This window comes from Pungitius pungitius, chromosome 3 (genome assembly GCF_949316345.1).
Source record: "Pungitius pungitius chromosome 3, fPunPun2.1, whole genome shotgun sequence".
Taxonomy (NCBI): domain Eukaryota; kingdom Metazoa; phylum Chordata; class Actinopteri; order Perciformes; family Gasterosteidae; genus Pungitius; species Pungitius pungitius.
The window spans coordinates 17,507,771-17,575,313 of NC_084902.1; the positions used below are offsets into that span (position 1 = coordinate 17,507,771).

Sequence of the window (67,543 nt, forward strand, 5' to 3'; positions counted from 1 at the left end):
TTGATTATGAAATGAACAATGTAATTTCAATATTTACTGTATTATTAGGTTACAGTAATGGTGTTATAACCATAATATAAAGAATCTCCAAGGCGTTCAAAATGTAAAATAAAACACAGTATAAAAGTAGGTTTTTGGAGGTAATACGATTTTTGCTGTATATGAAATTCAATTTTAGTATCTTTGTGGCAAGCTGAAAATTAAAATATTACCAATATTCTGCTGTTGAAATGAAATTACACATTTTTAAGCTTCAACAATAATAGACAGCGAACTACACATTTGAACATTTTATTCATAATTGTGGCACAGTAGCATGGATAACATATTTTCACATATATGTATTTACAAACATAATGCACTAGGAATTTTGTCTTTTGATAATAACTATTATCTGCTAAAATGGTCGTGACTGAGGCAAAGGTAATCAAAATGTATATTCCAAAAGTATATAATTAACTTGCTCTGGTCAGATCTCTCCGAGCTATCTATTAATAACGCCCTATAGAGGCATTGCTGTTTCGCATCAAACACAACTCTTTTTTGTGTATGTTTTTCAAGGCTGCACTGACAGGTGTTGGCAGGTTGGGTCAGTCCATCTTGGTATGGGGGATAATAAAAGCCTACCAAATTGCATGCCAAAGTGGTTTCTGGGTTCTAAAATATATAGCAAATGAAAAAAGAGTGAAAACACGTTTGGTTTTAGAATTACACACCATTTCCCTACTGTTATTGTTAGGCCTTATATTTTTTTACATGAAGCTAAAATAACTGTAAAAATCCAGATTCCAACACATAAGCATGTGATGCATGTAGATTTGAGGCATGCAAAATTAGAAAAATCAAGATCAAAGCCAGAAGTAAAAAATTACACATATGTGTAGAGCAGTGATGAACAGTCAGTTAATTTCTTGCAGCTTCATGCCAGCTGATGCTTTGGCCCTTTTACGGTCCTCTCTCCATGTGAAGAACCCCACTATGAGCACCATGACCGGCAGAGCCACACAGAGTATGATGCGGCTAATGGGGAGCTGAACTGGATTCTCTGCGGTTGGAGTAGTTTGGAACAAGAAAGCAGAAGTGAAGTCCAGAAATGCCGCTGTGCTGTTCTTTTGGTCGCTCACCTGACACCTAAACTTCCTGTTGTGGTCTTCCCTCCTGAGCTTTGTGACCAGAGTGAGGCTGCAGCTGGTGCTGAAGATCAGCTCTTGCCTGTGCAAAGGGGGACATTTTTCTTTTAAAACAAGCGAATGAGCCACAGTGTTCTCCTGGGAGACATGTTTCTTTAGTGAACTCAAGCACAGTTTATTTGGACTCAATCCCACAAACACCATCCTGCTGCCAAAACTAGTCAGTACAGCGCAGAATACGGATTAATCCACCTCTGAAAACATTTCCAAACCAATGCAAAAAATGTCTCTTGCCAGTTTACTAAAGACTAGATTAGTAGCTGTTTTAGGAAATTCATGAAACATAAATGTAAGTGCCTTGCACTCTAGACAGCATACTCCAAAGGCTGCATCCTTTAGAGGCTGAACCCGCCAGAGGCTGCATTCTACAGAGGCTGCCTCCTACAGAGGCTTCCGATCATTCGTCGACCGATTACGTCACTTTGGCTGCAACTTGGCTCTCCCAAATCCTCCAAATGCGGTTGACAAATGCAGCCCTTCAGTTGCCGATTTGGAGGACGCATCTGATGTATTCTTTGCGGCCCAGCATATCCCATTATGCATTGCGGGCCGATACTGTTGCGTTGCTGGCCGATACATCTGCCCGTATCCCGCAGTGAAAAGGTACTTTAATGTCTTAACTTTCAAACTTAGTTTGACTAATATCTTACTGTGGTTGTGCCGATTGTATATAGTTTAGACTTCATATTATGAACAGAAATGTATGGTTAAAGTTATATTAGCTTGCGTATGCAAAAAAAAGCCAAAGGTCTGTACAAGTGAAAAAAAATGTTGTGGTATTATTGAGTTAATTGATTTATGTTCTCTGGCTTAAGTTTGCTATTTAATTTTAAATTAAACGTACATGGCTTAACCGATTTCAAATCTTGCTAAATTAAATGAAATGAGAAGAATCCCATCTCAATCCACGTTTTTTGAGATATTGGGCTTTCACTCTCAAGCGCAGTAGGTTAATATGCAACGGAAGTGGCAGAGGAAAAGGTGATGACGCAAACAGGAAGTGCCCCCGTTGGCCACAGCGTCCCAGTTAAGAAGCTGTAGCTGTGTCTCAGTTGCTAGGCTGCATCCTTGTAGCCTCCAGCCTTCAGCAGCCTTCGCGGTAGACCTGGGCTGATCCTCCAACCAACGCATAGGCTGAAACGAGCGGTCTCTGAAATGAAACGGTTTGGCCTTTGACTTTCTGCTTGCTCATCAGCATTACTTCGGCTACTCCCGTTGCCCAGCAACTTGCTGAACTTATCAATAAAAGCGTTATTTATAGTATTCCAACAATATTTGACAGTATATATAATACATTAGTATTAAGTAGTAGTATTATTAAGTACGACTGTTGTCTGCAGGTTGAGTTGCTGCGTCGAGTCATGGCAGCTGCCAAGACTTCACGACAGCTGCGTCGACCTTGCTGTAATGGTGACTGTTCCCGTTTTCTTTCATATTTTGACAATGCTATACGGTCCTTGAGAGTATTAGTATTGTTAGTTGTAATTGGTTTTGTCATAAACGGGAAGTTGTATCACTTATCGGTGTTTCAAGTCCAGCTATGATAATATGGGTTAAGACCAGTTTGCACTTATTGCCTTGGTAACAATAAACATCTTCATGTTCCCCGAATGAATGCAAATGGTAAATATTGATAAGATGCATTGTAACGTTTAAAATATCATAAGATCAAGATCCCATAAAGCCTAATGGATTTAAATTAATAATATACTGTAATGTGTGTGTGTAAAATACATAATGTGTTACACGTTATGTAATTTTGTTACATTATGTAATGTAACGTTATTTGGCCACAAGAGGGAGTACACCTTTAGTTCGTTGTTGTTGTTTACTGTGTTTTTGAGCACTTTTTAATATCACCCCAGGTCTACTTTTGAAAACAGTATTTTTCCTTAACTTTATAAATGTATTGTGAAATGTAATTTGTTTGCGAAGCAGTCTGCTGGTGTAGTTGCTTTTTTGACACATATAGCACTGGCTGCTTATGTTGCCTAAATGCTGTGAATATAACCCTTATGTCATCATGTGAATTCATACAGGATTTTTTTATATAGCTTGAAGAAATGTATGTTATTTTTTAGTCATCAAATTAAATGTGTAGAATTGTACACTCACCTAAAGGATTATTAGGAACACCATACTAATATGAGTGTTTGACCCCCTTTCGCCTTCAGAACTGCCTTAATTCTACGTGGCATTGATTCAACAAGGTGCTGTTGGCCCATATTGATAGGATAGCATCTTGCAGTTGATGTAGATTTGTCGGATGCACATCCAGGGCACGAAGCTCCCGCTCCACCACATCCCAAAGATGCTCTATTGGATTGAGATCTGGTGACTGTGGGGGCCATTTTAGTCCAGTGAACTCATTGTCATGTTCAAGAAACGATTGAAATGATTCGAGCTTTGTGACATGATGCATTGTCCTGCTGGAAGTAGCCATCAGAGGATGGGTACATAGTGGCCATAAAAATGCTTTGCTGCATACCTCGGCTGTAACGAGTGGTTATTTCAGTCAAAGTTGCTCTTCTATCAGATTGAATCAGTCGGCCCATTCTCCTCTGACCTCTAGCATCAACAAGGCATTTTCGACCACAGGACTGCCGCATACTGGATGTTTTTCCCTTTTCACACCATTCTTTGTAAACCCTAGAAATGGTTGTGCGTGAAAATACCAGTAACTGAGCAGATTGTGAAATACTCAGACCGGCCCGTCTGGCACCAACAACCATGCCACGCTCAAAATTGCTTAAATCACCTTTCTTTCCCATTCTGACATTCAGTTTGGAGATTGTCTTGACCAGAACCACACCCCTAAATGCATTGAAGCAACTGCCTGTTGCCTGATTGGTTGATTATAGATAATTGCATTAATGAGAAATTGAACAGGTGTTCCTAATAATTCTTTAGGTTAGTGTATATCATTGTCTAATTTGACTTGTTTTTTTAAACCTCCAACTAAATCCAATAGTGTGTTTGACTAGTTGTTCATTGTTCAATTGTTAAGTATTTGATATGATTTATGTGTTCTAGCCTGCACAATTGATTTATTTTGTAAAATTACTTATTATTATTATACTTTTTATAATTATACCGTACTATGAGTACTATTTCCAAATTGTGAAGGGTTGATCAAAGTTTGTCACACACAAAAACTGATACTGATACTCTATGCATTTGTATTCATCGCCACAGATATTTGCAAAATAACAAGACACGCAGTAATGCTGCCTCTTTATTACGACTGCTAGAATACAACACAAATTCCTTATCTGCACGCGTAATACACCATCATTTGTCTAAGCTGATAAAATGAATATGAGTTGTTGCGGTTAATTATTTATTTCATTCATTCTAAATGTAGTGTAATATGATTCATTTTGGGATTATTGCAATGATATTACTTACATTATTATCACACTTACATTTTTTGTGAGCATTGATAACAGACAAACAAACTTTTAACTACCTCTCAACACATCTGAGGCTGATGGGTAATATCATTTGTTTTTGAAGGGTAGCTGGTCATAATTTGAAATGTTGACACAATGGCACTGAATGAAAAGTCAGGAAAATTTGAACCAAAAAACACGAGTGGGAGATGGTGGGGGAAGGGAAAGGGTTAATCTTGCAACATCTAACTTTACTAGAATTTGTGCGCTTCTCTAAATGCAGGTGTATGTCTATTTTCCCATGTCAGTAACCTTTTGGTTCAGCCTATGCGGTACGTGAAGGACCCAGACCGCGAAGGCCGGATCCTCGCGACGATGCAGCCGACGAAATGAGACGAAGTATTGGTTTTGTGTTTTTTCTCGGTAACCATGGACAATCAAGAAACGCATAATTAAATTCGAGGTTCTTATAACGTGTATAAGAAAGCGGATTTCTGCCACCACAATAAATCGTTCTCACATTTTTAAAGTCAAAATTGTTTTTATTCGTGTCATTTGTAACATTTCTGCAACTTTTGTATTATTATCTATTGTTTCGATTTTTATTTGATTATTCTTTTTATTGTGTATTGTATTTTGTATTATTTCTTTCACTACTGTTGTTTCATAATTGGTTCCATCCATCCATCCATCAATAATGTTTATTATTTAAAAACTACCAATAACGTTGGTCGATAAAAGCTCGTTTCGCAGCACACAGTTGAAGAGCGGCTGTGAGTAATGGAAACAAAACAACAAAATGAGCACCTGGTGTCGTTGCGCAGCGTAACGCCGTCCTCGGCCGCCCAGGTGATGTTGAACGCTTCGGACCGTCCCGCGCACAGGCCGGTGTCGTAGTAGGTAAATACGGTGCAGCTGAGGGCGAGGCGTCCGCCGGGCTGCAGCTCGGTCACGGTGGACGACGAGGTAATGGCGAGGAGAGACAAGTAAACGGCAGTGATGGATTGCTGGTGCTCCATGCAGTGGTAGGAGCCGGCGTCGTCGACGACGAGGTCGCGCACGGCGAGGGAGCAGTTCGACGCGAGGGTCAAGCGGATGGACTTGTCGGAGTCCGCCCTCACGCCCCCCTCCCTGACCAGCACTGCAAACTCCACGCGGCCGCCTTGGTAGAAGGTCCAGCTGATCGAGGAGCAGTTTAGGGGGACAGGGCTGAAACACGGCAGGAGGACGTCGCCTCCAAGTTTGCTGTACAACAACGTGCCGCCCATGCCTGAAACAAACGAGTTACATTACATTACATGTCATTAAGCTGACGCTTTTATCCAAAGCGACGTACAATAAGTGCATTTCCCCATAGAGATACAAACTCAGAAGAACAAGTAACAAGAAAGTACATTTTTCATCAAATAAGCAGTTTCAAAACATGTTATAGAAAAGTGCCATTATAAGTAAAATTTAAGTGCCACCATTTGTTAGTCCTACGGTTTGCTAGTGTTTTAGTCAAGGTAGAGTCTAAAAAGGTGTTTCTTGAGTTTTTCTTGAGTTCACATTATCTACAGTTCTCAAAACTGTAGACATGGACTTGTGAGAAGATAAAAATCGGTGCTCCCCCCTCGTACTGGTTGCAAAGATTTTCGTTTGCCACCCTTGATGTAACGACTTTGAGACTTTGGCCACATGGTGCATGTCTAGAACTTATAAGCAGTACTTCAAAAGAGCAATTTCTCTTCTTCAATAGTTTCATTTAAGTACTGTTCAGAGACTCGAACAGGTAACACCATCCAGTATCAAACTCGTTTCATGCTTCTCTGTACTTTTATTTTAACTGAAATTATCGACTAAACATTCATTTGACAGCTATAGATGTACTTTTCAGATGAAGACAGCAAGTACAACTATGGAATACAATGCACTGTTAAAGACAAAAAGAGTGTTTTCCCTCACAAAAAAATAACAGATTTAAACTTTGTTTTTGTGTTCTTCTATTCTCAGATATATCGTCTGGTACTTTTGAAGGTTCAGAATTATGACTCACTTTGTGCATTAATCAAATCAAAATTCTGGATATCTAAACATAATAGATTATATTTATATTGTTTTCTTGGTACTTTTTTAATAGTAAAGTACTTCCACCCACTGAACAAATCAAAGCATGAATGAAAGCGTACCTGTCGGAAGAAGACTCACTAGCAGAAATCTCATCAGGCTGGACATCATGTTCGTCTTTGGCTCTACACCAACTGTGCTTGTCTCTGCCGCTGTTCCTCCACCTCTACATCAGGTATTTACATTTCCTGTGTCACAGAACGGAGGCGACACACATCCGCCTTAATCTTTACTGTTGTACATTTTATACAATTTAAGAAATGAATAAAAATAACTATTAAATTCTTTAGCTTAATATTAATTAACAGTTGATTTTCAAAATGCTTTGTACACACAAAATATGTATGGCCTTTTGGCAAAAATAGCCATGATGGCCACTCTTTTAGTCAACTTAGTCTATTTAAAAAATAAAATCTATAGCCAAACCATGTTCTGGTTTAAATAGTTATTTTAAGTCAAACCCACCTGAATTACAACAATTACCATGAAATAAAGAACTTACATATCAAAGGGAAATTGATTTTCTTTGAACCGAACGTCTGATCTTTTATTCCTCCTGTGATTCTCTGCCACGCGTTGTGTTTTTCCGCTGTGCTGCTGGAACAACTTAGCTGAAGTCAACAACTAAAACTAACGATGGATTTTTACTGCGCTGAAACATTTTTTGTGAGCATTGATAACAGACAAACAAAGTAGTTTAGGTTTCTTAGGCCCGGAATCATTTGACCCACTGGCATCTTATGAATAACTACAACAGTGCTTTTGTCAGGTCACCCCCCAATGCCCAAAGAATGTTTTCCAGCTGCGTCATTATTTGAAGAACAAACACAGACCATCAATGTCAGATTAAATATGTGGAAAATGTGCAATACTCAGGGAAAGTGTACATTTTGAAAACATTTTAAATAATCCAAGGTAAAATGCAATGTGCCACTTCTTATTACTAGAGGGGTCGAGTTGTATTTGAGAGGAAGTGCGAATGCGTGACACTGTGGTTAAAAACTTCTATTGGGAGATTGCTCACTTTTAACTACCTCTCAACACATCTGAGGCTGATGGGTAATATTTGTTTTTGAAGGGTAGCTGGTCATAATTTGAAATGTTGACACAATGGCACTGAATGAAAAGTCAGGAAAATTTGAACCAAAAACACAAGTGGGAGATGGTGGGGGAAGGAAAAGGGTTAATCTTGCAACATCTAACTTTACTAGAATTTGTGCGCTTCTCTAAATGCAGGTGTGGAGACCTCTCGGTCAAAATACAGGAGCGAACACTTGGATACCTGTAATTCAAATATTACAATTAACATAAACATTTTCAGTCAAAGCCTATTAAAAACTAAAACTAAAAAAATCGGCCAACGAGGCACGTGTCCTTCCGGCTGTTCTTCGACTGTTTGGATGACAGCAAGAAGAGCATTGACGGCCCTGGCCTCTGACCTCTCTTCTACGGGATAGTATTTGTGCTTGCTGCTTCTTCACGCTCTGAGCACACAGGAAGTGGGCTGACTTGAAGCCCTTCCAGCAGAGACCTCGCCCCTGCTGCTCTGTGGTTAACCTTGGGGCCTCTGCTTCTCCATCCCGAGCGGTGGCTTGCTCAAATTTCCCCTAATGCAATGTTTTCACACCAAAGTGATTTTCAATTCGCTTATTGAAGAGCCGGCAGTAACTAAAGAAGCTCTAGCTACAATATTGTAGTAAATGTGAGCAAATTAATTATGATTAAAAGGGACAATAGCTGCCCTCTATGAACACAATGCTTTATGCACATTTTATTTCTTATTATTTAAATACTTATTTTCAGTTTGTATTGCACCACATTGTCCTGGTGTTCGTATCAATATGTCCATTCCCTTGCAGCTGGTCGAGGAACGTGACTAAACAAACCATGTGTGAACCTTGGGAGTGAAAAAAAGGTTTGGTCAAATTTTGTAGATAGTGTTTATTTAAATGTAGCAGTATTACACAGATATGGGACGTTATCCATATCTCCAAGCACCACCAACATGTGACATAGCATAAGACAAAGGTCTCTAAATGTAAACAACACAACCTTTGACATACTTTACTGACCTCTAGTGTCTAAAAAGTGTGCCAAATAAAGTCCAGTTTCACTACACAAATGCATCAAAGTGCATCAACTTGTTTTTAAGGAACGACTCAGAGCACATTTCTAAAGGTGGTCTGTTTTTTGTCAGAAACGGTATATTTACCACCAGGTGAACGAGAGTTTGTGGAAGAAGCCGTAGCTCCGGGACAGGAAGCTCTTCTCCACCGCGTGAGGCTGGACGCTCACCCTGTAGCCCTGACTCTCAATGTCCATCTTCACGCAGTCCAGCAGGTCATTGGCGGACAGCGCTGCCTTCCAGGGTCCGAACGTCACCACAGATTCCTTGTCCGCCTCCAGGCTGCTGATTGCGTTGTCATAGAAACCCAGGTCTTCCTCGGTCCGGAGCACACAGATCATGATGGTGGAGTGGCGGGCGGCGATGGCTTCGGCTCTGGCGATGCGAATCAGCACCTGAGAAGAAATGTGAGGGTCCTGGTGCTTATCAAATGCCTCACAGATAAAGAGTTGCATCAACCGACTGGAGTCTGCGGATTTCACACAAACTAAGAAAAGACATCACGGTTTTTTTTTACGACTTTGCGTTTTCTTTTTGTAATTATCCCAGTCACTATATGTTAGTTAAGCGACAATGTACGAGACGCTGTACTTCCAATCCGGGGTGTAGTTAGGCCCGACGTTTTGTTCCTGAAAACCACAGAAACCCATCGGCTGACCTCAATGTTTTCTTTGTAGTGCGGCACTCTGGAGAGGAATTGCTGCCTCCCCACCAGCTCCCCGAACAGCTGCGGAGTTTCCTCTAAGAGTTTGATCAGCGGTTTGATGTTGTAGTACACGGCCTCCCTGTGAACCTGTGCACACACACACACACAATATAATCCTGTTTCATAAGTGAGAGTGTGTTTCAGTGACTCTCCCTTTGACCCCACGGCGCTAATACCTCCTGGATGTTCTCTGTGGGCAGCCGGTCCGACCTCAGGTACTCGAGGACGGCCCCGAAGTGGGCGCCGTCGCGGTCAATGAAGTAGCGGCCTTGCGCGTCGCCTCGGGCTCTTGGCGGTCTGCTGAGCAGCTCAGCCAGCTTGGACTCGGGGTGTTTCCTGAGCGTGCTCACAGAGGTGCTGAACATATGGCCCCCCACGTTCAACTGCACGATGGGAGAGTGCTGAGAGAAAGGAGGAAGAGGGATTGGTTAGTCCATTACAGTGCGGGGGAGCTTGCGCACTGCTGCTCTGGCTCATTTTCAATGAGCTTCTTTAATTTGAATGATGCCGTAGCAAAGCCAAATAGGTAACTAATCAATATTTTCACATATTGATAGATTTGGTAATAATTGTATTCTTTAATCAATGTCAAAGAAAAATACTAAACTTTCTGAAACTAAAAAGGTTTTTGTTTTTAATATGATAGAAAACTTTGAGAACCTTTGAAAATATATGGAGACCAAACCTGAGGTTGTTTTGACACAATGTCTCTCCAAACTTTCCACTATAGTTTTTGCTTTAATTGAGTTTCATATTTAAATAAACTGTAGTAAAGAAATGCCAGATATAAATTGAAGGCTAACTGAGTTTTAACTTGCTTCCATTTCTTTGTTTTTTGTCACTGAAATGAACAGCTTCGGGTTTAACAATGAGGGTGACTAAGTAAGGTGTTTGACATTTGATACTGCAGATTAAATTCCTTGTACACACAAGGACACACACAGGGTGTGACTATAGGAACGCACGCGTAGATACTGTTGTACAAAAAGTGGGGAACCCATAAAGAAAAGACATCAAAGTGTTGCCACTGAAGTTGTAGTATCCAGACAGGACAAAAAAAATAAAAACCAGTCTTATCATGGCCCTTAAAACATATTTGATCAAATTAAATTAAAATAGTTTCCTTTCACTCACAAAATGTTTTATTTAAATTTTTTTTATTTTTTATTTAAGTGTTAAATGTTATTTGAACTCAAAAGCAGCTTAATGTAAACCAAGCTGTATTCTAAAATAAATTGCTTTTACCCAGTACGGTACTTGAGTCAAACTGAGATTTATTGACATTTAGTTATTCATAACTATTCCACTACCGTTCAGAAGATGTTCTGTTTACACCATCGTATCGGTTTAATTTTAATGTCAAATATCTGAAATACAATAACGTTCCTGCGTGGTAACTTAAGTGTTAACTATCCTTCGTTGTGAGAGAATCTTACTACGGTCTCAGGTGAATCGGGAGTTTCCTCTCATTTCCTGTTGAATCCGCCTCACTCCGGTAAACTCATCTTGACACACACGTTTGTGTGAGGCGGATACTTACATATTGCCAAAGAGGAAACAGCCCGGTGGATAATGTGCTCATTGTTTTCTAAACTCGGCGCTTACATTCACCTGTTGACTTTCTAAACAGCCCTTACTGCTCCAACAAATATTAGTCTTGCTTTTCTTACTGGGTCTGCGGGTAAAGACGGCTTCTCCAATGATTTGCAGTCCGGTAGACTCATCTTGACCCGTCCACGAGGTAGCTGGAAGTGGTTTAACTGCTGAACAGGTGGGAGGCAGGGGGCGGGGCCTAACCCGGACCTGATGCTTTAGCGCCGCGAAGATGAGTCACTCCAATAAGAAAGTGACCACTTTAAGGTGTTACTTTATATGGGGACGCAGAAACACACCTGAACTAAATGTTTACTCATTACGTCGTTTTTTTTTACTGCAATATTGATTCATTTTTTTGTATTGAAATGAAAGTTCTCTGCATCTTGATCCAAAGTGTTTATGTAATGCAAGAGCAGGTCTTAAGTACTCTAGCTAGTGGGAGAAAAAAGTGTTGATATCTTAACCCAAAAAGAAATGTTTTGCAGATATATAGCTTGAAGGCTACAGTGTGGGCAAATGTTATTGGCAAATTTAAAACATTTTTGTAGCAAAATCAATCGTGCGGATGCTGTTATTTTGGCTAGGCAAAATCACCTTTTTATTTTAATCCAACACTTCAGTGCGCATACTTTGTAATTCTGTAACAAAGTGACCACAACATGGTGTATTTTCCAGAATTTATTGTTTTGTACACAAAAATCAGAGGGTCTTGCTTCCATCTGGTGGCACACTTTAAAACCTGCAAGACAAAACAAAGTCAGAATTCAAGTGTATTTGATGCTGTCGAACAACATTGACACTTTTAATGCCAATGGTTTAATGCCATTAACCAAATAATGGGTGCATAAAAATGGGAAAAAACACCTTGGTATTGACCAGACAAAATTTACACTGCTTCAACCCTTCTCAGACAAATGCCTCAAGATCTTCAACCAAAAAGGACTCCCTGCTCTGAGTGACTGAAACAGAACCACAGAACGTGAATCTGGACCAGAACCCTCAGAACAAGACTGAGCCCCGTTCCGACTCGTCATCGTATCATCACTGAAGGGACTAAAGTTGCATTGAGCTTTGTTCTGATAGTTATCAGTAATGGAATAAAACTACTCCAGTAAGCTTTTTACCATGAGCTGAGCATGCTGCTTAAAGGACCATCTCCTACCCTCTTAAGCAGTGGGTACAGGTGTTCCTTGGGGCATGGGAGGTGCCTCTGGCTTGGCCCCCTTCTGCTCAGATGTGGGGGTGGTGGGCAGCTGCTCCTCCTTGGGCTCCACAATGCTGACGTGGTCGGGCAGGGGCTTTTTGGGACCAATCTTACCACTGGGGTCCCATGGCAGCATGATTTTAACCTTGATGCCGAGCACACCTGAGTATGGGCACAGAACAACATGTTAGGGCACAAGAAACACAGCTAACATAAGCACAGAACAAACAAAGTTGCATCGTCCACTATAGCTTTTAGTACAGCAGCAATGACTCAACAGGGCAGGTATCTGACATTAGTCTTAGTGTGTCCTGTGGCCCTGGCGAGCACTCACCTTGTCTCAGCAGGACGTGGCGGACGGCTGTGTCAACGTAGTAGTTGACTGGGTCTCCGCTGTGGATCATCAGACCATCCACAAACTTCATGGACTTGGCCCTCTGACCCCTCAGCTTGCCGGACACCACAACCTCGCAGCCCTTGGCGCCGCTCTCCATGATGAACCTCAGAACACCATAGCATGCCCTGAGAAGAGTCGGCAACAGTAAGGTCACTGTACATAGAGGCTTCTTCTTTCAAGCTCATCCTGTAGAAGCAGGTGGTCATTTGAAGTGACAGTTTGGGTACAACTCCGCATCATCAATACTTAATTCCCTTTACTACCATTTGACATTCAGCAGGGGGCGTCCGTTTGTGCTGCTTCAACCCTTCTCAGACAAATGCCTCAATGTCTTCAAACAAAAAGGACTCCCTGCTCTGGGAGACTGGAGCAGAACCACAGAACGTGAATCTGGACCAGAACCCTCAGAACCAGTCTGAGCCCCATTCCGACTCGTCATCGTATCATCACTGAAGGGACTGAGACGCTAAATGGACATCACTCTGACAGCACCCCCACTTAAGTCTTTGAGGAGAAATAAAACCAAGGAACAATCACAGGCCCACACTGCTGCTTTGTTTAAGTAAATGTCTGCTTTCGGTAGAATACATCTTTGGTTTTTTGTTGCTGATAGATTCATTTAACTTTTGACTAAAACATTTAGTCTCCTGCATCCAAATATTACAATCATCCATCGAGTTAAACAAGCTATTTTATTTTAAAAAGTACATATTAGCACAAGCAAAATGTTACATAGTCTGCATCATTGTGCTTTTACTATCAAAAATCATAATCATTAACTTTCTGGAAGAAGCCAACAGATTAGTTACTGATGGACAGGCAATGTAATGTTTGATATGCTGTGAACAAGTCCATGATTAAAGACTGAACCCTGTAGCGAGGAAATTAAAATCTTGCCATGGCAAGAGGCAATATACACACCTCTAACAAACATAAAAATCATCTAGTCTGTCCGCTGGTTTGAGTGCCATGTCTGTGCGTAAACAGACATATTAGAGCACGCGTTTAGGGTTGGGTACCGAGAACCGGTAGCAACATAGCACCGGTTCCTATACGACAGGACCAGTCTGTGCTGACAGACACGTGCACGTACACAGGAGAGCACGCGCTCACCAGCGGACACAGAGCGTGAGTCCGAAACTGCTCCCCCGGATATAATGGTAGGGTAAACACTGGGCAACGTGTTTAATAAGCTCTACAGAAGGCGGTAAATCCTTCCCGATATTGTTCAGCACTTACCTACGCACAGCCAGGCCTCCCAACAGCTTGTAGCGCAGAGACTCTGCCTGAGCAATGGCACATAGCCCACGAGTGGCAACCTTCTCAGCATACAGCTAACAGAGGGGAGGCACAAAGGGTCAAATCGTGAAACATCCTCAAGGCTGAAAATGCAGCATTTTAAGTGAGCTTTAAAAAGCCCATTGGTGAGTACCAGCGTTTTCAACGTAAGACGAACATCCACATCTGCACGTTCAAGACTTAACATGCACATATTACTACAGAGATTTGAGAGAATTGTTTATCTTTTGATTTGCCTCAGTCTTCATGCGAACTGAACTTCCTGATCTGAGAACTGGAGCAGAACGTGGCCCGGAACCAGTAACCCGCAGAACTAGATTCCTGTTTCCCCAGACATCGTATCATCATGGAAGCGGAGGCCATTTAAGATTTATATGCTTAGTACATGCATCACCACATTCTCTAAATAATCTGCACACATCTTAATATTTTACATTACACTTACACCAAAAAAAAGTGCCCAATAGTTAAACTTTAGTCCGATGTGTTAGCTGGCCAGGTTGTAAACCATGAGGAAAACACTTAATACCACTTAAGTGTGTTCTTTACCTCAACGCTGCCCTCGGGGAAGCCAAACCTCTTCTGGACCACAGCGGTCAGCTCTCTGATCCGACGACCCTTTTCACCAAGAACATTCTGGGTCCTTAAAACAGGAAACTGAGGATTAGATTAAATTCCCAGACAAACGTTCACCGAAACAAATATTAAAACCAAAGTAACCATGTTGAGCTTCAGTGTCCATTGTGTGAAAAGGGGCAGCATTAGATGGATTAATATTCAAGGTGTGGCGGTGTATTATTTAGACAATGAAACAATCTAAATTCCTTAAAGGCAAGCAGTCGTACTTTAAAAAGCAGTTAAGTTCTCTTCATTAAGTCCACCACCAATAGGGGACATTGCACTTGTGCTACTTCAACCCTTCTCAGACAAATGCCTCAATGTCTTCAACTAAAAAGGACTCCTTGCTCCGAGGGACTGGAGCAAAAACACAGAACGTGAAACTGGACCAGAACCCTCAGAACAAGACTGAGCCCCCTTCCGACTCGTCATCGTATCATCACTGAAGGGATAGTTGCAAACGCAGATGCAACAGCTGAAAGCTGGTACGGTAAATTATACCAGATACATAATGGCATTAAAAGTTGCAAACTTAACTGTTGATGACACACTTGTTTATTGTATTTAAACGGCTCTCACCTTGTAGCCAGGATGATGATCTCAGTCCTGGTCGGTGTCACACGCACCTCCACACCGGAGTAGCCATCCTCAGCAAGCTCTCGTGTCAGGAACTCGTTCAGCTCGGCCTTAAAGATACCGTCTGCAACGAACTACGGAGAGAGGACAGGGTCAGCTCACCTACTGTCCAACTGAGGGGAAAGATCAGACTTAAGAGAGAATGTTTGTCCCCAGACAAGGAATCAAAGGACATGCAAAAGGGACCCAACCTCAGACATATTTATAGATTATAACACTGAAAGCAGATAACAATGAACTTGATATTTTAATTAGTATACATATCATTGATCACTGATATACTAACAACTGTATTATACATGTATAACGTTACATTAACTATTAGAAAAAGATGCTTAGAGGTGCAACTCAATATGCAATTGTTTCTAGACTTGTATCTTTTAACCCTTCTCAGACAAATGCCTCAGTATCTTCATGAGAAGAGGACTTCCTGATCTGAGGAACTGGAGCCGAACCACAGAACGTGGCCCTGAACCAGTAACCCCCAAAACTGGAGCCATGTTCCGTCTCGTCATCGTATCATCACTGAAGGGAGGGAATCTAAACTAAGGCTTGGGACCGGCGTTGTTGTATTCTCAAAATGATCCGTTTGAGTCTTTATTTGAAAATAGTAAAACTATTAAAACTAAGACAACCGTTCTGTACAGTTTGAGGCTTTGGGGCCATGCGTTTGTGGATGAGTAACCCATTCGATCAATATAATTAGAACAGGGCATTAGTAGGTATCGGCGATAGCATCCCTGTAACTGTAATTAGCAGCTTTCTACATGCATGTTCTATTAAATAAAACCATTTAAATGTTTTAGTGTGTTCAGAGTACCTATTACAATCATGTACAAAACTGCTGTCAGTGGCTAACAGGGATTCAAAGTTCTCATTTTCGATGTCCTCTGCAGCATCGAAACCGTTCGAGTAGTCAAAATGGGTGTATTTCGTATTTTTATCCCAAATGAATACTGCTTAATTTGGAGGAGTTTTAAACGATTTAAACTCAATCCCAGTGCATTTGACTCGGAAACTAACGTTGTCTCACTAGCTAGCCACGCCACATTTTGAAGCCATTCCGCATAAGAGGAGACGTGCAGAGATACTTCATAGGGTTGGAGATCATATAAAAATGTTTTCAACAAAATTCGATTTAGTTTTATCAGAGAATGGGGTTCGACTCGGTGGGTATCTGGTTGAAACTCGCACCCGGCCGAGGCGGTATGGAGCCATGCTAGCACGCCAAATGAGGACGCGGGGCCGGCACAATCTGGATTAATCCTATCTGGACCGGAGGCTCACAAGTTCGACTGACACCGGACTGAACACTAAACGATCATACCCTAGCCAACGTCACCTCATTTATGTAGAAACCGCCTGTCTGTGTGGGTAAAACGGAGATTATTTAGCGCTAACCTTCCTCTTCTTTGAGATTTGCACCGCCATCTTCCGAAAGGCCGTAGACAGGAAAGGACCACCAGAGGATACGGAAATGGCTTTATACTAAAATGACGAATTTCCGGCGACGGGCTCCTCAAGAAGCCGCTGGGATTTGTAGTTCTAAATACAAAGCAAGCAAATTGATTCCATCTTTGATTCCCTCGGAAAATTATACATTTTACAGTGGCAGTATGTCTAAGAAAGATGATCAAATTTTTTGTATTTAATCATGTATAGTGATTTGGTTAGTGTTGCTTTGAGTGCATGGAAAGTGTCTGCTTTCTGACATTTGAAACAGGTGACTTTTGTTCCCTTTAATCTGAAATTTGACCGCAAAGCCCCAGCCTAACAAACACACACACATTTACGAAAATTGTTCTTTTATCAGGGCGGTCTGACATTAAGGGGAACTGGAAAGCAAAAAAGATTTTTAAAATTCCCAAAATATATTTTGGGAAGAAATTCCAGCAGTGAAAACTGAAGGAAGTAGAAACAAATATACCAGATGATAGCTTGAACAGCCTCCATTAATATATCATTTTAAAGTGGGACCCTTTTTTTAATAAGCACAACATCTGAAAGTTACAATCCAAAGGCAATTCATTAAATGATGTATACGTTCAGGTGTTGCCTACCTAAAAATGTCTCCTAAATCTGAACAATAACGGCAACATGTTTTTATTTGAAAGCGCTTCATTCAGACGACATACTTCTGAATCTCCACACCGAATAGGATGATTACATTAGCCATATCACATTCAGAATATTGTTATATTCTGTGTCATGTGTCCCCATTAGTTTAGGAAGCATTGCAGCGAAGAGGCCTTGTTTGTTCATTTTACCACAAGGAGTGCTGTTTTAGGGCAAAACCAATGTTGCACCATTCTAAGTCTATTTAAGGACGGCGATTGGCTAAATTGCATGTCATACATTTTTTAAATTGAATCAGTAATTGGCTAGAGAGTGCTTCTTAGGTTTTGCTGTCAAGCGCAGCAGGTTGCAAGACAACGGGAACAACAACGGATAAGCTGATGACGCAAGCAGAAAGTCCCCATGTAGGCCAGACCGTCCCATTTGAGGGAGGCTTGGTTCAGCCTATATGTTGTTGGAGGACCAAGACCAGCAAAGGCTGGGTCCTTATGAGGATAAAGCTGACGAAATGAGACACAGCTACACACACAGAGAGTGTTAGTCACCAAAGCTTCCACTAGATGGCACCAGGTCTCTACTCTCTTTCTCTAATTCTCAGTAGTGCTGAACAGATGAAGAAGAAGAAGACATTTTTATTGCCAAGTATTATTTTACAAATACAGGAAATTGTTCTCTGCATTTAACCCACACAGTGGGAGCAGTCGGCTGCCGTAAAGGTGCCCGGGGAGCAGTTAGGGGTTAGGTGTCATGCTCAAGGACACTTCGACATGGGACATGGAGCAGGAGGGGTTCGAACTGCCAACCTCTCTACTCCACGCACCACGGTCGCAGAAGAACATACTTTGCAATGACTTATTAGGAACAAAACAGATGTATGGCTAACATTCAAGAGAACATCTTTCATATTAATGAATTATAATGGTCAAATTGGAATGTAAGACTTTGTGTAACATGCTACAGCTGGAATCGTCCAAAGTGCAGAACTTTTTAATGGCATTGTTGAAAAAGGTAGCAGACTAAAATTTTTGGTTTGAATCTACTCTCAGTAAAGTCTGATCGGATCCCAGCAGGTAACAAAGGAGCTTTTCTGACAGCTCATTACCACATGTTAGTAGACTGCTTGCTGAAATGACTTAATTCCCTGCTCCCACTGTCTAGCCTAGCAGTGAGCACTAATGGTATTGGGTCTTGATGTTTTTCTGCTAGGTGAGTTGATAGCATATGACAGTTATAATACAGTGTACATTACAGTTTATGAATTTGCTTCCCATTAGAGTGTGCCCTGTCTTTGTTTTCCGTGTTACAAAGTTGATCTGTAGCTCTCGTGAGGCTTTAGCAGTCTCTATTAGACAAATCAAGCAGGCATTTTCCAAACAATGGCTTTTTAGTGTGAAAGGACTTTATTGACGAATCCTCAATTTGTGCACAGAATGTGTAAGACATGACAACCACTTAAAATAGTGTTAAGAATGAAGAAAAGACCTCTGGATCTTAAAATCACTGACCAACAATGGTAAAATAAACTACAAATATTAGCACAATATCCAAATTTAAATATCTGACACAGTAGGTAGTCTTAAACTTAAACCCCGGCAATGTCTACCGAGTTTAAAGATTTTCACTTGGATAACTAAGCTGTCAAGAAACTTGTTTAAATGATCATGCAGAATCAACATGGCATCTTATGTTAACAGCATCCCCAAAATCGGAACAAAATGTATTTTTTCAAGGTTAGATGGAAAAAGGGAATCAACCTACTAGCTTACCATGAGTGTAGCAAAACGCATCTTATTCTGTATAAGCTACATTGTAGCTATAGTTTTAAAAGTGTCCCAACCCTTTACTTTCCCTCAAGGCTCAAACTCTATGTGTCTCAATGTGTCCTCTGAAGCAATTTTGCCTGCACAGACCCTGAGCATGAGGTCGGTCACACTTTTAATCAAATTTAACATCCACACACCTTTGCTGTTTGATACACACACAGACACACACACACACACACAGACACACACACACACACACACACACACACACACACACACACACACACACACACACACACACACACACACACACACACACACACACACACACACACAGACTTCCTTAAACTTCTCCTAAAACCCATCCGGTCCCTCCTGAGCTACACGTTAATCATTAATTCTTCCCTTTCTCTGGAAGCCCTGACACAAACCCTTTACTGCCGGCAAACTCTTAATAATTTCTATCACACACACACACACACACACACACACACACACACACACACACACACACACACACACACACACACAAACACCCCCCCCCCCCCCACACACACACACAGGGAAACTGCCCCTCACCCTCTCTCCCAGGATGATTCCAGGCCATTCCCATTGAGCTGCATTAGCATACAGATGTTCGACTGAAAAGGGAAAACAGGGAAACACAAAGAGGCCCGCATGACCAGGAGGGGAGGGAGGGGTCGAGGGGCTGCACTGTGATGGCCCTTGGCCTTTTTAAGGTTTTACAGACACACACACACACACACACACACGCACAACTACAGACACACACACCCATATACATACAAACACGGGTATTGAATGGTAAGTAGCCATGGGGGTTGTGGGAGTCTACTCCTGCTTCACTTTACTGTTATTCATTTACTAGAGGGAAATCCTCCTAGCCTGCCCACAGCTGAATACCAACACACACACACACACACACACATGCAGGGCCCCAACTGCCTACTATGCTTCTGCAATAAGGCATGATGCACACACATACATGAATATACACTTTTTTATCGAATCACACTTGGAGTGGAACCAAAACTGTAGAAGTATGAGATGAAAAATAATTATGATAATTAGTATGAACAATACAGTTTGGAGGAAAAGACTTTCCCAACAAAACACGATTTATTCTCACTTTTATGTAAACCACGTATAGTTAGACAGCATCAAAAGTCACTGTGTTGATTCATTTGTCCCATAACTCCCCTAATTATTTCAAACTACGATCCTTTCCTAAACCTGACTAATTACTGTAAGAATCGTTTGCAATGGCTTGGTGATTGCTTGTGTTGCTGGATATTCAAACTTTCTGTAAGATCTCATATGAACCGTTGTATGAGAATACCTTGCAACCGCAGATAAAATTAGCTCCACCTCCAACGGCACCATTAAACTTGCGGTTTATACACACACACAGTAGCACACAGGGGAGGACGTCAACTTCTGCTCCACTTTGTGTGAATAGATGGAAATCAGTCACAAGTATCTCTGTGCCCCATTGTGTGCTGGAAAGTCTTTGTTCGAGCATCTGTTGCCCAAACATTCTCCTCAGTGTCACTCACTCTAAATTGGTCTGTTCAGACGAGTTGCAACAAAACTCACTCCTCCTCCCCCCCCCCCACCAGAAACACATATGCACACACCAAAATACACACACAAACACACACACAGAGGGCAGGGCTGGGTGATTCCCTGAACGCAAGTAAGAAAAATAATTAATCTTTGTCCCTTTTGTGCTTCAATGAGACCCAGATGATCGTAAAAGCCTGAGAAGCAATGGCAGCATTTTAGAGGGATGCTCATGGGAACACAACAAGCCACATTTGTGTAACTCCATCATGTTACTGTAACTGCAAAGATGTCTGGCCGTCGAAAGCAATTACAAGGAATCTGAAACCAGAAATCAGAAAAAGAAAACCAACACTGTTGATTTAGGTCATTTGCTGCAGTCAGGACATATAGACGTCCAAATACAAAAGAAATTCCCATTGAAAATAGGTAATATAGCTGAGAAATATTTAATTCTGAGCAACTCTGATGTTCCTGCATCCCCTCATATCCTGGTTAAACAGAGATATTTTGCCCAAACTATTCACAGAACATCACTTTGTCTGACTGCTTAGCACAGCTCATCATCTTCCTCGAAGTAATGCAACACAATTGTAAGGAAAACTGAATAAAATTGTGAGTTAAAAAATATGTTTTCGTAATGGTGAGAGGTAGCGCAGGGGGAGTAATGTAATGACGATGTGAGGATACGACTAAAGATACTTTAGTGCTGCTAATACTATTAGTGCAGTTAATGTGGATCATAATTTAAGCTTTTCTGACGATCTTTTATATATAATGGTGGATGCCATTTTGCTTAAGTTTCATTAGTTTTTGTCTAATAATTCAACTAAATTACTCAAGTCAAGAATGATCTAAGTTATATAATCTTTAGAGAACTGTCTGAAAACATCCATCATTTAATCAAATAACTCACTCACTTTCTGCACACTATAAAACAAAATGAAGGGTTCAATGAGAAGACAGCCGGGCACTCACTTTTCAAAGACTTTTATTTTAAGATAAAAGGGGACAAATATATTAAGATAAAGAGCTAGGATATCAACATAACTCATGGAATGTAAACAATAAATGCACTATAAATTATTGTTGTAAATTATGTAAAATAAAACAAAAGAAAATAAGATATCAGACACCACAATATAGGTTTCGCTTCGAAAAACAAAAAAATAAATAAGGCTTTAAGTTAACAAAAGTTACAAAAAAACGGCTTGCTGCCGGGTCAAGCTAACAATAAACTACAACAAGAAGCGTCTCCGGACTCCTTGGGGCAGGTTGAGTTGTCGTCTTGACAAAAAACAAGAAATGTCGATATTGCCTGTTTCATTCAAACTTGCTTGACTTCATTCGGAGAGTTAGCTAGCAAAACTAGCTGGCTGGCGTGCAACAGAAGCCAACCAATAAACACATTTTCATCTAGGCAACTCCAAATCACAGAAGTCAACAATAAACAAAGGTTACCTGTCAACAAGAAGTTGGCGCACAGGGATCTCCACACACAACGACCACAGGGTAGTAGTACAGCAGTCCCAATGACAGGAACATGTGCAATGGATAATAGAAATTTTAACATACACATTTCTTTTGATAGCTGCGTAGGTGCGGATTTACGTCAAGGCCATGAATGTGTTTTGAGCCCCTGTATCCCCCGCATTTTGCTTTACATTTAGATAACAGCACTTAACAAAAAGGTAATTACAGTCAGAGATTGGAGGCTTCGTGGAGAGGAGAGTGGACTCGCCGGATGATCACAACGACAGCAGACGGACCTGGTGGGTCTGCAGGGCCCTAATTCGTGGAGCTGCTGTCCGTGTGAGAACTCAGCGAGTCCTGATTTCTGCCAGGCCTGATAGCCAATAAGGCAACATAAGTACATATAGAATGCCAAAAATGTTTCTCTTTCTCCTTTCCCCTCTCCTGTCCGCGAGCCTTCTTAAAGCTTCTAGATAGCCTCAAAAACAAGCAGATAGACATCATGAATGCATAAGTAAAGCATAATGTATCTGATATATAAAACAATGCATAAAAATAACCACAAACTCAACGAATTATACAAAAAAGCAATAAATAAGTCTTCAAAAGTGTGATGGTATAACAGTCATCATAACCCTGTGGTTAAAGACTAGGCTAGGCGTTAACAGTTCTAGAGGGTTAGGGGGAACTCTAACATCAACTTTGGTAACTAGAGAGAGTCAGTGGGCCGCTTAGACATTTTGTTTGCTATAAGGCAGTTCAGCTCAATCCTTGACAGGCAGTAAAAATGGCTGACAAATACAATCACGTGGCTACAACCATTCAACCAATTATAAGAAGCTGGTTTGACACATTTGGAAAGCCTTAATACAACTGAAGAAGTGTTGCTGGCTAGGGTCACTATAAACTGTAAGGAGTAAAAATAAGATCTGTTAAAAAACAACATGGCTATATTAAAAACAAAAGGTGGATAACACACCAGTCATACATAGGGCAAACAGCATTCATCTCATAATGCTTCTCAATTTAGGGCAAAGGAAAATTCTCACATGGAACTGAATAACGTATTGGCGTCATTGCCAAGCTCCCCAATGTACCCTCAAAATATTCTCTAAAATGGGTATACAACAGTATACAGCAGTAACAATGGCAAAAAAAACAATTAAAAAAAGCAACCAAAAAAGAAGTCAGCTAAAACTGGACAAACACTGAGCAGCGCTACAACTGCTTGGATGAGGAATGCAATATGCACAAAGTTAGGTACGTTTACCTGGCTGGATTTAGGAAGGAGCTGAATACCTAATGCTTTGATCCATTGTGACTGGTGTTTCTAGACTGGCCACAAAAGCCGACACCAGTACCTTGTCACATCAACATAATAACTGGACCGCCTACACCCCGGGAAAATCCAGCCCCACAGTAAAACCCTTCCCTACTCGTCTGTAACAGACAGCCGGCTGAATATGGGCAGGCGACGGCCCTCGAAGCTCGGCGAGTCTGTGCCGCTGGAGGAAGAGCTGAGAGAGCAGGAGGAGGTGTAGCCTTCCTCAGAGAGGGAGTCGGCCGAGGAGCAGCGTTGGAGGCCGGCCAGGCCGCTCAGGGACACCGGCAGTTGCTGGGGAAGGTGGTACGCCAGGTTCTGGTTTTTAGAGGGGAAAGCGGAGGAAGAACACCTAGTGCCCACAGATTCCTTAATGGCGTAGAACCGCAGAGCAGAATCGCCGCCGTCGTCGGTCAAGGTGGGGATTCCGGAGAAAGGGTAATGACAATGCTTTAGGGCCCCCGGCTCGGGGAAGAGAGGGGAAAGGAGCTCTGGGCTCCCCGTGGAGGACGGAGCAGGGGAGACGGAAGAGGCCCGGGTGAAGAGGAACGAGGACGGCTGCAACTCCTCAACTGGTTGGAAAGTCTGCATAGAGGAGGAGAACCCTGCAAAGCTGAGGCTGTGGCGCAGCAGAGGAGGCCTCATCTTTTGCGGGGGTGCGCTTGCGTTGTTTCCTAGGACCTCGTCGGCGTTGTGGATGAAGTGGCACCGGGCCCCGTACGGGCAGAAGCCTATGGTGTGGAATGTGCGGCACGGCTCCGTCTTGTACTTTGGGTGCCTGCTGAGGCCTCTCATCTCATCCATGCCGTGGGCGAACTGGCACTTGGCGCCGTACTTGCAGATCCCGCTCTCTTCGAAAGTGCGGCAGAGCTCGGTCTTGTACCGGGTGGAGATGTGAGGCGAGGGGGCAAGAGGCCTGGAGGCCGAGGGGGATGCGAGGGAGGTGAAGGAGGCGTTGCTGAGGGAGAAGCCCGGCGGCGGGAGCAGCACTTTCGGGGACACATTAGCCATCTGGTCGTCTCTGCCTACTGAGCCGCTGACGTTGCCCTCGATCATGCTGACCGATCGGTCAACCCTGAAGGGAATGTGGCTGAGTGTGGAGCGGGGAAGCTGACTTTCTCCGCTCCACCCCTGGCTGGGGGCCACGTTGAGGCCCCAGCCGGCTGCCGCGTCAGTCACCTCAGAGCTGCTGCTGCTGCTGTTGTTGTTGTTAAACTTGGAGTTAGGGAGGGTCACGGGGCACAGAGAATGGCGACGCTGGAAGCCCACGACTCTCTGACTGTGCTGTGTCCGTTGCGGCTGTGAGCCGGTTGACGAGCCATCTGTCGCCTCCAGGCCACGGAAATTCTGTCACACAAAAGGAGAGAGGAGAAGAATAGATGTGAGCTTTCTGCATTCCTGGAGCGCTGGAGCGAGACTGGCGGGGCCAAGATGAGCTGAAAGAAGATTTTAAAGCTCCAACTAAAGCAGATTGCGTTTTATGCAGTACGTTAGGCCTCAAAAAAGGTTTCTTCCCAGTTTCATGTAGTAATAAAATGAAGTTTTGGATTTTGTTCAATCGCATAGAGACAAAACTCCATCGATATCTATGAAGTATAGTGTATGTGTTAGAGTTTCAGCTATTGTGTTTGTTCTTTACAGATTCTAATGAGAAAAACAATTGTTATTTTTTTTACCGATAAAAATATGTTCTATATTCTAAACTCCTAAACTTTTCTGGGAGTCTCAAACTTTGTGTTTAACAAATCCTACTAAAAGAAATCCCTCATACACAACTTTTTTTCTTGTGGTGTAAACAAGAATCAATTTTTACATTATTAATGAGGCCATGGGTTAAATAATAAAACAAGAACACTTAATTAGTTCTTAGGCAATGCAAGAGACATCAGATCTTGCTATTGATGCACAAAATGTTGAAATGGTCTTTGGTTGCACTAACCTTAAAGAATTCCTCATCCAGTTCCAAGAAAGGCGTTAGAAAGTCGGAGGGCATGGTTTACTCCGCCGTCCTAGCCGGGTGAAGGAGCGGATGACTGGTATCCCACAGTGGGGAAAGGCTGGGGAAGACAAAAACTTTCTGGACTTTGGCAAGCACAATTGCCAGAAAAAAAATGGAAAACCGTGAAGATCTAAGTTTGCCTCTCCTACAGTTGAGAAGCTGCTGGTACCAGGTGTTAGAAGTGTTTTTAGTTAAAGGGGATAGAAAATAAGGAGTAGTCAGATCCGTTGAAAAGGAGACCGGAAGCTAGGAGAGAGAGAGCAACGTGACCCCCTCAGAGGAAAATTTCTCTCGGCCATCTGTTGGAATCTGCTTAAATAGTCAGGGAAACCCAACCGTACACACCCACCCCCTGCCCGTGTTGCTCAGGGGGCAGGGCAGGGAGTGTGTGTTAATGTGTGTGTGTGTGTATGTGTTGGGGTGGGGGGGGGACCTGCATTGTAATAGTGTGCTGGGGGGCAGGGTGGACACAGAAAGAAGAGGAGGGAGTTGAATGAAGCCACTTTTCTACCCATTCATTACCAAATCCTTAAAGATGCATTCTTTTTTCTTTGTTTTTTACCCGCCATCCCCGCACACTGTTTAAGATCGATACAGCTAAGGAGATAATGACCTCGATTCCACAAACCAAAACACATTTGTTGTCATTGGTGGAGTTAAAATGAACATCAAATTGGTTTAGTGTATGTGACAACAAAACTCTTCTATACATGTACGTTTATTCCTCCAGATGTTTTCATCTACACTGTACTAAGTGAGTGAAAAACATGCTCAACAGTAGAGGAAATGTGCAACCTTATCAAAACAAAATTACTTTGTCATAAGGATTTGTATCATCACTTTAAGGCAAGACACTACAAGCAAAAAATTGTGTTTTATGCACTGGGGGATTCTGTTCTGTTTGGCGTCCATATCTTGTTTCCTTTCATACTATTGGAAAGAAAACAGCCTAAAAACGTATTACCGTGTTTATGCCTCAACTTTGTCTTCTTGTGTTTATTCTAGATTTCTCATAAATTCACAAAAAGTTAGATAACGCTTCATGTGCTTATTATTTACTAACATCTCAATTTTAAATTTCCGTATCACATACATACACTAAACACTTTTATTCCTATTTATATATGATGACGCTATTTAAATGAGAGGTTTGTTCATACATCATCATAGGCTGTCATTCTACATTCTACTCCTGAAAACATGGTAACAATGTATTTTAAAAGCTATTCCAGATTTATGGAAGGATAAAATTAGATATCTCATAATCTCTCTGGAAAAAGCTTTGACTCCAATGTCAACCAAAGTAAACAAGAAGTCTGAACCTGAGGTTTCATGGTGGTATCTAGTTAAAAGGTTTACCGTAATTAAATCACATTTAAAGAAACAAACTAAAAGTGGTCTAACTGGATGCACCAATGTCTCAAGAGTTACTGCTCTCCAATGTCTCAACTAATCAATTATATATATCTAGATCTAGATTGCAAAACATTTGGTTCAAAGTCAAGTTAAAATCCTTTTTGTGTTGCTCTTTGCTTCAGTATTCCATCAAGTCTCTGCTATAGTTATGTCAATTGGAAACTCCAAAATGCCCAAAGGTGTAAAAGGAGTGGGAATGTGTTAGACTGATGGTCTGTTTCAAGGCGTACCCCTCCCAGCTTTGTGAGGTAAGCTTTAGTTCTTCAACATTTCTCATCTCAGAGATGCCTTCGAGGTACAACACATACAATGACAAAGTGATATGTGTTGTGTATGTAAAATGCATTGTAACAGGGTATAAGTTGTCCACGTAAGCTAGGGGGCGAATCCACAAAGCAAAACATAACCCAAGTCTTTTGTTGCTGCTTACTATCTGTAAACTGCACCATTTACCTTTTTTATACAATCATAACTCTACTTACAGTAGAATGATGTCCATATTTTTGGTCATAATTACAATGTTAATATGTAAGTGGAAAATGAAAAAAATATAGAAAACTATATATAGACTACTATACTACTACTATACTTCTATACTATATATAGAAACTAACAAGGTTACAAAGATGTAAAATATTTAGGATATCTTTTGAAACTCAATTAATTAAAACTAGGGCTGTCAAAAATAGCGCGTTAACGGCGTTAATCAGCTGTTTGTTGTTAATTACGTCAATTTTTTTGACGCATTTCACGCATGCGCAGTGTGACAAATTATTCAGGTCAGTAAAGTGCCTCTTCCTCTAGGGAATGCACTTCATCCTATACAACACATTACTGCCACCTGCAGGCATATGTCAGGACGTCAGGTTCAGCAAGTCGTTTGCGCCAGAGACCCGCACCCCCCCCCCCCCCCCTCCCCGTTCTCGCGCAGCAGAACAGAGAAAAAAAGCTCCGCCCAGCAGAGCTTGGCTAAGAGCAGCGCTGAGGTAGAGGACCATCGGAGAGACCCGTAATACTGTTCTGAAACATGCGGAGGAAGGGAAGCCAATGCGATCTAAATCCTCCCAGGTATGGGAATATTTCACACTGAAATGGGGGTGGTAGCGGATTTCTTTGCAGCGCCAGTCGTTCTAATCGCCGCGCTCGACTTCAAGGTGTAACCTTTATTATTGTTCGGTCTGAAACGGCGCGCCCAGTGACGGGTGGTGCAGCAATATTGTTGTTCGGGTGGAAATCGGGAGAAAGGTCGGTCCGGGAGATTTTCGGGAGGGGCTTTGAAACATCGGGAGGGTTGACATGTCTGGTCATGTCTGGTCATCGCAGCCCTGAACCATCAGGAGCACAAACTCACAGCAGAGTGGGATAAACTGCAGAGGCTCGAGACCCTTCTAGAGCCATGCAGGGAAATCAGTCTGTGACTTATCAAATAACATTGCTTTGATTATTTTCTGAAATGAATTTCTGAAAAATCAAATATCAATAACATGTATTTATGTAAAAAATAATAATGATGATAATAATGATAATTATGTATCTGTGTCCTGTTATTTATCTTTAGTATGCATTTCAGAAAGAAAAAATGGTTAGGATTCAGGTGTGATTAATCATGATTAATCCAGTGAAAATTCTGATTAATTTGATTAAAATTTTTAATCATTTGACAGCCCTAATTAAAACCTCACCTCTTCATCTATAACGATCACGGTCAAGTCCGGACATTTTGGTCAGTGGCATTCCACCCACTCCCTCAGCGGTAACGTTTCATCCTCACGGTTTGCCATTCCAAAGCTGGTTGTTGTGTTCAAACGCAAATCGAGGTCAGTAAGGATGGTTCAAAGCTAGTTGGAGAAAAATCAGCTGTTCCACAACAACTTGTGAGACCGAAATGGTTGGAATGGTGCCAATGTGAGATTTCCAACTCAGCTCCTTGATTGTGCTCCCAGCAACCAAAGTCAGCCACAACAACTCAAAAGGTATCACCTGTTGGAGACTTGTAGGTAAATCGTTAATACAGTTCCACTGTTTTGAATCAAATGAATGCATGAACATAATTGCAGAATGAATCCCGGATGCATGCAAGTAATAGCGAAAAGATGAGATGCTTCAGCCTGGAATTTTTATTTAAACCCCCTCAGTATCTACCCTGTTAAATGTCCACTGTCAAACAAACGCTTAATGGTGTTGAAATGCATAACCATTATTAGGCAATAGCAGTGGAGGTTGGTGGGAAATGTTAGTAGGGCAATCAAATCAATTTCCGACAATAAATGGCAACAAAATCTGTACCCTTCACTTACATCTTGGGGCAAAACCAATGATGACCCAAGCGGAGTCTATTTGATGAAGCTGATTGGCGAAATTGTATGTCACACATTTTTTTAATCAGCAAATGGCTAAAGTGCTTCTTAGACCTGCCTTCTGTGCGCAATATTGAGATTGCCCCTAGTTGGAACACTCAGGACAGGACAGGACGTGCGTATAACAGTCAGGTACGTGCAGGATATGTTGCACAGTTATAATATTTTACAAATATAACACGGTACATTCCATATTTCAAAACACTTAAATAAATAATTATATTTCTTTTTTTTTTCTTTGGGCTCAAGGAGAGGCGCTCCAGCTGGGCGTGTCACCCAATTCGGCGTTGAACGCTTTGCTGCCTTGTTTTCCTTGTTAGCTTTCAGCTTTGACGGATTGTTCAACTTTTACACCGCCGTGTGTACAATATCTGCGGTAGTATTATAACTCTTTTAATTATTGTTTCAATTCTGTTTGGAACTTTTTCAAACTGGTAATTGGTCATTGTAGCCTCTAATGGCGCGTTTTCACCGAGTGGTACGGTACGGGTCGGGTCGGTACGGGTCGGGTCTGTTAACCATGATTTGGTGAGCGTTTCCACCCCCAACAGTACCCTTACTTGATAGGCGTGGTGTATTACAGAAAGTAGTGGTAACATCACTTGATAGGCGCGGTATTGGACGGAAAGTAGATTGACGTCATTCGATCGCGCGAAAAAGAAACGCTAACCGCAAACAACAATGGAGACATACAGCCGATCCTGTTCTTGCGTTTCAATCTGTTGCTGTTAAAGTAATGCTGCGCGGCGACATTGTTGCGACGGTGTTCCTTCGTGTGTTGTCTTTCCCATTACGGCACGCACAAATGACGACACTCTTTCAACCAATCAACGTTCTGCAGTGAGTCTAGCTCCACCCTTTAGTACCAAACAACTGTGCCAGGTACCCCAACGGAAGGGTACCCAAAAAGTGGTACGGTACGGTGCGGACTTTTGGTACTTTTCTCAGTGGAGACACAAATAAAAGGGTACCGACCCGACCCGTACCGTACCGCACCGCTCGGTGGAAACGCGACATAATGTTGCAAACAGTGCACAGAAGCATTATTATATTTGTTTGGGATGAAATACATTACGAATACTACGTTTTTTTCTTAGTTTCAGATAAAAAAACGGTTTGGCTCGGGCCAAAAAGAATACCTTTTTAAGATCGATGAGGCGTCTGTTAATCTTTTAAATTGTAATTTCCTCAAAGATATTAAAGTTATATTAAAGCCAAAGTTCAAATACCGAGATGGGACAATGTAGACATAAAAAATCATGGTGTCTTTCCCTAAACCTGATCAGAGCTGTATAAAAAAACGCCTTCCTTTTTATAATCTAAAGGAATTAAAAGTGATTTTCCAACAAAAAAAGCCTGGCTTGTCATTTCATTGTGTGGAACAATCAAATGTAAAATAATTCCTGTGTGTTTTATAGGTCTGTGTATCAAAATGTAATGTTTAACAACGAACCCAAATTATGACCATATCTGCAACCATTTAAGGCAAAAGTATTTTTTGTTCATATTCTTCAACGTGTTTCCTGATTACTCTGTTTACTGCTGTACTGCCGAGGTGTTAATTAAACACTGTGCAGAGTGGTGTTTTTTTGCACAACTTTGCCTACTACACCATGAATGCAGAGAATGCACGGTTGCATGTAAATTGTGTGAAATTGTGTATTATGGGAAAAACTGTCCTTGGTTTAAGGCATCACACAGATGCTGTTTGTAGACACATGTACCCTGGCACCTACCAACTCACACACACATATACACATGCACACACCCCTCCACACATCGCACAGCTACAGTTATGTTGGTTGTGTAAGAGCAGTTGCTGTGTCACTAGACCTGACCACAACAACAGAAAACGAGAGAGAGAGAGAGAGAGAGGTAACAGATAAATGTGTATGATCGATGAGAAAAAAATACAAGAACATACAGGGAAAAGGGGGGTTGGAGAGAGTGTGAATTGAAATTTGTGTACTTTAATGCTTTTAAAATTACTCAATAAAATAGTGTGGACAGATTTGTTGAGGAAGGCAAACTGTAAAAAAAAAGGGAGAGAGGTGGAAATAAAAAAACAAATAGAAAGACATAACGACAGTCCGTCTGTTACCAAACTGACTGCCCACAGGGAGGAAACCACACGGGATTACAGTTATTTAACCCCAAACGCACACACACACCCACACACACACATATACATATACCGCAGTAACGTATCAGTGAGGCGTTGTGATAAGAAATGTCTGTTGCATGTTTTACAGTTTGTCTCTGCAACCTCTTTGAAAAATGATCCATCAGTCAATCCAAACGCCGCTGTAAACTGTTGATATACTTCTTCATTTGTGGAATTTTTATAAACATTTGATAATTTAATCGCAGCTTATCAACACTTGTTACCAAGGTCAAGGGTGACCTGTGAGACTAGCTGGTTTCAGAATTAAAATAAGAGACAATTTAAAAAAAATGTTAAACCCTTATTTTCTTCTACAAAATAAGCACGAAGTGGAAGGTTTCCACATGTTTTTAAACCCGAAAAACTAATCCCTCTCCCTTTGCCGGTATACGTGTATGCTTTGCTGTGTAAACTGTGCAAATGTTGCAGTGGTTATTTCAGTGTGTTTCATAATTATCAGAGAGGTACATTTTTCTATTTCTGTTTCTGTCACTGAACTCTTGCAGCCTCGAGGAGCGCATATAAACTGTTTCTTGTTACATCTCAGTGTATTCGATTTCTGTTCTCACCAAACCACAGTTGTTGATTATTGGGACAAGTGACAGACTGATTACCTAATTCTATTGGGTTTTTATTGAATTTAAATGAGGGAGGATTTGATGATCAGCGAGATGAAGTGACTTTGTTGTCTGGAGTCTGGTGCTTTGAGGAGAGTACATCACATGCATGTTTTGTAGGTTTATAGATTATAATTATTATCAAAATCCCTGTTGGCCAAGTTTCCCTCACTGCTGGCTGGAGCTTGCATGCATAAATACAAAGTGATTTTTCCAGGTAAATAAATGTTGATTGGAACCTTTCGCAATGAAGACAAAAGCCAAAGGTTAGAGGCCGTTGGGGGAGTTTCTGTCCAGTATGAAACTGGCGTACATATTATTTCATTATATCTGTTTCCACCCAAGACCCTCAAACAGTTTGGTAGGCTCCATACCCAAGCACAGCCTCAACACCATCCAAAATGTCCCTGCAGCGTCCAGAAAGAGACTCAATGCAAAACACAAAGAACCAGTGTTACTCGTTGAAATGAATAGCTGCTCCCATTGTAAAACGTGTCAAATGGTAAGTTTCAATGCGAGTTGGAGCCTTAACTTGAACCTGATTCAGACAAACAACCAAATGACTCTTGACTCTGGATGAGACAAATATAAAGATGAAATATACTACTTGGTTTATTTTGAATTTCAAAGGATTTAAGTAGAAATACACTTCTGTTCACATACCTCCACCACCACTGCTCATTGCTTTGAATGTATTATTTTATTCATTGGCTGTTTAAACACGCTGAGACGATGGAAGAATTACTGGATTCTCTCCTACATGCCCTTCCCCTGTCAGACAGTTATTTTGTTGTGTTTTTCCCCCAAAACTTCAAAACAGGTCCTCAAAATAAAAAAGCCATCAAAAATGATTCTTAGAGTCACCTTTTCTGGCTTTTTAAGTGAAAAAGAGCCTTTTAGTAATTACTCAAACATTCATTTAAAACCCTTCATCATCCCAATGAGCCACATGACAAATGGTTATGAATCCAATAAATAAACTCAAAACAGAAGCCGAACTTGCATGTCCTGTGTGTTTGACTCCTTCGTACTCTCATACCTGACGAGGACAGACAGGACGCTAGCGTTCACAACAGCACCGCTGCAGCTAACTACTTAGCATACTCATTATCGATATCTCTGCAGCAAAATACATTGAAGTATGCATGATGACTAATTGGAGAATGAGTGCTTTTACTGGGGTAAGTTATTTTTCCCCCCCAAATTATTTAGAAAAGAGAAAACAGATTACAAAAATCTCAATGTAAATAAAGTAATAAAATGCCTGGAGACTTCTCTCAACTTTGTTACATGCACACACATAGAATCTCAAAAAGACACATAATGACTCTCCCTCGCTTTCTTTCTCACACACACAGCGTGGTTGTTGGCCCCCTGTCTGAGCCTGTCTTGGCCTCTTTGTTGAGGCCAGCAGGACAAGAGCTCCATTGTCCAGAAGCTTCTCCATATGTCCCCATACACACCACATTGAAGCCTTATCAACAATACCAACACACAGTATTGGATCCAACTGTCTCTGTAGCTTAATTTAATGACGTGAGCTCGCCCTGAGACTCTCACATACATCACACCACATCCACTTCATATTTACACAAAGCTATAGTTACATTCAATAGGTTTATGGCCTATGTATTTATGCATTAGTTAATCGGTAGGGACGGTGCACATTGATTAAAACATCACTGTAAATAGACAAGAAGCTATTTCCCATCTATAGTCCCTGGACAGATGTTAAAGAGACATTCTAAAAAATGAATTATAAGATTAAATTCATTTAAGTTATTAATCATTTAAACTTCATGTTTACAAGATATTATTAATATAAGTAGGAATATAGGTAACCCTTACACTACATTGTCAAACAAGACATGCCACACAGAGGCTCAAAAAATGAATGTGAAATGAACAAAGCTTTTTTTTTGATGTTTGAAATAACTTGACAAGGAAAGAAGACAGTGTTCTTTCACGTTTAACTTCTCTGAACAAAACTTTCTGCTGACCTATTGGATGAAGGCAGGGACAACGAGACGGTGGGAAAGAACCAAATGGGTCTGCAATGGATGGCAGCAGACCAGAGCACGCCATCGTCACAGAGAGCCGCAGTTATTGGATGATCAGTACTTACAATTCCTGGGCTAAAGGGCGATTGCTGATTACCATTTCCGGATTGGAACAGAAGGAACTACACTGACATCCATCGGTACCACGAGAAGCCAACGTGGATTATAACTCAACGCTCACAATGTGCAGCATAAAGGGAAATAAATTGTCTACCCAAATCCTATTGCGTTGTATATTGGACCGACTGAGTTGTAATTACTTCTTTTGTTCTGGTGTATGTTGCTGACTGTTGCGGAAGGCCGTGACTGACGTCAATGTGGGATTCGTCGTGAGGGGGCATCGGCTGGATTGACTGCAAACGGACCCCAGCTGTCTGACCGCTCGTGACTGGACTTTCCTGATGGACGTTTAACATATTGGAAGACTGCTTTTAAAATATAAATTAACTTCAACATTTTAATACAAAATAAAAGTATTTTTATACGTAGCTCTCTTCTGGTACTTCTGTGTCCTGGGCATTCAAAATTTAACGAGGGGCCATACGGCTGACATATCAGACCAACACGTTTCTTTCTTGTTGATTCAGTCTGCATACTTCAATAAAACGTCAGTTGGAGATGAAAGAATTTCCTTTGTTTACAATAACTGTGTCTGCTTACATGTAAAGTTGCAGTTCCACACAAGCTGTTCACTTCCTGAATAAAACCAATCAGAGGATGGCGCATTCATCGTCATCTCCTCCCCACCTGCCCATTGTTATGGACATCAGCCCTTTTAGGTCATTTCCATAGTAAGTGCCCATGTTTGCAGAGCCGCAACCTGCCGTGTTTGTTTGTTGTGCCGGTATTTAGCTCCCACTTTCCTTCTCCCATTCATATGAACGAGGGCCGTAGCCCATCAGATGTTCCTCGCCCATGTTTCCTTCACCTCGTCTATTAGTGTGTGTGTGTTTGTGGAACACTTTACTGTTCAATTGTGCTTACAACCTGACCACGTGCAAAAAAAGTTGTTTGGAACGTTTGTGAACCGACACTCTGACACTACATGCATTAGTGGTCCAAGTTTCTAACTTGGAATAAATGGTGACATTTTGCTTTTCTTTCCTTTTCTGCGAGATTATTTTCTTGGCAATGCTGCCTTGATTAGATAGGAAAGCAGTATTAAAATCATTCATGCCCATATTGTCCCGAAAGAGGTCGAATTGGTAAAATGATTTACTTTGAGGTGCAGGGCATTTAATAAAAGCTAATCTAAGCTTGGTTGGTTATACAGCTGCTAACGGCTCACACATAAACCGAATGTCTTGGCGACCAACACAAGAAATGCAGGTAGTGGCACGAGTGTGACCAACTGTCCACCATTGTTTTGTTCTGGTAAACATTGAGTATGTTTATGCCAACAAAACACAACAGGAACGCAGCAGCTGATTTACGGGCCATTTTCTGAAGTGCCAGGAAATATTTCCAACCCTGATAGGAGATTTTTAAACGCCTGATTGAAGTGTTAAAGTTTTAGAGATTAATGGTGACTTCAGTTGGAATGAACATGTCGCTGAAGCTGTGAGAAGAATGGTGACCACGGGCTGTTAGGGAGGGTTATACAGAGGTGGATAAATCACTGTGAGGGGACCTGACTCCGGTGAGATCGCACAAACAATCTTGTCGTGAAACAAGCTGCTGAAGGACGATATTTAACTTTGTTCTTTGCCCTCGTTCCATCCACCGAGCCAGCTTCCTCTCTTGTAACAGAACTTCTTTTCGCCGTTTTATTTCACCCACAAATACCACATGCTCTCTTGTGTGATAAAGTCAAACAATTCATCCACACTTTGGGATTTGTCTGTTAAGAAAATGTTGTAAAAACAGGATCCAGGTCAGGAATAACAGGTGAGCGCTAACCAAATGATAAATACATTCCACTAGCTTTCTAACGCATTTAATCAGGCCAAGTGAAACTTTAAAGTCAAGATACATGTGTTACCCGGATTGTGGATATTGGTGTGAGAGAAAGTTGATTTACATTATTTTCTGTAATCTTGCATGGCTTTTTAATATCTAGTATATCTGGACACTGCTACTCAATACAGCCATGGTCATTCGAGGTGCACGGCCACGTTCGGATTTCCTCCCTCTGATCCTCCAGCAGGCCGTATCGCTCCTTAAATCCTTTCGGTTGAGCAACTAGACTCAACCCCCACTCTGTAACAAACACACACTCACGCACACACTGGTCTCTTTTTCTCAACCAACAAGGAATCCCTGACTTCCCCTCTTCAGTTTAATCTTGAGGAGGAAAGCAGCAGCCGGTCCTGCTTCCTGGAACAATGTCCAAAGAAAGAAAGTATCTGTGTTTGTCTGTGTGTGTGAGAGTGGTTGGGATGAGAAAAGGGGGATGGGTGAGCAGAGTATCCATTGGATTATGTTTTGACAAAAGCCTGGACCCCCCGCTGCTGTAATTTTCCCGCCAGTCAGTTTCCTGTTTCCTGGAATCTGCCAATGTGTTACACGCACACATAGACACACACATGTACACACATACACACACAGCCGGGCCACTTGGTACCAGCTGCTCACTATGATGCAACAGCAGAGTGACCAGCGAGCCCTCGGGGCATCTGGTCAATAAAGACTTCCTTTCATCATGTCCCTGGGCATATAATCCATACTTTATTTCATCACGCTCCATGGAAATCGCCTTAAAAACAGGGGACAAAGTATTTGCAGAATCCCTTTTCACCCTCTGACAATACTAAAAAGATTAGTTTCCGCACTGAAGCAGACTGTCAGTGTTTTTGATACTCACAGCATGTTCAGCACGTAGTTTATTATTTAAATAATCCTTGCTGAGAATAAAACCTCTAAGTGAAGCATGTTTAGATATTTTCTGAATTAATCTTTAAATAACAAACAAACAAAACTTAATAGTTAAAACAATAACTCTTTATATTTATGATAAGAAAGCCGATGTGAAGCAATATGTTTCTTATTAAACTGTTTCAGTCTCGTGCAAATAGTAAAAAGGAAAAAGTTGTTTCTTGTTTGACTACAATGTACCGGAAGCTACACCTGCATGCTTATTGTTTCCCCTGGGACACCTTCCGTTGTGGGAAGTGGGAAGAGGAGGTTTGATGATCTTTCGCAGGTCTTCAATTTTTCCTCTGACGTCTGTGGATACGCTTCATGACTGTGAAAGTGTAACGACAGGCAGGTGTGTCTAGTGGAGATTGAGAGACAAGTTTAAACACGGGTGTGGTTTGAGAAGGAGCACCGGAAAGAAGAGACTGGAGGGGGGGTCACACCGCAAGAAATCCAATCATATAAACGGCGTTGATGTACGGAAAGTCAACATGTAACATGGAAGTGCAAATACAGGTTTGCTCTGCAAGTAGCATGATTGATCAAATACAAACTAAGGGGTTCATAAAGAGGCATTGATGAACGTCATTGATGGGGCAAACATTCCCACAACCCAAAGCTCCCGTTGCTTTAAGGGCACCTGTGTGCAGAACACGCTGAGGATGCTGCAAAGACACTCAAATGTCCTTTAAATGCCTTTGTGGACAAATGCCAGCCTCTCCGACACACACTGAAAGACACACTCGCACTACTCAAGCGCCACAACTGGTGGAAGGTTGTCAAGGTGTGTGTGTGTGTGTACGTGAGACAGACTGGAGCTTGTTCACTTCAGACAGCCCCAGTCTGCTGATACAGTGTGAATTAACACACACACTGACCGTGTCTGGGTGTGAGTCTTAAGAGCTGTTGTTTGGTGCTAAATGAGACCAGTCTGCTCAGCAGCTGCTATGTGATGTTATTTTAACAGGGGCTGTCTTATGTGTGTGTGTGCACACCTTTTGCCCTCAGCTGTCAGTCGCCAACGCTCTTATGTTTTTAAATGACATCATGTAGTCGGGACATGTAGCAGGGGAAGGGGCATAGGGATTTTAGTGGTTTTGTTAATCGTTACACCTGTAAATGCTACGATGATAAATGTTATCTGAAAAACGCACGGCCTAAAGGTTTCAATGGCTTCAGCATTGTAATACCGACAACTACATACGTTTACTTTTAAATAATTTGTGTATCAATGAAGAGTAAGAACAAAAAGACATGTCTAATATATGCACCTGTGGTACAGTCATGTAGTCCAGGGTGTTTGGACAGCTTGTGAACGCCACGGTGTTTGGAAACACACTGGGAAGTCCCCAGTGTGGGACTTTCCCCTCCAGAACATTAGAATAGATTTGATTTGATTTAATAGAGGGGGGTTTACACACTAAACCCAATAAAGCCCATGTTAATTTTTGACTCCGGGACATTATAGGGTTATGATCCTGTGAATTCTGAAAAAGTGAAAATATCCTAAAAAGTAACATGTTGTAAATGCAAATGACATAATGGAACTGTTTCTGAACAGTTATTTCTTCTGTGAAAAAGTCAAGTAGTGAAGGTCTTGATCCAAAAAGAACCACATTCATAAAGCCAAATGAGCCTCTGTGTTTCCCCTCTCCACATTATGCAGAACTTGCAATGGCGTTGCAGGAATTTGTGACTTGGACCAGTAAAACAGGAGTTCAGAAGGGTTAAAAGTCCTTTTATATTTATCAACATAGCCTTTTTGTTCTGCTCAGTCTCCCGCCGAGCTGCCGTGATGGTATCCCACAGACTGAAACATGTCTTATGTGGCCCTAAAGAGAAGCTTCACTGAGCTATAGGACTACACTGAAGGGCACTAAGAGCACCGCTGTAATCTTGACTGTGAAACGCAGCACGCCACTTCCTCCTTTAAAGCTTGTTAAGCTTTAAAACAATCAATATCTGATAAGTCTGGTTGCAGAGTTATCAATGTCATAAACAGGCTTGTTTTGTTCTCGACCGGAAAAATGACAGACTGAACCTCCCCAAGCAACTCCACGGCAAAGGCCTTTCTAAATCACGCCGAGAACAAAACTATTAACATCTTCAGACCTTCTGTGCAAGTTTAACATGCAAGGTTTTTAAATGATGGAGGTTTTCCCAGGAAAGATTGGCATCTCATATCAATTACTGCTGGTATTATGCAAACAGTATTTGGTTCAGGTTTAACTACTAAATTGAAATTAGGTAATGATCATTGTCTGTGTACAAATAAATACTGAAATGTCATTACTGAGGTACGCAAGTGACATTATAAGTATAGTCTGGTTGACTTCTGGTACACGGGGAACCAACAGTAGCCTCCTGGGCTTCAAAACTGTGTTTAACCAAGACAGTCCCTTTCCCACGCGCCCTATGTATTTTTTATGTCTTTGGTAGATCCTTTTTCAGTTTTGTGGGTTACATTCAAATTGATCTTGTGGGATATCTACGAATTACAGTGCATTCCTTCTAATGGATAAAGCCCTGGTATCCTGTTTTCTATTGATTGCTTGTCGAGATGAAGACTAAGAACGCTAGGCATACTTAGTCATGAGACTGATGATGGCTGTAAATGCTGCTTAGAAATCAGTGTTTTTAAGGAGCAGCCATCCAGCCATAACTAACGTAGTAATTACCATAACAAAAATGAATTCCCTTTGGAATTCCTGCCCTCTTTTTATACAATACAAACGGACAGAGTTAATGCAACAGTTCGCTGAACTGTTCCCTTGCTGCTGCCATTGTTCCTGGTTTGTTTTCTACACTGGGTCCTCCCCCGACCCCATTACTTCACAACGGGTGCAGTCAGTGTCACCGTGTTTAATTGTTACTGGATGTTCGACAGAGGAAGTGCTAGGGAGGAGACTCAAGAGTCACTGCGCTGGGGAAACCAGGTTATGCAGCTAACCAGATAACATGGGCTGGGAGGGGAAGGTGGATGTTTACAGTATCTCTCAGTATCTGTCTGTCCTGTGAGGATCAAATACATACCGTGAGCGCAAAACAAATCGATATGTAATGTCAGGCGATCTATCGGCATTGCCTTAGTAATCAACTGGTCAATCGCGATTAACCTATTGGAGACGCTTGTTGAAGTGTTTTTCAGTTTGTACACAGATACCTTTAACTTTGTAAAGCTATTTTTGTTCTATTTCTTTGCGTTGCATTGTGGGATTATGATGTTGTTCACCAGCGCTCTAAATGGCAGTTTTTCCACCCAGGTCAAAGCCTTCGCCCAATCACCCGCATGCAGTTGTGACATGTGACCCATCTGTTGAAGTTGAAGCGTTACAGTTTGTGTTTGAGTGGACGGGTTGAGTACTTTGTGACTGCAGAGTGAAACGCACAATCTACCAGTCTCACACAAACACACAGGGCTTAGACAGCAACACACGATCGACAGTGCATTTAGGGGTATGTGTGTGCGTGTGTGTGTGTGTGTGAGAAAGAGAGTTACACGTGGGTACTGTCAACAGGTCTGCAGACCAAACATACTGTGACATAATTACGACAGGAAGAGAAACAGGGTAAACAGAGCTGTGTGTGTGTGTGTGTGTTTCAGTCAAGGGTGGTCTGGTACACTTTCAAATCTCAATGTTAGACATAAAAACACACAGGTACACACGCACGCATACACACACACACGCCACGTTGTACACTGTGCCTTTATAACCTGCGTGAATGTCTTGCCATTGACATGAACCAGTGGAACTAACTGAGCAGTGTTGTGTGTGTAGATGAACACTTGTGTGCACATGAAGTGAGCCGCTTTAACCACATCCATTGCCTCGCATTGATAATCCAAGCAGATAACAAGATACAACGGGTGTTTCAAGGCTTCCTCTGCATGTGTGTGTGTGTGTTTGTGAGTGCGGTTGGCTATGTGGTATTGTTTGAGCGACGAGGGATTAACGAACGCAGCTGCCGTCAGTTAAGACTGTACAGCCAGAACTCCGCATGTGGTCTACTGTATCAGCATGCTTGTGTGTACCTGTGAACATGCACATTTGCTTTTCAAATAAAACACTTTAAGAATACAATGTAGCGTCAGGACATTTTGGTTTGTCTGCGTTTAGGACTGTGTTTGCTCAAAATGTAGAAAATGACTGAAATCATGCTATTGTCTGATTATGGCTATGATTGTGTGTCACGGCTGTTGACTTACGGTCACTTATTATTTGTTTAAACTGAAGACCTGTTCCCGCGCTTCAGGATGCTGTGCAAATGTTATCTCGGGGGCATTTTGAAAACATTGTTGGTTCATTTCGGCAGAAAACAAACAAGTTGACCTGAGGTTAGTATGATTTCATTAACAAAATTTGTGAGAATGATGCAGTTTCAGACTGACTGGACCACCATTGGCATGAAAACGATCCATTTAACCGCTTGTCCTGTCCCGCGTTTCTTGGGGGGCATTTGGTGACATGATACCAGACTGGTCGCAGCGTTGACACACAGAGACGGACAATGATTCACATTCACACATACCGGCAAATTAGAGTCATCAATCAAACAAAGCGGGATGTCTTTGGACCATGGAGGAAGCTGTAAAACGTGGAGATAACCCATGCCGACAGGGGGGGATGGAGGAGGGGGTTGTGAGAAGACATGCAAAATCCACACAGAAGGGCAATCACTTGCTGTGAGGCAACAGCGCTAGCCACTAATACTTTTGGATTTTAGGTAGGGCTTAGATAGCAAAGGACCGGACCATGTGATGCTTTTAAGCGACCCACAGGTAGTGCTAGGGAAAATGCATCCACGTGGAGTGGGCTTTATCCTTGGCCTATGCCCATACCTTAAAGTCATGCTTGACATTCCATGCAAACTCAAAGGAAAATAAACACAACCAAAATATATATCTCGTCCGCCCTCCTTCAAAAAAATCAACTTGTGGACAAAAGTTTGTATTTGGGTTAGAACAGAAGTAGAGGAAGTACGACAGTTTAAACAGGAACAACATTGCTTGCCGTGTCTGAACCAACAAAGAAGAGATCCAGGGGTTCAACACTTCAGCACAACATCAAAGGGAAAGAGAGAAGATGTACCGCCAATAAAGATTGACTCACAGGATTTTTATGGCAAGCAAACAGAGAGACCATGACAGTGCGTTAACTTAATACTGTGTGTGTGTTTTGTTTACTGTTTCCTGCAGTGGCAGAAGAGAGGGGTCCTTTAACACAAGTGTCATGTTGCTTCCTGTCTGTGAAGTGTGTGTGTGTGTGTGTGTGTGTGTGAGAGACATAGAGAGAAAGAAACTGAGAGAAAAGAACGGCCTGTTATGTGAAACACACACTCACTTATCAAATACCTCTAGTTAGAATGGACAGCTGGTTGGTTGGCGGGAAAGCAGAGGCCAGCTGTCACGGGAGAGAGAGAGAGAGAGAGAGAGAGAGGGGCGTTATGTACACCAATAGATGGTAAGAAAAGAAGGAGAAAAAAGGGAAAACATCCAGAGACAGAGGGGAACAAAGCAAGACGGCAAATGAGAGGAAAGAGCAGTAAAAGTAGGGGAAGAAGGAGATGTAACCGGGAAAGCTGGGCAGCTCGTGTTCTCGTATTAGCTTCACAATCAGCAGACGAAAGACATCAGCATCATTTAAATCAAGGAAGCAGGAAGCATCTACTTTTTATATTATCTCTTATTTGGTATTTTTTTCTCCTTTTTACATGTTTCTGCATAAACTCACAGATGGGTCTGGATAGATAACATGTAAAACTATGTACAGTATTTAATGGAAACATAATGTAAAATCATAACCCAATATACATCAGGACAGCTCATCGTGTATCACTGCGTACATAACATAACTTCCTCAAAATCCTCTTCAGATACATTGATGATTTAAGAAGTTTCTGCATTTTGGTTCTAAGTGTTTTTATTAGGTGCAGTGGTTCTATATTGTAGAATCGGAATAGGATCAAATCACTTGAATTTAAAAGCGTTTAAAAGCAACCGCAGTTGACCAAAGTGCTGAAAGGGCACAGAATATGAATGAAGACAATAGAAGAACATATTAATTAAGGTAACAAGTCCCCGTCATTTAGCTTTTCAGCTAAATGTTACGGTAGTGTGCATTGTCGTTATTTATAAAGAGCCCCTGCAACCGGAAACAGGAACTAAGAGGCATAAAGAAGTTTAAAGCTTTGTGGAGTTGTAGGGTTAGGTGCCGTTCACGTCACATTTTATTTTTTGCTCTTTTAAATCCATTGTTTCCAATGTAGACAGGGCCTTGAGGCGCTCAAGTGTTCCCCGGACACCTGTTTTTAAGGGCAGAAATAGTTCCACTTCTGTACTGCTTGCCGCATGTACTGTGGCTTGGAAAAACGGATCACACATGGTAGATATCGTTTGTACATTTTTCCCCATAAAGATCAATCTAAGATATATTTATGGAGAATGGAGTATCGCATGACCACCGGAGTTTCACACTTTGTCTCACGGACTGTTTTACTTCCTTGACCCTTTTTGTCACAGCACGTCACAACATATGGTTCAAAGGTCACACCACCTGAAGATGAAGCAGTAAAGGCTCTATGAGGGATTCATGATGCCGGATTCCATTTACCTTCGTTCATTTTATTAAGGGATGCTGGCTGTTAGATCACACCAAGTCACATCATCACCGTAGCTTACAGGTTTTTATGGGATGAAGTGTGATGAAGAGACATGTCCTCCTTGAGAAGAGTTATCAGAGATGAGAATACTGTGCATATGGAGAACTGGACATGAGAAGCTGGGTAAAATAATCTGAATCTCTAGAAAAAATGAGAATTGTTTTGTAAGGGGATGTCCTGCTTGAAATTACCTTTTATTTCAAAACTAAAATTGGGGAAATTAATTTGGTTTTGGAATGTTTTGCATTATATACAATCGCATTTAGTAGTCATACATTATTTAATCCATTTTCCCAGTTTACTGCTTTAATCCTGCAAATCTCCCCACTGAACAATAAAGGATTTGTTTATCGAATCTTACACCATTGTTAGTTTGTCATTCAGTCCAAAAAACCCCTCTTTTTGATTGAATAATAATCAGAAAATTATCTGTGTTTATAAATTATATATAAATCAAATCTGATTTGAGTTTTAAAAATTGAACATGAAACTTGTTTTCCTCTTTTTTAGAACACATGATTGTGTATATTTAGAAACAATATTCAGCCCTGGTTCTCGCTCTACAATAAGGCATTCATTTAACATCCAGTTTCAATGAGGTTAATTATCTGACTCCTAAATAGCCTCAAGGTGAGCTTGCCCGCACGCACGCACGCACACGCACACACACACACACACACACACACACACACACACACACACACACACACACACACACACACACACACACACACACTTGGAGGAGAGCAAAAAGATGAAATGACTCCACATAAGTCTACAACCAGCAGCAGCAACAACAGTGGACACACACACAAAAACATACAGACATATCCATTTTTTTGGGCCATTTACCTTTTATTTATTAGCCTCTAGCTTAGTTCTAGTAAATAATAAAGTAATGTGAAAATGAATCATATTTAATTTACTCACATCTAGTTCTGGATCTGATCTTGAATTCAGTATAGTTCCTTGTCTAAAACAACAGTTAGGTTTTGTTACCAAAAAGATGTTCATGACGGTTGATTTCTTGTTCGAATATTTGACACACACTCTTGCACTCTCAAAACACTAAGTGTTTTCAAAAAGCACATATGCAGGCTAACAGACAAACAGACACACACATATGCAGGAGCCAGAGAGCGTGGTAAAATAAGGGTGAATAGTGAAAAGCACCTATTTATCCCGATCCTTCGGGTCTCCTGGGACACTCGCTGGCAGGAACAATGACCGGTTTAAGACTATCCACTGACCTGCACACACACACGCACACGCGCACACGCACACATATTGATACCCTGATGTGAAATAAACGTAAGAGTCCATCAGAAAAATTGGTCTGTAAATATAAAACACAGTGTTTCATTCTATAATATTTTTGAATTAATATCACTGCTCCAAGAATGTGAATGTTGAATTTGACTACTGAGACGTCTTGAAAAGTTGAACTATACTACTCCTGCTCAGAAAAATACTGGAGTAGAAGTATAAAATGGTATAAAATGGAAATAGCCCACGGAAGTAAAGTACAAGTAAATTTATACTTGTACAACACTTGACTGAATTTACTTAATGACATTCCCCCACTGGTTTCTGTTTGAAGACATTTGAGAAGTAACTTTGAGAATCCATACTGACCACTTGAGTCAGAATTGAAAGACTTTAGTCATCACAATACTTTACACTCTTTTGACTTAAACTAAAGATATTCTGAGATTCCTTATTGTTTCTCCGCCCTCCTTTATCTCTTTGACTTTAAAATATACGTAGCTTCTTTTTCCCACCCTTCCTCTCGCTTTCTCTCATTCTCTCTTTGTTGATTTCTTTCTCTTCTCATTGTTTATTTCGTCTCTGTCTCCTTGTGCCCCTTCCCCCAGTTTTCCCACCTCCATGCTCCATCAGAAGCCCCACAAAGCCTGGCCCCTGTCCTAGCAACAACCGCACCGCCGCCTCTGCCCCGGCAACAGTCCGTCGTCAGGGCTTCTGACCTCCGACCCCATCACAGCTGCTCAGCCATCGCGTATCCCACAATCCCCTGCTCCTTGCTCTCTCCCGTGACCAGGGGGTCACACACAGAAATACGACGTAAATAAGGCCGCATTGCTTTCACTTTGTTCTCTGTCAATTTCCAAAAGAGGAGAGTTTACGTTAAAAGAGACAAGGAAAGGTAGAACACCAAAGAGAGAAAAAGAAAAAGCATGGACAGAAGATGAGAGGAGAGCAAAAACTGATCTCAGCGAAATGTAGAAAACCATGATTCCCATGAAAGAAACAAAAAAGATGTATACATACACAAAGGTGCCTTGTGTGGTCTTCTAATAGTTGACCAGGCGTTAATCAGAAAGTTGACACAAGCTGACACTTTTTGTAAACACATGAGACTGTAAGAAAAAACTCTCTTCAGGGAGCTTTTAAGAAAGATGTTCTGAAAGTGTGGATGCAATAGGTTTCCTTTAATGTGCCAATTTTGTATTTAGCACCTTTAAGGATAAGGTATCGAGTTTCAAGGAATTCTTTGCACATTATTTAACGCCCTGTTCTGAATCTCAATGGTCACATTGCCATGTTGAGAGCCTTTGGGAGGCAATCCCTCGGATTTTGCATCTTTATTAAATTACTTTTTTTTTCATTTAGTAACAAGCATTGTTCAATACTGATGCACATTTTCAAAACGCTTTATACTGTTGGCATTACCTAGATTCATTTGGTTAATTGATCTAACCCCAAAAACTCACTCAGAAAGCACTTCATACTCAAAAGACTGTTCCCTCTCTCTGCTGCCAGTTGTCATTTCAGCGCGCACCAAAGGCGACCCCAATCAAGAAAAACTAATGCAAGAAAGAGGGAGGATGTGTTGTGGACATGTGGACACGTCACATGCATGTGATTGGTAGAACAAGTTTATTTTAACGTTTGCCAGCACTGATGCAATTGGTTTACGGTAACATCACCCACATCTGGTTGGCTGGTACTACCTGACCCCGCCCCTAATCAGCTGGCCGTGTGCCCCCACGGAGAGAGGAAGCCTACCGGGAATGGCAACGCATGTCCAGTCTTCCTGAATGAATTTTTGCCTAAGCTTCATTTGTCCTCTCTGACGTCACGGTTTCAAAACAGATAACACACATGCTGGAAAAGAAGCTCATTGGCCAAAAGGACAAATTTGGTTTGCAAAAGGCTCATTCATGAAACATTAAATACGTGTAAACATGTGAATATTTCCATCAAACACCACAACTTGTCTTCAAATTACATTTTTTTACAACTACCTTGATACTATTTTCAGAACCGTGGTGCCCTTTTTCAAAACTCTTGATACAAAACTGCCACCATTACTTTTAAAGTAAAAGCAAAAAGCATGTAAGAATTGACATTACTGTATGACAGTCTCATAAGTAGGAATGATAGAACATACTGTAGATAGAACATCTGAATTACAGTAGACGGTGTGTTCTGCTAACAGGGTAATAAAGTTAAGCTGGAAAACATTACATTAACAAAATTACAAATTTGGTTTGCAAAAGGCTCATTCATGAAACATTAAATACGTGTAAAAATTAATGAACTACCTTGATACTATTTTCAGAACCGTGATGCCCTTTTTCAAAACTCTTGATACAAAACTCACAACCAATGATCAAATTGCATGTTTTTCTTTTTTTCAATTGCTTGGATACAACACACAAAAATGAAAATAATTTGTTCATTGAACTAAAATCACTTCTTCAATATGACTGAATGTAAAATCAAAGTACTACTATTTCAAATTGTAATTCCTCCGTTATGGTTGAAATAATTGTCCATTAATTTCATTACAATGATCTAACTATCAATCGATACAACATCTCAAAATGATTTTTGAAGTATTTGCGGCATAACCCTTAGTATCCATACAACTATGCACTAACAAACAATATTGTTTAGATCATAAGGTTTCAAAATAATGAGATCCATTTACACCAATTAGCGTGGAACATAAACCAATTGGACTACATTATCTGTGGATGTAATATCTGATCATCATTCTCTATTCGTCCCTGTTTCTACTGTCCCGTGTACCATTTTTTCAGACCATGCTGCCGGCCCTTGTAATTACTTGGATTTGCCCCCATACTCTCCTTTCCTTTCCTTAACCCGATTGAGGAATTATTGTCCTCATGAAGGTGGAAGGTGTACAATAGGTGCCCTCGCGAACAAGTAAACCTTCTCCAGGCCATGAATGAAGCATTCAACGACATCAGGGCAGTGCGTGCGTGCGTGCTAGGCTGCCCAGTCCATAGTTAAGTGCATGGTGAGAAGACATTGCTCCTCTGTAGATCTGATCTGAAGGCATCTGACTATCCCCCTCCTGCGGTTACAGAAGAGAACAGTCCAATTAACCAATTGACCTGTGATGCAGCTGCTCAGTCATTGGCAGGAAGATGGTCGGCTGCAACCCACTGACAGGAAAGTCCAAATCTTAATCAAGGCTGCTTAACATTCATCTGTGTGCACTCAAACAAATTCAAAGTGTCCCAATTCAACGGTAGGAATAATGATGACGGTGCAGTATCATAATCTGAATTACAGTAGACGGTGTGTTCTGCTAACAGGGTAATAAAGTGAAGCTGGAAAACATTACATTAACACTGTCAAGGTTACGGTGGCCACTTTGATAAAATAGGACACATATGTTGGTTTCTAGCTGAAATTGAAATTAGCTCGGGAATAATTATTATTTTGTTTTCTGAAGATTTTCTATATTTGAAAATAATTATTGCAGGATGGTTAAAATTGTCATTCTGATTTGAAAGTGCTTTTATCAGTATTTTAGCATATGAAAAATATCCTGCACAAATGTAGTTTTTTTGTAGTTGTTTTGTGGAGTATGAATGACAAAAGTGTTGTGATTGAATGCATTTCGTCTGAAAGCAATGAAAAAGGATTCAGTTTGCTCTGTGTACACTTGTGTGTCGCTGAATGTGTGAAATGTTTTCAAAATGTACTCTTAGTATTGAACAATGCCTGTTAGCAATTGAAATAAACTTGTCATGCTGTCAAATAATAGCTTCTACCACAATCATTATACTGTGTGTAAACTACACTGTTTTCCCGCACGCTTCTTTCATATCAAAGACTGTCCCTGCTTTCTAAGGAGCATTTCAACCCTAATGTCAAAAGATAAATTACGTTTGACTCAGCTGACTGACTCCGAATTTAACATCTCCATTCAACTGGCCGTTTGAAATAAACAGCTTTGTTATACCAATAAAGCGCAGCGGTCAAAAAACAATAACGCCATGCTTGAGCAGCTGTTAGAACAACAACAGGAAAAATTGGCCAAATTCACACTGTGTGTGTCTCAATAACAATGCAGATAAGTGCACTGTTTGAGTTGCTCAGTGGGTGAGTGTTATTGTGTGTATGCAGTGTTGAGCGTGTGTGTGTGTGTTGCTTTGAATTAATTAATTAATTAAGTATGCTCAGAAGGAGAGGAAAATAAAAAGTCTCTTAGAAGGCACTGAAGTGATGAATGTGACATTTTTATTCAAAAAATATGAATGAATGAAAACAAGTCCTGCTTTAACGGGTGCAATGAGAAATCGTGTCATTATTATTAGAATTTTGATATTTCAGACACACTCACTTAAGTTTACTTTCATGTATTGGTTAAATGATAACGTTGGTGGGTACAAAGTTATAATCAATCGACATAAAGGATAAAACAGGGAAAAAGCTCTGTGCACAATGATGTACCTTGAAGAGTAGCCCTTCAACTTTCTTGCAATTCCACCAGGCGCTTATTTCCGCATATAAGCGCCTGGTGGAATTGCAAGAAAGTTGAAGGGCTACTCTTCAAGGTACATAATTTAAACCTCCCCCAAATTGCTTTCAGCTCCTTAGTTTGCTTTCATTTGTTTTACCAAATTCCCAAATATATTATTCATCTCTGCATTGGCCTTTTATTTATTTAATCAATAATGAATATTTGTCACGGTACACTGAATACGCACTGTGAAACTTTTTACTGTAAAGTTACAGAATGTTATATCTTTTAGTGCGAGAGGACCTTTTTCACTTCATCGTTGTAGGATTTGTCTTGAAGTATGCCAAGATGCATATGCCTCGGTCTTCACGAAATGTCACGTCTTTTCTCAGGATGCAAATGTCTGTGAGCAGTTCAAAGTGTGTCCTTCCAGAGGTGAGGATGGTGTTGCATGGATTGATTTGCGTTGCAGAGAATAAGAATACGTTTTCTCCATTAAATGTGTATTTCTTTTCCTGCACCCGCCAAACATTCGAGGCCAAAGATATTTTTCAGCCTTTGTCTCAAACCTTCAAGCAGTGTTGTGCCTGAACGCGTTCATTGAACGATAGTTCATGAACTCGTTCATATTTTGGGTCAACTGAACGTACTGTATTAATGCCCGATGAACGTTACTGTGAACTCGTTCATTCTGGTGTCTATGAACGGCGCGTTCTTTCAGGTTAACGTTGTTCAAAAAGTGTGCCAGATTTCTATAGAAAACACACCGTAAACCTGCCTTAATAAGTAGCGGAAAAAACACCGATCTGGCAACACCAGCCACCAGTGTCCCACCGCGCATGCGTCATAAAAAAAAAAGAAATGCATGGAGGCGACAGCTGCGTGTAGCAAAGAGGCGGCGTATAAAAATTTAAATGAGTTTTATGAAGTTACTGACAAGGGCGGTGAGGATGGGAGGAATCTGACCTTTCTTTGCAAACATTTGCACCTTAATGATAACTGTAGTGTTTTTATTCCTTATTTAAAAAAGACCATTCAAGCAGCATGTGTTTGAGAATGTACTGTAGGGGTGAACGCTGCAGCTGCTGCTAGTGTGGAGTGAATGGACAGCAACATTAAAGCAACAAAGGGGAAATGCTGTCCCCTCAATGCTAATGTAAACCCTGGTTGGATAAGGATTGAAAATTGGATATGAAGATTAAATCTGATGCATAGCTTCAGTGTTAAAACTGATCAAATAATTGCGTCTGTTGTTCTGGGCTGTGGCAATAATTTTGAAAAATAGTAGCTTGCAGCAACATATGGAAAAAAGAACTGAACTAGTTGGAACTGTGAACTTAGTTCAAAGATTTTGAAGTTTGAACTATGAACTGAACTAGTTCATTTTAAAATTTGTGAACTGAACTTTGAACTAGTTCATGTAGAAAGTGAACTTTCCCAACACTGCCTTCAAGGCTATTTAAGTGTCCTCAGGTGGTAGCTATGGCTGCCTGCCGGTCCTTGGGCTGAGTGGCATCCTCTGATGCTCTATGTCGAGCAAGCATGTTGTTCCTGTTCAAGTGCTCTACGCATACTTGAACTTGGCTCAGAAGTGATCCATAGCCTCCGCCAATCATTGTCTAGCCATCGCCCATGGTATCAGCAAAGGATTTTGTTCCTGGTGATGAGGAATTGTTCTCTTGTGGGGCTAGCTCCGTACTTTGTCATTTGATCAACACTCTCACCCTCACCCTCAGACGGACGCCTCTTACCACTCATAACTTTCGACAGCAATTCCGGGGGCATTTTGTTCCAGTTCACCTGAAAGCATCAGGCCAGTTTTTCTTAATATGTGGGCGTGGGGATGGTTGAGGAGAGAACATTGGGGTGCTTGGGCATGAAGAGCTATCAGCAAGTGACGTGATTGAGAAAAGCTGCCGAGGTGGGGTGACAGCACTTATTTGATCAGAAAAAAGAAGAAAACAAAGTATTACCCTTATCAATTGTTTCATTTTCATTAATAAGTAAAATAATATGTATATTCATTTTATTTGATAGAGTAGATTCAACTTTTTTTTTATCGCAGAGACAGGCACTGAGACAACAAAATGCACTTTAGCATCTAACCAGAAGTTCAAGAAAGAAGATAAAGTGCAGAGTATATATATGTATATGATATATAAATTAGGGCTGTCAAAAATAGCGCGTTAACGACGTTAATTAGTTGTTTGTTGTTAATTACGTCAATTTTTTTTAACACATTTCACGCATGCGCAGTGTGACAAATAATTCAGGTCAGGAAAGTACCTCTTCCTCTAGGGAATGCACTTCATCCTATACAACACATTTCTGCCACCTGTAGGCATATGTCAGGCCGTCAGGTTCAGCAAGTCGTTTGCGCCAGTCCACGCTGAATGTTCGCAGCCCATTAACAAAATCAACCTCAGATCATTTGACCAACACAATAGTAAAATGTTCCAACACGTTGGAATTCAACGCTGGTCAAGCGCGTGAGCAGAAATAAAGAGGCTGTCATCGCCATACTTGCCCATTCAAAAGGACCGGGGGGGTATTGGTGCTAGCGGTGCTGGCGATAGACGGGGGGGAGGTGCTAGCGGTTTTCCTTGCAGCGCCAGTCTCATCTTTTTCCGTTCTAATTGCCGCTCGACTTCAGGGTGTAACTTTTATTATTGTCCGGTGGAAATTCGGGCGAAAGGTCGGTCCGGGAGATTTTCGGGTGGGGCTTTGAAATTCGGGAGGGTTGACATGTCTGATCATCGCAGCCCTGGACCGTCAGCAGCACAAACTCGTTTTGCCGACCGCAGCAGAGTGGGATAAACTTCAGAGGCTCGAGACCCTTCTAGAGCCATGCAGGGAAATCAGTCTGTAACTTATCAAATAACATTGATTTGATTATTTCCTGGAATGAATTAAACCAAGTCAAATATCAATAACATGTATGTGGTGGCGGGCGTGGTTTCAGCTCGGCTGCAGGAGGGAGAGAGGGGGAGTGGCTCGGGGAACAGTGCCAGGTGGAAACAATAATTACCAGCTGTGGGTGATTGTGTGTGTGGGTGCGTGTGTGTGGGTGCTCTCTTGCATTTAAGGAGTAAGGCGGGGACGAGCGAGGAGGAAAAAGAAGGGACAACGAGCGAGCCACACGCCGACACAGTTTCCCGGAAGAAAACAATAAAACTTGTTGTGATACCCGATCCTGGCTCCGAGCCCCTTTGTCCTCACGACGCACCCACCGTACAATGTATTTATGTAAAAAATAATAAAGATAATTATGTATCTGTGTCCTGTTATTTATCTTTGGTACGCATTTCAGAAAGAAAAAATGGTTAGGATTAAGGTGTAATTGCAAATAGTGATTCATCCTGATTAATCCACTGAAAATTGTGATTAATTTGATTAAAAATTTTAATCATTGGACAGCCCTAATATAAATATGAAGAATATACAGTACAGTATGAAATATACATCGAGCAGTTTATATAAATGGAAAGTATATCCAGTATTGAGCAGCAAGGTTGTAAATATGAATATGAAAGCATCAACTGAATTAAATAAGTGAATTACTTACTCCTACACTGGATGGGCCTAATGAATTCCCCCAAGATGATGTTGTCGGACGCCAACAGGTGAAGGTGCGTGGCATGGAGTATTTCCCTTTCCTTTGGCCTAGTGGCTCCGAAATTTAATTCAGCATTACCTATATCTGGTTTGTCCTTTCCATTTCTGCTCATTTCAGGTGGTAAGAACTGATCTGCATCGATGTTAAGTACTTTGACAATTTCCATCATTTTTTCAAGAACGACAGAAATGGACCTAAATCAAACGTAATTTCATTCCCGGGGACATTGTACTCATAGTGAACGACTCGGCACCACGTATTTCTTGGATTCTCGGTAGAATCACCGAAGTACTTCCAGACCAGAGGGGACTGGTAAGACAAGTCTGGATCAAGACCTCAACCAGCCGCATATGCAGACCTGTAACTAAAATCTGCCTTATCAAGGAGTCACTTGAGTCCTGAGTTCTAGACCTCAACGACATGACTGACGGACTCAACCTAAGAGTGATGGTAAAGATCACTCTCAAAACTAGGCTAAGTGCTGGTAACCTCTGGCCTAGAGAAGAAAGAAGACTTGATTAATTAATCAATGTATGAAACATGTACTTGCTTGAATGTGTTAATTAATTTGTAATTATTACTACATTTACTGTAATAATTAGGGGCCGGAATGTAGGAGCCAGGTATTTGGTGCCACCTGGTACGCCCCTTTTTCCTTTGAGATTGATTAATTGAGTCACGTGGTGTTTTTTGTGTTCAACGGGGATAAAGGGGCGTCTTCAATGTTTGGTTGAAAAATGGGAAAGAGACGGGGTGAGAGACGGGGTTTATATTTTGTTGACCGCAAAGGATATTACTGTAAACACCGATGCTCATATGAACAGTGAAATAAAAAACTAAAGTGAACAACACCCAACGGCATCCGGGTGTCACTCAATCACAGCGCGCCCGCGGATTTTCTCCTCTACTCAGCCCCTCGGCGACACTAAGCAAGTTACGTCGCCTACAGGAAAAGTTCACCGATACTCCGTACTCAGCGCAAAGGTTTAGTCCTAATCTGGTAAAACTAAATTGACCTAAGTATTGTCCAGGATATATAATAATTAGGGTCGGGACTCGATTAGAAATATTCATCTAATTAGAGGCTTTGTAATTAATTAATCGAAATTAATCGCATTTTAATTGCATAAATATTTGACCTGAGAACAGTGAGAAGTAATTTTTTTCACATGGATTTTTATTTTTGTTCAACTAATTCCAGCAGACAAGTGTAGCAATAGCATATTTAGAAATATAGTACTTTCAGGTAGCCTATAGGTAAGTAGACCTTCTGTAAACTTTTTTTTAAGTAGACCAATACTTTCTAGTACATTCAGAACATTTGTTATTTTTTCAGACGTGGACTTAGTTACCCTGGTCCTTAAACCAGTCTTCTGGTGCAGTGTGGGTTGGGTGAGGGTCCTTGTACTCGGAGTCGGGCTAACGTCCACACTAGCTGCTAATTGTTTTGCGTTGAGGTGATACTTGAGGCTCGATGCGAATTCCTTGTTGCATAGCTTGCACACAACCATGCTCTTATCAACGCTTCCATCCTTGTGTTTATTATAATAAGATATATTAAGACACGGTCTCGTCAGCATCTTCATTCATGTTCACTGTGGTTTGTTGCGTCATGAACGCTAGTTGGTGCTCCAGTATAATCAGTCCTCCGAAACTCATCCAGTGAGAAACGTTCCGCGGTGCAAAAAATACGTGTAAAAATGCGTAAAAAATGTTTAATTAATTACACAAAAAATAACACATTAATCTTAATTAACGCGCTAAAGTCCCGGCCCTAATATATATATATATATCTCAATGGACTTGGGGGAAGTCAATAGCAACAAGCAGATAACCCAATAAGACGCCTACACTAGTAGAGGAGGGGGGGGGGGTTCCTTACGTCAGGGCTGGACTGGGACAAAAAAAGGGTCCTGGCATTTTTGCTCAGACCGGCCCCCCACAATCGGTCGGACACAACCACCAACCAGTACACTATCCTAGCTTTCCCTGTAGATATGCATATCTATTGCTCCGTTCCCAAAAACCCATACAAAGCTGAGGACTACTGTAAGTGCCATGGACAGTAATGTCGTTAATCAGACAGTTGATGGACCCCATTGACTTCCATAGTAGAAAAAAAAATACTATGGAAGTCAATGGGGTCCATCAACTGTCTGATTACCGACATTCTTCAAAATACATATTTTTGTTTATCAGAATAAAGAAATTCATACAGGTTTGAAACAACTTGGGGGTGAGTAAATGATGACACAATTTTCATTTTTGGGTGAACTATCCCATTAAAGAGCACAAACCCCTCTTTAATATGACACCAAACAACATTTACCTCTAATTGTTGAGACACTTCCCATTAAAAACCTATACAAACAAATTACTCACACAAAACGTCCTGATAATATATATATATATATATATACAATTTAGAGAATTCACTTGCCGTAATATTGCATATTGATGATATTGGAAATTCAGATGAAACATTAGAAAATATCTAGTTAGTTGAATATACAGCTTTCAAAATGCAAAGCGGGTTTTTAACCCCCAAATAACATACGTTAGCGACCTCTTCTAACGTGTAACTCGTTGTGGGCGAGTAATCATTAAAATAATCAAATGGCATCATTTCAGTTTTTTTCTAGAGAAGGGCCGTCGACGTTATGAGTTTTAAATGGTTACATTAGAATATCCCAAGTTGCAATTGAATAAGTGAACTCTCAACTCTGCTAGCTACAATAACAGTGTAAAATAGCTTATGCTGTGTTATTTTACTTTAGCTGAGTGGCCATTGCAGTCACTTTTAAGTGACAATTTGACAAATGACAACCTGACACTCAGACTTTATAATAGCAACAACCGACAACGATAATGTTTGTTGCCTTATTATAATATTCATTAATTGAGGTAACTGTTAAATCGTCATCATCTTGGTTGTGGCCCAGCCAGGCCCACACACACTATCCTCATGCCCCCGCCCTGATTAACACTCCCTCCCTGTTCATGGAGCTACCTGCTTGCTTACCGCTTCAATGACACTCTCCTGCTCACTCTGCCCCTCCTGGACTTCACTGTCACACTGACACCTGCTGCACCTTCTCCTCTGCTGCCTGAGAGCTAGGTTTGCCAACCGTCCCGTATTACCCGGGACATCCAGAATTATGGGCAATTTGGATTTGCCAATCACAGCCTGCTAAGTCAATGACGCGCGAAAAACTCCCGGTTGTTGTGAAGTTGTGGCGCATCAGAGCAGTGTGCGTGCGCGGGTGCCGGGTGGCCAGAGCGGAGCATGTGAGGTTGTGCAAGCCCGGCCGCCGACCGCTAGCGCCCCCCCATCAGCCCGCGAAAGTGTCCCTGATTTGGGGTGGGGAGAGTTGGCGAGCCGCAAGCACCGCTATCGCTGTGGCTAGTCACCTCTCGTCCTCCATGTGCTATGTTCACCTGCTGTTTCTGCAACATGTCGTCAGGTTCTGTTGTAGTTGTGGAAACTGAAGCTACAGCACTAAACACGTCGGTTATTTTTGAACATGTTGAGGCATCAACCTCTAGATTTTTCTTTGGCCCGCAATTTCTCCGCACCCCCCTTGCTCTTACGTTTTTGTTTCTCCATCTTAATCCACACATTTCTTTCTAGCTCGGAGTCACTGAATGCATCTGGTTGACACACGGAGAGGGAGGGGTGGAGCCTGCTAAGAGATGATTGGGCCAGCCCAGTGTCAGTATGGAAAATGAACCAATGGGCCGGTCAAAAGCAAAAACATTTTTTTTACAGGCCTATCGACCGGCCCCCAAGTGCGTCGGCCCACCGGGCATTTGCCCGGTATGCCCGATTACCAGTCCAGCCCTGCCTTACGTAGCTAAACTACATATATCTCATTGGACCTTGGGGAAGTCAATACTGTAGGAAAACCTTAGCAACAAGGAGAAAACCCAATAAGACACCTACACTAGTAGAGGAGAGGGCGGGCAGGTGTCGTTTTTTTTAATGGACTTTGGGGAAGTCAATACTGTAGGAAAACCTTAGCAACAAGGAGAAAACCCAATATGACACCTACACTAGTGGAGGAGGGGGGGGGGGGTACCTTACATAGCTAAACTACAATCCGCCTTCTCTACTGGCTTTTCTTTTCTCCCCAAGCATCTTGTCTCAACAGCAGTGGGTAGTGAGTTAAATTGACACTGTGAGATTCAATTTTAACTTTAAGCTGGTGTTTTTATAGTCCCAATCTTGTCAGTGTTAAATCAACACTCAACACCGGCGCATCGTCTCCAATCCTTGCGCTATATTACATGGAGTTAAGCCTGACACCAAGAAGTGTGACTTTACAGTTGTGTAGCACCCGTATCGACACTCTTGAGTCACTCACATGACAATGGGGGGGGTGCTTGCGTTCAATGTATTTAAGGTGGATACCACGAAGGTGTATGGAAGTAAATCTGTGTCATTGGGGTGTGGTAACCCAGGGGGAGTGAGGCCAGATTCAGGCGTAAAAGAGACAGTAAATGCAAACAAAAAGGGTCCTTTTAAAACAAAGCTCAAAACTTCGGCTCTTCCAACAGACTTCCAAACTGAAATACGTAGCGTCCCCACGTCTTCTCCTACGTGGCGCCAGCTTCCTCGTCCTGTTAGGGGCAGAGCAGAGTAGAGCGGTGAGTCCTGAGTGTTACCTCCTCTCAGATGTCTGGGCTTCCCGGTCTCTCCTTTCCTCGGTCTCAATCCCCCCCCCCCCCCTCCCCTCCCCCCTTTTCTAGTGTCTGCTCTGATTAACAGATAGGCCGCAGGTGTGACCAGTGCCACGTTCCTAGTGGCTGGAGCACCTGCACAGGATAATAAATCCCCCTTATTACCTCCCCCAACCGGAGCTTGGAGGTCCGCCACAGGGGGTTGAAATAAAAAGGTGATCTGAATATTTATGCATTGAAATTATGTACCTGAATGTTTTTCAACATTAAAACACCGCAAAAAAAATCAACTAAAGCTAAACTTTAGTTAAACTTTAGTTAAAGTCTAAACTTTAGTTAAAGTCTAAATATATATTTCAACGTCTTTCCAACTGGCTAAAATGTTGATGAAAGATGAAACATCAACGTGCCAAACATTTTTTTAACAAGAGACAATATTATCATTATAATTATTGATAATAGTAATAATAATTAATGAACTTATCGGCCAAATATATATATATATATATATAAATTAAGGCTGTCAAAAATAGCGGGTTAACGACGTTAATTAGTTGTTTGTTGTTAATTACGTCAATTTTTTTGACACATTTCACGCATGCGCAGTGTGACAAATTATTCAGGTCAGGAAAGTACCTCTTCCTCTAGGGAATGCACTTCATCCTATACAACACATTACTGCCACCTGTAGGCATATGTCAGGCCGTCAGGTTCAGCAAGTCGTTTGCGCCAGTCCACGCTGAATGTTGTGGACAGGGTTTACAGCTTCTTGTTTTAGTAATTCTGTGAAAAACAATTAGGGTTGGTGTTGATGATTTTTGCTGTCTGTGATACTGTGACGGGTAATATTCCCACTGCTGTTGTAAAAGTGACGACATGTGGAACTGAAAAAGGTTGTTCCTCCTTAATGTTTATTTCATTGTATTTTTCTGCTTTGGTAGGGGAGGAAATGGCGATGATGGATCCACTAACGCCGCCCATGCAAATTAAATAAATGTGCCTGTGACGCTTTAAATAATCAGAATGTATATTGTTAGTAGTAGAATCAGAAGGAGTGAAGACCAGCTGATACAGGAGCTTGCAGAGACATTGCATGCGAAAAGGTCTCAAAACAAGCACACAGTGTATCTTCTTGGCACATCCTCGATTAAATGATACTTTAATATTAAATATTTATGGCTTCATCTGCACCGTAATAGGTCATCTATTTGTCTCTAATGTGAATGCAAGTATCCGAGGGAGCCGGTTTCAATCATAAATCACTGACAATAATCCGGTGGAATAAATGCAACACGTTTCCCAATGATATGGCCTTCCATTGGCAACTTTCATAGGAAATACACGTCACTCTATCCAGTTCTTTTTTCATCATCATCAAATACACAGACTGTCGCCATGTATAGTTTCCCTCCAACCAGTAAACACTTCTTCCCAAGACTCAAAAGAATCGAAGTCGCTTAGCAATCCTATTTTTGTGAAAGGTCTTTGAGCATATTATGAATCCACAATGACTTGCTTCCGCTAGCACAGATGCATGGTTCAATCCACCAACCCGTCCTGATTGAAACATTCATAACGGACTCACTGAAAAGCAATAAGAATACGACTTAAACATGAGAAGAAAGGTCTTTCCTCCTCACTGTTCGTCTTACTCTGTTAAATCAGGAACAGGTAACAAAAACACAATCATAAAAAAGCAGTATGTCCTTATTAGAACTGAGTAGAAGACAGATGTTCAAAATTGACAAACATTTCAATATTGTCAGATTCTGTATGCATTGCATGTTTCTGGCTTTTGTTATTTAGGAGATGCGTCAGAATGAATAATAAATGTATGAAATGCTATCAAGCCTTCCGGAAGAGATGGGGCGGAGACATCTCTGACGGAGAGGGATAAGCATTCTTGTTGTTTGGGTTTTAGGAATTTATTTGTTGCTTTGGCAATGAGGGCCATGGGTTACATCTTTTTTAATGCATAATTATACCTTAGTAACCGTGGAAAAAAAATCCTTTGCTGAGGCGCACTTGGTCTGTTGGATGAGAGCAAAGTATAAAATACTAAAACCTGTAGAGCTTTGCTGAGTACTACTTTCAGAAATTGTTTTCCCGCGGAGCCGTGCGCGCATGTAACAACGTCAGTGTAAGGAAGGTCAATTTTAACTCTAAGCTGGTGTTTTTATTGTCCCAATCTTGTCAGTGTTAAATCAACACTCAACAAAGTGTTAACAAATGGGTTGTAATGCAATGTAAGTTGCTTTGGATAAAAGCGTCAGCTAAATAACATGTAATAATGACTCCAGCTCTGTTTATACAATTTACTGTTGAATCACCTTTTTGCAGTGTGATTTCAACTCTGCAACTTTTCAAGGCCTCCACCACCCCTGTTCCCAAGAAGCCCAGGATCACAAAACTGAATGACTACACAGCAAAATCCTAGAGTTATTTTTACGGTGTCAGGCAAAAGTGTTGAAGTGCAGAGTTGAAATCACACTGCAACACCTTTGCCTGACACCGGAAAATTAACTCGAGGATTTTGCTGTGGAAGAGATGGACATCTAACTGTAGATATATGCATTGACCTAAGCCAATAGGTGGCTGTTACGTCCCCCAGCTCTGGTGCTTGTTGCTACAAGAGTGTGTGTGTGTTGATTTGCAGATGAGCCACACCTGAGCGGAGCCTGTGTCAGGGCTACAAGAGGCTCCCTGGACCATTAGCACGGGGGGAACCCGCGAGAGCCACAGCCCGACCATGCTGGTGACAATCAAGGTTGCCGTTCAGCCGTCAACCCGGCAGTGGAGAATGTCCCGCACCCATTGATTTGTTTTGAGTAAACTAGTAAACTTCCGTTAATATGTATGAGTAATAATAAAATACCCCTAGTTAAGTTTTGATACGAGCTGATTTGTGCGTGTCTTTCCTTGATGTTAAGGGTGGTGTCCGACCGCCCGTAACAGTGGCGCTATACTTTTTCGAAAATCACGGCATGGCAATACTTATAGGCCTACACAAGCATCATGAATAAACATTTCTAGCCAAAAATATCAATGTTCCTTGGAGTTATAACATTTTACATTTTGAAGAAAATCGTCCAAACTGGACGCAAGATCACGCCCAGGAAGTTTTATGAAAACTCTTAAAACGCCAGTCCCATTTGCATATCATAGTTGACTTTTTTGTAGAGCACATCCAAGAGCACCTGTGTGCAAAGGATCAAGTAAATCGGTAAAAGTATGAAAAAATGTCCCCATAGGAATCGCTTATGGGTGCGCTAGAGAGCACTTCTTTTCATCCCCTAATGGCGCGACCCAAAGAATATATACATTTTTCACACTTCTGAAGCGCGTGCAAAAATTCAAGAGTTTTTGAACATGATGAAGTCCCCAAAAGTGCGATCGAAGTGGCGAAATAATAATACGAATTCTTGCAATTTCAATAGGGCTTTCGCCCGACTTTCAGTCGGCTCAGGCCCTAGTGACAAGATTGAAAAAATGACTGCAAAACTCAGGTCTGGCACCTCATTAATTATGCTAACTTCAAAATGAAAACACACACAGGACTCCTTCTGTTTGTGTCCGCAGTGAATCAAGTATTTTCTTACATCTGAAGAATCCATACTTGACTTACTGGTATTATTTCCTGACAATGTCATTTTTTGCATTTTTCCTTTTGTTTGTTTAGCCCGCAGTTGACCGTTTGGTCCATTTGGTTTCCCTTGAAACGTAACCTAATAAAAGAACCAAGGAATTTCCGTCTGTTTGGACCTCTATTGGTTGTTGGGGTGACAGCAGTGGTTTGAGGGAAAAGATCAAATTGGTTCATAAAAATGCTAAAGCATAAATGTCTTTTAATATGCCTATGGTGTTAGTGTCTCTCGTGCTGCTCTTCGTAGTTACTTACTTACTTACTTGCAGATGGAATGTCCAAGCTGCAAAGGGTGCTAAAACTCACCACAGAAACAATGAACGCAATTACAAATACATCACAGAAAGGAAATTAGTAAATAAAGAAATTAGTGAATTATATTTTGGATTTAGCCGATGGGTGGGGGAGGTGTTTTATTTTGCGGTGCAGAGTTGGCCTCTTTGTGTGTGTTCGGTTCCAGGTGCTGTCCCTAGTGTAATCTGAGCTGGATCTTTATTAATAAATAATGCATCCAAACCAGTCAGCCAGTAGCTCCAGCTTATTCTGCCGTTTGCCCTCCAAGGCACACTCACGCACATACCGAGAACGGTACAAACCATCAGAGATAATCCGACTGTTTTCAGCTTCAGGATTCAATTTCAGGGGTTCTTATTTTGTCCTGTCACCCGGAGCCACTCCAGCAACCATGAATCCTGAATAGTAAGTGTTTGTTTGCTGTGTGTTTTTCCCTTAAAGACAAACCTATGGCGTCTACCAGTGGGACACACTGGCATCTGCTCTTTGACAGTGACTGCTGACATGAGGAGTTACTTGTTTACCACCTGGACAAAGGGAGATATCCCTTCTGTTTTATCAATGCTACCCTAAATCTAAATACTTATCTACGGATTATACTGCAACCTTGTGTGCGTACTAATGTTTTAGCTCCCTTTCTATGATTGAGTGATGATGAATATAGATATGTTGCTTTCATTCTATATGTGTATGAAACACAAAACAGATTATTTTGACTATGAAGAACGCGTCAGTCACATGTCCGATCATCGAGCGTCCAGGGTTACAGAAGAAACCGTCTAGTTCTTTTTCTCTTCATTATTCTGATTAACCTGCCGTTGGATCACTAGGCCCAGGTGGCTCATGGGAATTGGAGGCATTAGAACAAGCTCTGTCGCCACTTTAAACTGTGTTCTGTCATGTAACTTTCGGAAGCACAGCGCTGGAAGATTTTATTTTCAACTGAGGGGGTTCGTTTTAAAAAGGTAATGTCCCACATTATCTAACCACAATAACACAATCTCAAACAATTTTGCAAACATTGTATGTGTTTCTCCTCAAGTGACTACCTGTTCAAACTTCTTCTGATTGGTGACTCTGGAGTCGGAAAGTCATGTCTGCTGCTGCGCTTTGCGGTAGGATTATAAAGAAAAACATACACATAACTTTCTACTTCTATTTATGCGAGCACACTCATTGATATAATAGCCTTGTACTTCCCCTTGTAATCAAAACCCTGAAACGGGCACTAGAAGAACTGTCCCAAAGTGAGAAAGGAAAAAAATATGTCTTTAGAAAGACAGCTGTACAAGTACACACAGTTCATTTGAAACACTTAAATGCGTGTTGCTGATCATATGTCACACCTCCCCTCAGGATGACACCTACACTGAGAGCTACATCTCCACCATCGGAGTGGACTTCAAGATCAGGACCATTGACATGGACAGCAAGACAGTGAAACTCCAGATTGTAAGAGAGCGGTGGTGGGTGGGTTTTCCTCAGGAAACACCTCCTGCTTTGTTTGTCAAAAGATACTAAGCGAGATATTCAAAGCACATGTATTGCCTCCACACGGCGAGCAGCTAACAGTGGAACGCTGGATGGGTTATGCTACGCCGTTGGTAGGCGAGGTCTTATAGGCTGCTAGCTCGGCAAAGTAAACGGGGACAAAGATGCTCAGTCCAACACACACACATACACACACTTCGCCTCTGCTTAGACTTTACTCAACTTTATCTTTATATACATAATAGTTGTTTCCTGCTATATCAATGCTCTGAATATCATATGAGAGAGCACTTTGTCCTGTAGAAGGTTGGTCATCGTCCTTTTGTGTGTGTGTCCCTCAGTGGGACACAGCGGGTCAGGAGAGGTTTCGAACCATCACCTCCAGCTACTATAGGGGAGCCCACGGCATCATTATCGTCTACGACGTCACAGAGCAGGTCAGCGTGTGTTTCTGCCGCCTGGCCTCAACAACACAATGGGAAGGAGGTCGCACATTAACTTCCCTCCTCTCTTACTCTCTCTCTCTCCACAGGAGTCCTTTCACAATGTGAAGCAGTGGCTGGAGGAGATAGATCGCTACGCCTGTGAGAACGTCTCCAGGCTTCTAGTGGGAAACAAGTCTGACCTCATCAGTAAGAAAGTGGTGGATGTCGCCACTGCTCAGGTATTAGGCTGCACAACCTCCGGATGCTGTTAAACACCATTGCTGTAGCAGCCGTGAGGCTGTGATACACGTTAAACCACACAAAAGCAAATTGGATGTTTAAAAAATGAACATTTTAATGTAGATCTTCCACATACGGCCCCCCGGGGCGTCCAGAGCGGCCTGCCGCCCGGAGTGCGTACGCCTGGTGACAGCCGCCAGTCAGCGAACCGCTGGCCGTACCGTTCGCCGTTTGTGTGCCCCGTTGACAATCATTTTCAAATTATACCTGAATTTGAGGGAGTTTTGTTATTAGTTCACAAGTTTTTATCAAGAAGAACACTTTATTAACCATCAAATCAGCTTTTAGCCTCGGCAGAATTACTTTTCTTCACTACATTTCTGAAATCACGAGTTACTTAGCAGATTTGTTCAATGCCATACATAATATGTACTCAGAAATTTGGATGGTGTAGTTTTACACACCTCTTTAGACCAGTGGTTCTCAACTTGTCTGGCTGCGGGACCCACCATCACCCCTTTATGACAATCCGCGACCCAAATCAATCGGTCAACGGGGGACGGGGGGGGGGGGTTGGAGGTGGCGGTAGTGCTTTCACTGACATGCAAAGGCCTGCGACCCACTACAAACGGGTCCCCCAGTTGAGAAACACTGCTTTAGACTCTACCTTGAGTAAAACACTAACAACCCGTAGCACCAACAAATCGTAGCACTTAAATTGTACTTTCTTGTTACTTGTTCTTTTGAGTTTGTATCTCTATGTGGAAATGCACTTATTGTAAGTCGCTTTGGATAAAAGCATCAGCTAAATGACATGTAATGTAAAAACACTAACATGTCAAATCATCAATAATGTAAGACTCTGAGGGGATTCATTTCCACAGTACACACTGTTAATACATGAGCATATGTTACTGCTAATTCTTTTGAATGGAAGTACAATTGCATTGCTCAATGATGTACTTTTTCCACTGTGATGATTCAGTATGTTAATAGATTTGTTTCGCTTCTTGCTCTCGTACTTCTTCCTACCCCTTGGTCCATTCCCCTTTCTTCGCACCCGTGTCCCTTGCAGGACCTGGCCTCGTCTCTCAATGTCCCCTTCCTGGAGACAAGCGCCAAGAGCTCGGACAACGTGGAGAGGGCTTTCCTCACCATGGCCTCGGAGATCCACAAGCGCGTGGCCAGCGAAGGAGGGGGCATGCTGGGCGAGTCGAAAGAGACCAGGGCCCAGAGTGCTAAGATCCACAGCGCCCCGTTGTGGCTGGGAGGGGACAAACAGACAGATGAGGCCAGCAACTGCTGCTAAGCACGAGACACAGCTGGGAGGCTCAGGACCATATCATTTTGTGCTTTGGACACACACTTATTGTCAGAATATTGACATCTTTGCTACTAAACTAAAGATATAATGTTTCAGGAAAAAAGAACATTTGTTTGGAGCTTGATATTATTGGTATTTTCCAAATAAACATATGGAAACATTTCTGCTAGGTTAAGGGACAGAGACACACATGACAGAAGTAATCAAAACTCGACCCAATGAACACCTAGGAAAGTATGGAATTGGAAGTTTTCTAAACACGTATTGCATCACTCCTTTTACTCTAGAAAAAAAGATGCAACAATCTTTGAATAACACAAAACAAGAAGAGTAGTGTAGGATATCATTAGTTTGAGCTACGGCTGTTCATTCATTTAAAATATGTGTCTTTCTACCTCCCCTAAGAGGTGACTAATTGTATTTCATCAGTGTTGTGTTGTGCTTTGCATATTCTTTGCATACTTAAATAAATACATCTCAGGAGTCTGGATGCTTAAAATATATAAAAAGCCCACATGTCAAGAACATGTCCATCAGAATGTTGTTACAGTTTGGACCAAATATACGTAGATGCTGTTATGAAATATATAGTTATAATATGCAAAGTTTAGGAAGTGATTTCTGGACTATGGGTAATACTAGCAGTAAACGTCAAGATATCTAAGTCTCTGCTGTTATTCATTTTTATTCTATCCCTACAGTGTAATCCAAATTTATGACTGGGATACTTCATCTGGAATACACCTTTAAACGTTACAGAGTTACGGTTAACTTGTTATGGTGGGAAGACATGACATGGGGATTTACGCACCAAACCAATCAAGTGTTATATTTAAAAAGGTGCTAAATGATTTCTGATGTCAATTGGAAAAAACAGAAAGTTATAATACCATTTGCCTAACTTCCTTTGTACGAATCAAATAATCAGGGAAAAAAGAAAACACATGGCAGCTTTTTTAAGACAAATGGAGGTAATCTGTAGTCGTGGGAGGAGTGTACTACACATTAACAACAAAATTATGATATACAAAATACACACAATTTACAAAAAGTTAGAAGGATTTGGTTCATTCGTAGTTAATCAAGACCAGTGGTTTCAGAAAAAGCTCTGTCCACCTATCCTGCGTGAATTGAAGAATGAAAAAACTATTTTATTCAAAAAATTGTAGAACTGAGTCCAAACTACATTCAAGGGGATCACCACGTAAGTCTGCGTCTAACTAGAAAGAGGACAGAAAATCTGAAATAGGTTAGGGGAAAAAAAACAAAGATAAGGTGCTGTTTCTATTATTTCCACTAGATGTCACAGTTGCTGTGACTTTAAGCCCGGTTCCTGGTGCTCAAGCTGACAAAGTGATCCGCATCAGTTTTCCTCCCCCCAACCTTTCACCCCACACACTTCTACCTAGCTCTGTGTTTCACTTTCATCTTCGGCGACAAGTATTACTTCCAAAAATGGTCTAACCTCACCTTGTCCTTCATCTGGTTTTGTGTCCTTCTGTTCCTCTCATCTAATTATTTTTACTTAACCGATCCCCGTCAACCTGCATCTCATCCTAGATCATTCACCTACATGTCTCCCCATCCCCATCAGCTTCTCGCTTTGCTGCTTCTGTCGCACTCTGAGATATGTTGATGAAGGGTACGTTATAAATAAAACTAATTCATATTATTATAAATGGCGTCCTGTAAAACTATCAATTTGTTTAAATTATAAAATGGTTAAACAGGCTGTACAGGCTATATTTAAGCCTTTGACACAATGGCTAGACAACAAGGTGACCTTACACCTTGAAGTAAAACCTTAAAGCCAGATTGAGAAAAATAAAATACAGACATACTGAATAAAAACTATTGGCATGAATGCCAAATACATGGCATTGCATGGATTATCCCTTGTCAACCAAAAACATGGTCACAGTACAGTCACCTGGTGGCTTCTATCGGTTACAATTCAAATCCGGATTACAGCATTATAGAATAAAATGTTTTTATTAGCCTGAAAATTGACCAGATTCTCTCCTAATTACATGTTCTTGTCCCTCTAGACATATTACCCAACCGTCACCAAGCATTTTTTTTCACTTTATAAAATTGCCCACTGCGCGCTGCATTTCCACCTACCAGTGGACAGACAGCGCACAAATAACCCCCCCTCATTAAAAGATTTTGAAATTGGTACTGAAAGACAACTGGATCTTAGTAGGCAGTGTGGGGTTGGCAGCCAAACTAAATGAAAAAGGCATCAGGCCTGAAGATCAAAATTACAAAAAAAACATTTAAAAAAATCTATGCAGGTACCGGGCAGCTTTATGTACTGAGCAGGGGAGTTTATAGGTGTTACATCCCCTGACGTGACTCCTATGAAGAGGGTGGGGTAATTAACTCTCAGGTGATTCACCTGAAGCAGCGCCACCTGAGAGACGTCAGGTAATTAGTTGGATCAGATAATGACTCCCGGACCCAGTGTGC

At 41.4% G+C, this 67,543-nt stretch overlaps 5 protein-coding genes and 4 non-coding genes across 11 annotated transcripts; 1 reads left to right on the forward strand and 8 right to left on the reverse strand.

The window, feature by feature from the left end:
* Positions 1-313: 313 nt before the first annotated feature.
* Positions 314-6,923, reverse strand: LOC119217826 (uncharacterized). Its single transcript, XM_037471796.2, has 3 exons — positions 6,751-6,923; positions 5,390-5,852; positions 314-1,212 (listed from the first exon to the last, which is right to left on the reverse strand). The coding sequence occupies exons 1-3, from the start codon at positions 6,797-6,799 to the stop codon at positions 900-902; spliced, it is 825 nt and encodes a 274-aa protein (XP_037327693.1). The 5' UTR covers positions 6,800-6,923; the 3' UTR covers positions 314-899.
* Positions 6,924-8,630: 1,707 nt separating this feature from the next.
* On the reverse strand, positions 8,631-11,777 carry kctd14 (potassium channel tetramerization domain containing 14). 2 transcript variants are annotated; one of them, XM_037471835.2, is made up of 4 exons: positions 11,190-11,777; positions 9,696-9,920; positions 9,472-9,606; positions 8,631-9,208 (listed from the first exon to the last, which is right to left on the reverse strand). In XM_037471835.2, exons 1-4 carry the CDS (start codon positions 11,241-11,243, stop codon positions 8,897-8,899), a joined length of 726 nt encoding a protein of 241 aa, XP_037327732.1. In that variant the 5' UTR covers positions 11,244-11,777; the 3' UTR covers positions 8,631-8,896. The 2 variants fall into 2 exon arrangements, with proteins under 2 accessions (XP_037327732.1, XP_037327741.1); XM_037471844.2 differs by lacking the exon at positions 11,190-11,777 and adding an exon at positions 11,060-11,185.
* Positions 11,778-11,780: 3 nt separating this feature from the next.
* rps3 (ribosomal protein S3) lies at positions 11,781-16,771 on the reverse strand. 2 transcript variants are annotated; one of them, XM_037471812.2, is made up of 7 exons: positions 16,671-16,771; positions 15,213-15,343; positions 14,565-14,658; positions 13,956-14,050; positions 12,654-12,841; positions 12,278-12,481; positions 11,781-11,854 (listed from the first exon to the last, which is right to left on the reverse strand). In XM_037471812.2, exons 1-6 carry the CDS (start codon positions 16,698-16,700, stop codon positions 12,282-12,284), a joined length of 738 nt encoding a protein of 245 aa, XP_037327709.1. In that variant the 5' UTR covers positions 16,701-16,771; the 3' UTR covers positions 11,781-11,854; positions 12,278-12,281. The 2 variants fall into 2 exon arrangements, with proteins under 2 accessions (XP_037327709.1, XP_037327716.1); XM_037471819.2 differs by having other exon boundaries at positions 12,240-12,481; positions 16,671-16,715.
* LOC119223572 (small nucleolar RNA SNORD15) lies at positions 12,017-12,165 on the reverse strand. The gene has a single exon (XR_005120943.1). It is a non-coding gene; the product is annotated as a small nucleolar RNA SNORD15 (small nucleolar RNA).
* Positions 13,023-13,171, reverse strand: LOC119223567 (small nucleolar RNA SNORD15). The gene has a single exon (XR_005120942.1). It is a non-coding gene; the product is annotated as a small nucleolar RNA SNORD15 (small nucleolar RNA).
* LOC119223558 (small nucleolar RNA SNORD15) lies at positions 14,933-15,081 on the reverse strand. Its single transcript, XR_005120940.1, has one exon. It is a non-coding gene; the product is annotated as a small nucleolar RNA SNORD15 (small nucleolar RNA).
* Positions 15,655-15,800, reverse strand: LOC119223577 (small nucleolar RNA SNORD15). Its single transcript, XR_005120944.1, has one exon. It is a non-coding gene; the product is annotated as a small nucleolar RNA SNORD15 (small nucleolar RNA).
* Positions 16,772-21,710: 4,939 nt separating the features above from the next.
* On the reverse strand, positions 21,711-25,872 carry sb:cb81 (mRNA decay activator protein ZFP36L1-like). The gene is made up of 2 exons (XM_037471710.2): positions 25,426-25,872; positions 21,711-24,833 (listed from the first exon to the last, which is right to left on the reverse strand). The coding sequence occupies exons 1-2, from the start codon at positions 25,477-25,479 to the stop codon at positions 23,598-23,600; spliced, it is 1,290 nt and encodes a 429-aa protein (XP_037327607.1). The 5' UTR covers positions 25,480-25,872; the 3' UTR covers positions 21,711-23,597.
* Positions 25,873-61,856: 35,984 nt separating this feature from the next.
* LOC119217862 (ras-related protein Rab-1B-like) lies at positions 61,857-67,181 on the forward strand. Its single transcript, XM_037471857.2, has 6 exons — positions 61,857-61,996; positions 62,634-62,706; positions 62,948-63,043; positions 63,424-63,519; positions 63,615-63,746; positions 64,823-67,181. Exons 1-6 carry the CDS (start codon positions 61,983-61,985, stop codon positions 65,054-65,056), a joined length of 645 nt encoding a protein of 214 aa, XP_037327754.2. The 5' UTR covers positions 61,857-61,982; the 3' UTR covers positions 65,057-67,181.
* Positions 67,182-67,543: the final 362 nt, after the last annotated feature.

Coding starts and splice junctions, on each gene's coding strand:
- LOC119217826 (XM_037471796.2), bottom strand. CDS start 6,799: ATGATGTCCAGCCTGATGAGATTTCTGCTAGTGAGTCTTCTTCCGACA. Junction 5,853..6,750: donor AGTGAGTCTTCTTCCGACAG/GTACGCTTTCAT, acceptor CGTTTGTTTCAG/GCATGGGCGGCACGTTGTTG. Junction 1,213..5,389: donor ACGCTGCGCAACGACACCAG/GTGCTCATTTTG, acceptor CCCTTTGCACAG/GCAAGAGCTGATCTTCAGCA.
- kctd14 (XM_037471835.2), bottom strand. CDS start 11,243: ATGAGTCTACCGGACTGCAAATCATTGGAGAAGCCGTCTTTACCCGCA. Junction 9,921..11,189: donor CGTCTTTACCCGCAGACCCA/GTAAGAAAAGCA, acceptor CCTTTCTCTCAG/CACTCTCCCATCGTGCAGTT. Junction 9,209..9,471: donor ACTACAAAGAAAACATTGAG/GTCAGCCGATGG, acceptor ATTTCTTCTCAG/GTGCTGATTCGCATCGCCAG.
- rps3 (XM_037471812.2), bottom strand. CDS start 16,700: ATGGCGGTGCAAATCTCAAAGAAGAGGAAG. Junction 15,344..16,670: donor AAATCTCAAAGAAGAGGAAG/GTTAGCGCTAAA, acceptor CTCTCTCCGTAG/TTCGTTGCAGACGGTATCTT. Junction 14,659..15,212: donor ATCATCATCCTGGCTACAAG/GTGAGAGCCGTT, acceptor TCCTGTTTTAAG/GACCCAGAATGTTCTTGGTG.
- sb:cb81 (XM_037471710.2), bottom strand. CDS start 25,479: ATGCCCTCCGACTTTCTAACGCCTTTCTTGGAACTGGATGAGGAATTC. Junction 24,834..25,425: donor TGGATGAGGAATTCTTTAAG/GTTAGTGCAACC, acceptor TTTGTGTGACAG/AATTTCCGTGGCCTGGAGGC.
- LOC119217862 (XM_037471857.2), top strand. Junction 63,044..63,423: donor AGACAGTGAAACTCCAGATT/GTAAGAGAGCGG, acceptor TGTGTCCCTCAG/TGGGACACAGCGGGTCAGGA. Junction 63,520..63,614: donor TCTACGACGTCACAGAGCAG/GTCAGCGTGTGT, acceptor CTCTCTCCACAG/GAGTCCTTTCACAATGTGAA.